Consider the following 69,694-nt stretch of genomic DNA (forward strand, 5'->3'; position numbering starts at 1 on the left):
GGCTCAATAGCAACATAAAAACGGATAATACAAGAACACATGGGCATGATCAATAACGGTCAAGTTTCGTACTCCTGAGCTAGTATAAGTGGCATGCTACGGTGTATGCTTGTGCGAGTATACTACTACAATCCAAGTCAACAAGTAATATGAAAGATATCGAGTAGCTCATCGAAGCAACAAAACAAGTCACGCAGGGTGTATGACATACACAAGGAAAATCACACCATCACACGAAAATCACAAACACAATGTCCCCAAGTCATCACATATCACCCCTGACATTGCCACCATAATCTCTCTGATAGCCACCCGTATCACTCCATATAATAGCCACCCTTATCGCTCCACCCATACAATAACACAATAGCCACACGTATTATTCTATATATTCAACAACAGTGAGATGCCACCCTTATGTCCCGCATAAGATCAACAGTGAAATGCCACCCTTATACTCCGCATAACAGCAACCAAACTACACAATAATTCACATGTGCTATCATCACAACAACACAACATATCAACTAGTATCACAAGTGCCCATAGGCGACAACCTTTCCAAAGATCCAACGATATCAATATTTCCATAACAAATAGCCCACGGCTCAACACAACGTATATAGAATCTCAATAACAACAAAATGAACGGAAAAGTGACTCGACAAGGAACAACACCCTCTTTAAACAAAACTTCAATTAAAATAGATTAATGATTTTTGATAACCTCAATTCCAATTAATTGTTTAAGGATAAACTCAGTAGTGAAATTATTTCTATGAAATGACAAACATCGGATTCTAGTGTATGAATAGGCTAACAATGAAAGAGATGGCACGAACTAGTACTACGTCTAAATGCATGCGAATAACTCGGCAACAAAAGGATATCATATAACAACAATTTAAATTAAGAGTAACTGCACAATAAAAGAAATCACATAATGATAAAAGTGATAATAACTTCAAATAAAGCATATAAGAACAAACTCGAGAAGTAAGGAATGTGACATATAACAACAACTTCAAATAAAGCATGTGATAGTAGACATGATGAATAAAAGATATAACATGTGCTAATAATTCCAAATAAGTACATGAGAGAATCCTAAGAGTCTAAACCGGTCAATTTTCCAAATATAAGCCCGAGTTCACACTCGTCCCCTTGCGTACACGACTTTCACATAACACAATTAGCACAAACGAGTCAAATCCTAAGGGGTAGTTCCCCCACCTAAAGTTAGGAAAGATACTTACCTCAAAAGCTCTCAATCAATAATCTAAAATAGCTTTTCCTATACAATCACCTCCGCTCGTCTCAAATCTAACCAATATCGACTTAATAACATCAAATAATGCAAGAGGTATCAATTCCAATAAATAAAGCAATGATCTTTACACAATTTCTCAAAAGTCAACAAAAGCAGCCTCGGGTCCGAGGGTAGATTTCGACTAGCCATAACCCCACGAGTCCATATATGTATTTTGTTTCAAAATCCGAGTCCAATTCGACTCTCAAATCCCAAATTTTCATTATTCAAAACATAGACAAAGTTTCTCGAAATTCCCCTTTGATTCTCATAATTTTGATGTTAAATCTCATTTATAATCATGTAAAATAGTTGGAAATTGATCAAAATCACTTACCCAATGATTGTAGATGAAAATCCACCCTCCAAATCGCCTCCTACCGAGTCTAGGGTTCAAAATATGAAAGAATGAGATAAAATTCCGAAATTTCAAACTCTTAACCCAGCTGCAGATGTCGCATTTGCGACCAAAAGTTTGCAATTGCGGACTTAGTAATTGCGACCACATGTTTGCAATTGTGACCAAAAGTTCGCAATTGCAGACTTTGCAATTGCAACAAAAAGTTCGCAATTGCGAAGTACCGGCACAGCAATCCGAAACTTCACCGAAATGATCCGAAACCACCCCGAAATTCATTTGGAACCTCTCGGATACAAAAAATATTTGAATTTCAATCATAAAACACGCTAGAGACCTGATCGCACACTCAAAACACTGAAGAGAGGTCGTCTTGACCTGATATTGACCATGGTCAAACTCCAAATTTCTTAACTTAACTAGTCTCTCAACCAATGATCCAAAATAAACCCAAGCCCCTCGGGACACCGTTAAATCATACCAACAAGTCCCAAAACATAACACGAACCTACTCAAGGCGTCAAATCCCAAAACATAACATTAAAACCACGAATCACACCTTAATTTAAACTTAATGAACTATGAATTTTAAACTTCTACAACTCGCGCCGAATAATATGAAATCAACCTGAAATAACGTCAAATTTTGCATGCAAGTCCCAAATGACACAACGGAGCTATTCCAACTCGCAGAATTGCAATCCAAACCCGATATCAATAAAGTCAACTCCCGGTCAAACCTCTCAACCTTTCAAACCTTCAACTTTTCAACTTTTGCCAAAATATATCAAATTAACCTATGGACCTCCAAATCCAAATCTAGAGTCATCTATACAAAATTACCATACAAAGCTATCATAAATCATCAAAAATAACATTCCGTAGTCATCTACATAAAAGTCAAACTCCGGTCAACTCTTACCGCTTTAACTTCTAAAACAAGAATCATCTTTCCAAATCAATCCTGAATCATCCGAAAACCGAACCCGGCCACACACGCAAGTCATAATACATAATACGAAGCTGCTCGAGACCTTAAGCCACCGAACGGGATGCAAATCCTCAAAATGATTGATCGGGTCGTTACATGCTCCCCCTCTTAAATAAACGTTTGTCCTCGAACGTGCCAAGAATCATTCCGAAGTCATCAAATCACTGAATGTACTCACCATACATACGCTCGCGGGTGATCCCATGTCATCGCAATCCACATAAGCCCGATAATAGTATCTCAACTGAAAATTAATCCTTCCACCCACACTGATAAACCTTAGAGCAAATTTTTCACCATCCGATCATTTCCCAAGGACCCGATTCACTCATCAACACACACGGTATCAGCCCCCTCCAGCTGTAACAACTCATGCCTACACCCACAAAGTACAACTATACGACGTAACACATCACACACATGCCCATAACAATAACTCTCGCCACCACAATTGCCCATAATCAAATCCAGCACTGGCAATTAACCTCATGTTAGCTAGAACCCTATTCCAAACCTTCACAACATTGACAACGATACCAGAAACGTGAAGATCCCATGACCATTCACTCAAATCAACGAGTCACATCTAACGCCACCTGGCCACACACCTCGCAAGCTAAAACCCAATAAGCACAACGCAAATATGACCAAATATGCAAAGAGAATCACATGAGAGAATTATCAAACAAGCCCGACAGACACAACTCCCTATCAGTACCATACTACGAATCAATTCCACAAGGGAGAATCAAAACATATGAACTAATCACGAGGATCTCATCCTAATACAACTCCATCGCGGCACGCAGCACAGTTCAACCATATAAAACTGCATGAAAATGCGAGGATCCTATCCTCAGCACTGAATCATAAGTAGAATACATATCATACAAACCGAAACCTTCCAAAAATTCAATTTTGCGTAACAAAATCACAACACATAATGAACCCCTCGCACCGATAGAGCATCTAATCACAAATCGTAACCAAACCATCCAAAAATCACATCAAAACCTACCGTAATGAGTAACAGAAAGTCACTTCTAGTCCGATAGCTCTCAATAGTGAACAAAACCAAACGATATACACGGGCTACCATTATAGAATCTCCCAATAGTAGTAAACACATAAGTAGAGTACAAAATTACGAAACTCACCCATATGTGAAGCAAGATAAGAGGACTCACCCCGATAAGCAGAACCAAATCAAAATAAGAATGATGTTCCTCTATAACAATCAAAACCATACCTGTAACGACTCCATCTAGTGCAGCGGCCTCAGCACAACCATAGAAAGCATATCAATGGGTCTGGCCTCCCCCTCTAAGGTACCCTCTACCCGCCTGTCCTCCACCCCTAACTGGTTGTGCAGGTGGAGTAGCAACTGGAATGGAGCCCGTAGCCTGAGTGCTCTGATGAAATCTGCACCCTCCTTAGTCTGGGACAATCTCTTATGATGAGCCTAATATCACCACACTCATAACAACCCCTCTGCGGGCGTGGCTGCTCGTATTGAGTCTATGTCGGATAACTGAAATAATCATTGTATGAAACCCATGTTGGTGGTGCACTAAAAGATGACTGCCTCACATGAGTACACTGACTAACTGGAGCACCACGAGTAGTTTGAAGTACGGGCTGGACTGGCCGACTGCCTAAACCTCTGTCACGATGGGTCATAGCTGAAGAATAAAATCTATTGAACCCTACAGAACCTTGAGACCTCTTGGTCTCCTTATCCTCCATCTCCTCACCCTGAATACGCTCTAACATCCTAAAAATCTCCACCACCTGCTGAAATAGAGTATCAGTCTGCAACTCTGAGCCATGCAGAATCTAAGATCATAACTAAGCCCATTAATGAATCTGCAGACTTGCTCTCTGACTGTAGGAACCAAGGTAGGTGCATGATGGGATAACTCACTGAACCTGATGGCATACTCTAACACTATCATGGTGCCCTGAGGCAGCTACTCAAACTCTATAAGCCATGTATGTCGGAGGGTCTGGGGAACAAACTCCCTCAAAAACATCTTTGAAAACTGAGCCCAAGTGGGTAGTGCTATATTGACTGGTCTACCCTCTTCATAAACCTTCCACCACTAATACGCTGCTCCTGACAGTTGAAATGTAGTAAAAGCAACTCTGCTCACCTCTACAATACCCATGGTGTGGACAATGCGGTGACACTTCTCTAGAAATCCATGTGCATCCTCGGCAGTTGTGCCACTAAAAGTAGGTAGACTATACCTTTTGAACCTCTCAAGCCTCTTCTTTTCCTCCTTTGATTCCCCTGGCATAACCTCAGGCTGAACCGGAATAACATGTTGTACCGACATCACACCTGGAACCTGACCAATGTGAGCCTGCTGCTCTGGAGTACAGGCGGTGGGCGTCTGAGGTCTTCCCCCAATATTCGAAGTAGTTGGTGCAACGGAGATCAATCCCGCCTGAGCCAATATACCAAACATGCTCAAGAACTGAGGTAAAGTCTCTTGAAGTCCAGGGGTAACAATATGCGCCTCCGATGCCTGTCCCCCAATCGGAGCTACTGGCGGCTCCTCAACTGCTACTATGGCAGGTGCTCTAGCTCTGGCACATTCCCCTTCTCGGCCTCTACTTCGGCCCCGACCTCTCGCGGTTCTAGCAGGGGGTGTGAGTGTCTGCTCAGTTGATTCGGTAGTACGTGTCCTCACCATCTGTGAGATAATAGAGATATAAAGTTTCAAACTTCGAAATCAACAAATTTGCACGACAGTAATAAAAGAAGTGGAATTTTTCTAATAGTTCTGTAACCTCTCGAAGATAAGTATAGACGTTTCCATACCTATCCACAAGACTCTACTAAACTTGTGTGTGACTCGTAGAACCTATGAACCTAGAGCTATGATACCAACTTATCACCACCCCCAACCTTCCTCCGTAGGATGTCGTGATGGCATCTAGTCTCTAAGACTAGGTAGGCCGATTACTATAACAATTATATCAATTATTAACAATGCTAATTTGAAATGGAGTTTAATATGAATACCGAAACAAGAGTGAAATGAGCCTACATGGCAATAATCATAACAACCTCCCAAGACTCGTAATACAGAGTCACGAACTCTAGTTAAGTACATGGAAAGATCTCAAAGATCAAAATACAATATTGTTCAAGTGACAATCTGACAGTACAATATAAGGAAAGGACTCCAAGGGACTGCAATGACCAAGCAGGTCTACCTTGAATCCTTGCAATCAACAAGCTAACTCTGCCTGAGTCCGATATCTCCAATACCTGACTCTGCACAAAAATGTGCAGAAGTGTAGTATGAGTACACCACGGTCGGTACCCAGTAAGTATCAAGACTAACCTCGATGGAGTAGAGACGAGGTATAAGTTAAGACACTCACTAGACAAAATAACTTGTGCAGTATAGAAGTATAAAGCTAATAATGGAAAGTAGGAATAAGTAAATGGCAACAAGAATCAATGTGTGATATAAATAGTAAGGCAATAGGAATACCATGAAAATACTGTTGAAATCAAATAAGGAACACAATGACAACCAATAAATCAATCTGTTCTAACACAAGGTTCACAACGAAATCACTCTGTAATACTTCATCTCTTAGTCACAAGTCACGGGTCTCAACCCACCATCATATACTTATAGCACCTCGTGACCACATCTCGAATCACAATCGCATGGACAACTCACGTGCCAATATCTCAATCTGCTCGGCATGATCATAGGCTCACATTCACAATCCGCCTGGCATGGTCACAGGCTCACAATCCGCCCGGCGTGATCACAGGATCACAATCATAATCCGCCAGGCATGGTCACGGGATCATAATCCCAATCCGTCCATCATGGTCACAGTCTCACAATCACAATCTACCCGACATGGTCACAGGCTCAATAGCAACATGAAAACGGATAATACAAGAACACATGGGCATGATCAATAACGATCAAGTTCCGTACTCCTGAGCTAGTATAAGTGGCATGCGACGGTGTATGCTTGTGCGAGTGTACTACTGTAGCACAAGTCAACAAGTAATATTAAAGACATCGAGTAGCTCATCGAAGAAAAAAACAAGTCATACAAGGTGTATGACACACACAAGGAAAATCACACCATCACAAGAAAATCACTAACACAATATCCCCAAGCCATCACATATCACCCCTAACATTGCCACCCTTATCTCTCTGATAGCCACCTGTATCACTCCGCCCTAACATTATCATTAGCCATCCTTATCTCTCTGATAGCCACCCGTATCACTCTGTATATTATCCACCCTTATCGCTCAACCCGGACACTAACACAATAGCCACCCATATCACTCCTTGCATTCAACAACAGTGAGATGCCACCCTTATGCCCCGCATCACAACAATGGTGAAATGCCACCCTTATACTCCGCATAACAACAACCAAACCACACAATAATTCACATGTGCTATCATCACAACAACACAACATATGAACTAGTATCACAAGTGCCCATAGGCTACAAACTTTCTAAAGATCCAATGATATCAATATTTTCCCAACAAATAGCCCACGACTCAACACAACATATATAGAATCTCAGTAATAACAAAATGAATGGAAAAGTGACTCGACAAGGAACAACACCCCTTTTAAACACAACATCAACTAAAATATATTAATGATTTCTGATAACCTCAATTCCAATTAATTGTTTAAGGATAAACTCAATAGTGAAAGTATTTCTATGAAATGACAAACTTCGGATTCTAGTTTATTGACAAGCACAAAACACACACTTAAATTCTGCTCGCTAATCAAATATAGTATAGTATAATATCATATCCACAAGGATTTGATTTAAATAGTATTCTCGTAGTTTCTAGCTTGGTTGCTATCCAAGATGATCAACAGTTGAGATTTATAAGATGTCTAACTAAAATTAACTAAGAATCTAAAGCTATTGACTAATGACAATTGAAACAAGTAATAAACAAAGAAGGTTATCAATGAGAGAAGATAGGGTTTTGATAGGATAGGTGCAAGATAATTGTTCCGGATCTAACTCTAAATAATTCACTTCTAATGTTCAAATGAGTCTCTCGAATTCACCAGATTATTAGTTCAAACATTCAGCAAAAACTTCTCTATCGATTAAGTCTCAACCTCGCAAGATGAACCAATTTAAGCTATGTGAAGGTATGCAAGATTTCGTAGTGGATTGGTCTTTAGGAGAACCTCTCTCGATTATCCTCCTAACTAGGTTTAATTAATGATTTAACTAGCCTCTTTTGATTACTAAGAAGAATTAATGAACTCAACCAACAATATAATGCAAAGATATCACAAGTTATGCCTCTCTCGATTACATGAACTAGTGAATATAGACGCAATAATTAATTCATCCAAAAATGATTCAATACATAAAACTAGAGTTATAATTCACAAACAATCATCAATACACCAAATCCATCAAACCCTAAATGGAGATATACAGTAATTCATCACAAATAAAATCAAAGTATAGGAAAACATAAATTCAATCCAAACTCGGGTCTTGAGTGAGGAAGGAATGATGAAATCCTTGTGCTTTTGCTCTTCCAACTCTTCTTTTGCCTCCTTCGGTCCAAAGTATGTCAAAAAAAAGGTCCAGAAAATAACGTTTTTTCATGTATTTATACCAAGTAGGGTCGGGCCTAGACGAAACCACCTTCTCCTAGCCGAAATAGGCATTGGCTCTGTAAAAATTACACAGGCATGCCGCATGGGTTGATGCGCCATGCGGGGCATTAGTGGGGATTTCCTGAGAGCTCAACAATCAACATGCAATAGGAATTTGGGCAGCCACGGCACACCCCGCGCCGCGGTTGTGAAGTTTTCTCAGATTACTGCTCAAACTTCGATTTTTGATGTCCAGATTTGGTCCTCGGCCCCCGAACACGATCCTGACTTAATCCCTTAGACTTTTACTCGGACATCAAATCTCCAAATAGTTCGAATTAGCTCCACAACATCTACATAGCTCGGAATCACTCTTACAAGGCATAAAACACACAATAAGTGCAAAACACTACCAATTATAGCTCAAGCACAAATAAAGTGCAGTGGATTAGAGTGCAATAAATGACCAAAATACGAGATTATAGCCTACCATCAACACTCTACATTTAAACCATTGCTCGTTCTCGAGAAATCAAACTACACTTCATATCAACATGCCCGTTTTCAACAACTCTAATAACTCATCATACGAAGAATATTTAAAACAGATTAAGCACAATACTGTAACATCCTTGCCTCAAGATTTGACTCCCAAGAACCATGCATTTTTTCACACCCCGCTAACTTACTCTAACACAGAGGTTAACGACATTATCTTTTCTTCATGAATCAAGTGCCCTCACAAAGCAATAGAGAGTAGTTCCACACACAATAAAATTTAAAACAATCAGGAACTCAAGATAGAAAGAATTCACTCACTCTCAGAAACAACATTCATGTGCCACCAAAGACGTACAATAGGCTTGCCCGTAGTGTACTACTCTACTAATTGAGCTCATTCAGTCAAGGATAAAGTAGGAGTTTAATCGGTTGTAATGTAGGCTGCAAGATAGGCAGGATACATATGGATTTAAGAGTGACTACACCTCCCGAAGCACTATAATACATACAATTAACCATTCAAAACCTAACACTTATGTCAAACCACAACTCCACCTTCATATCTATATACATTAGCTCCCTACTTCTTTAAGCACAAATACATCACGTTACCACTATCAAGGAAAACAAATTTCACAATGATACACTTATTTTTTTTATTTTTTTTTTCAATTCAAGTGGCTCTTAATTTTTCAAAAACATTCCACCTTTCTCCTTATTTCAATAGTTCCACTCAAAAGCCAAACCAACCACCCCACACTTCAACTTTTACAAAGTTCATAACAAATTCAAGTGCTCACGAGAGGTAAAAGATTCAAATAGATGGTCAATTCAATAATTGGGTATGGCTTGCAATGTGGTTGCCAAAGAAATAGGATTACTGGCTCAGCGGGGTTAACTAGGATATATAAAAATTAGGTGGGAAAAAGCATATAATTGGCTCAACAAATATACGCCTATATCACTTACAAGACTGAATAAAATTACTATTTCACTTTGCAAACACACGGGGCAAGTTCTAGATATCAAATGCATTGCACAAAATAATACAAAACCTCTCACACACATGGCACATAACTCACTCAGGATCGAACTATCACGGTATGATAAAGTCAAGAGATATTGCTTTCAATTCGAATCATAGCACAAGATTTCTTACTCCTAACAAAAATAAAAACTACTATTAACTACACCCGGTTCAAATAAAACCCTTGGAAAAGAATCGCGATACAAAGAAAAACCAAGGGGGAATTATTACACTACCTACAAACGAAAATATTTTTGTCTTTTTCTTTCGACCTTAATCCCTCAAGAAACTTGTCGATGATATCCATCGTCGGGAAAATAAAAAAAATAAATTTTTTATGATTTTTTTTCAAAACATTTTTCTATCTCTACTAAATACAACTAACAAAAAGAAAACTACTATACATACATACAAATATCCCCCACCCTACACTTTAAGTTGTGGCATGTCCCCATGACACACAATTAAAAAGCATAAGGTAAAGAAAACTTTTCTGAATATCTAGTCGAGGTCTGAGTCGAAGTCGGGCTCCATGCCTCGCGCCCGAGCGAATGCACACATTCATGCAAACAGCTTTTTCTCAGCCTTTTGGGGGTATGCCCCACACTTTTCTTTCTCACTCACCGCAGCCTTATCTTTCGGCCCATGTACTCTCCACTCAACACTTGCAGCTGGTTTGTGTTTTTGCACCCCCTTTTCTACATCCATTTTGAAAGTCACAGTCTCCCCACCCATTCTAAGCATGAGTTTTCTCAGTGTATATCCAATATAGCTCTATCCGTCGCTAAGAATGGTCTTCCTATGATGAAGGGTCCTCCTTGTTTTCCTCCATATTCACTACTATAAAATCCATAGGAAATACGAACTTATCCACCTGAACTAACACACCTTCTACTATCCCATCGGGTATTGTAGTGGTTTGGTCTGCCATATGCAAAGATATGGGTGCAGACCTTATCTCTCTAATCTCCTTCTCCAGTTTCCTATAAATAGACATAGGCATTAAATTAATTGAGGCACCAGAATCACATAATGATTTATCAAAATTAATAGTTCCAATAAAGCAAGGTATAGTAAAACTCTCTAGATCTCCACACTTTTGTGGGAGCTTATTTTGCAATATCGCGCTGCAATGCTCTGTGAGCTTGATCACTGAGGTCTTTTCTATCTTCCTCTTCTTTGTAAGGATCTCCTTCAAGAATTTGGCATAAGCAGACATTTGTGCGAGAACTTATGTGAACGGTAAGTTCACATGAACCTATTTTAGCACATCCAGAAATCTTCCAAAATGCTTGTCCAACTTTTCTCTATATAACCTTTGTGGGAAAGGTAAAGCATGCATATACTCGCTCTCATCATGTTCCTCCCTTCTCGAAATTTCTCCCTTCTTCTTTTTCTCATTTTTCATTGGTCCTTTCTTCTTCTTCTTGCCCACCTATCAAGGTTACATCATTCATTGTTTCTTTGGAATTTCTCTCAGTATCAGCAGGGAGAGTTCCTGGAATCCTCTTAGACAATAGAGTGGCTAGCTGCCCAACCTGTCTTTCTAGGTTTCAAAAACCAGTGCCTAGTTCTTTGATATTTGCTCCATGTTCCCGTATAGCCGCGCTATGAGTTTCAAGCCTCTCACAAGTTTTCAGAATGAAGGCCTTTATGAGATCTTCTATGCCAGACTGAATGGGATGTTGAGGCTGAAATTGCTGCCTCTGCTAATTTTGGAATGCTGGAGCTCCTTGTCCATAGGGTCTAGAGTTATTTTGTTGCCATGCATTAGCGGTACCTCCCCCTCCCCCCCCCCCCGATAGGTGAACTCTATAAAAAATCAGGGTGTCTCTAACCCAATGCATTAAAATTGTAATTTTCCACAGCATTCACGTCCTCAGTTGAGGCTTCACACTCATGAGTAGGGTGTGCTCTTCCACATATATCACAAGTTGCGTGAGGCTCATTTTGTATCAAGGCTAAGATCAGCATTGTTATTTCTTTAGCCATAGCATCAAGATGTACCTGCACAAATGTATTTGCATCAACTTGGTGAACACCAGTTGATCTTCTTCTATCAGCACTCTTAGAGGGCCACTGATTTGCATCTTCAGACAACTCATCAAGAATTGTAACTATCTTCTCTGGAGTGTTCTTCATCAACGGGCCTCCAGTTACATTGCTCAATGTTCGACGCGAGGCCAGTGTCAATGCATCCCAAAAGACCTAGAGTTGCATCCAGAGTTCAAATCCACTATGTTGACACTTTCGAACAATCTCCTTAAACCTCTCCCATGTTTCAAAAACAATTTCAGTATCTTTCTGGCAAAATTTATGGATTTTTCTTCTAAACTTGCCCGTCTTAGTTGAGGAGAAATATTTATCAAGAAATTTTCTGGTCATCTCATCCCATATTCTAATCGATCCTGTGGGTAAGCTTCGAAACCACTGCTTTGCATCATCTTTGAGTGTGAAGGGAAATGCCCTTAAATATACTGCATCTTGTGACACACCATTATATTGAAAGGTGTTCATAATCTCCTCGAAATCCATTAGATATGTATTTGGATCTTCGTTCATCTTCCCTCTAAAGACAAAGCAATTCTGAAGGGTTTGAAGCAACCCTTGCTTTAATTCAAAATTATTAGCTGCAATTAGAGGTGGTCTAAAACTTGATAACCCTTGATTGTAGATTGGTCTAGTTTAGTTGCCCAGTGATCTCCCAAGCATGGGAGCTATATTTTCGAACTGGTCTGCAACCAAGGGTTAATTTTGAGCAATTCTCCGATCCCTTTCTTCTTCATAGATAATTTGTGCATATCTAATAGTTGTTTCCTCAGCAACTCGTGCAGCTTTTTCTCGTTGTTGGGCTATCTCTCTTGCAGCCAAATCCACATTATCATCACTATTTCCAGCCATAAGTTCTTTGGTTAAGGATTATCCAACCTTTCCTAATGTCTCGGTGAGATTTCTTTCATTCCTTGGCTGTCGCAGTTATTTTTCTATCTCGGGCTTATATGGTAGCACTTCTTTCACAGAAGCTCGAGTCATGCACCAATCTAAACATGTAACATGCGCACAGTCAACAATACCAAATGTAAAGAAAGAACAAATAAATAAAATAAAAATTCCTGAATTAGCACTACAAAGTATTTCAAACACTATTGATTGTCAATCCCCGGCAATGGCGCCAAAATTTGACGAGCACAAAATATACACTTAAATTCTGCTCGCTAATCAAATATAGTATATTATAATATTGTATCCACATAGATTAGATTTAAATAGTATTCTCATAGTTTCTAGCTTGGTTGCTATTCAAGATGATCAACGGTTGAGATTTATAAGATGTCTAGCTAAAATTAACTAAGAATCAAAAGCTATTGACTAATGATAATCGAAATAAGGAATAAACAAAGAAGGCTATCAATAAGAGAAGATAGGGTTTTGATAGGATAGGTGTAAGATAATTGTCCTGGATCTAACTCTAGATAATTCACTTCTAATGTTGAAGTGAGTCTCTTGAATTCACCCAATTATTAGTTCAAACGTTCAACAGAAACTCATCTCTCGATTAAGTCTCAACCTCGCAAGATGAACCAATTTAAGCTATGTGAAGGTATGCAAGATTTTGTAGTGGATTGGTCTTTAGGAGAACATCTCTTGATTATCCTCCTAACTAGGTTTAATCAATAATTCAACTAGCCTCTTTCGGTTACTAAGAAGAATTTATAAACTCAACCAATAATATAATGCAAAGATATCACAAGTTATGCCTCTCTCGATTATATGAACTAGTGAACAGAGATGCAATAATTAATTCATACAAAATCGATTCAATGCATAAAACTAGAGTTATAATCCACAAACAATCATCAATACACCAAATCCATCAAACCCTAAATGGAACTACTCAATAGAAATGGAGTAATTCATCACAAATAAAATTAAAGTAGAAAAACATAAATTCAATCCAAACTCGAGTCTTGAGTGAGGAAGGAATGATGAAATCCTTGTGCTTTTGCTCTTCCAACACCTCTTTAGCCTCCTTAGGTCCAAAGTATGTCAAAACAAAGTCCAGAAAATAATATTTTTCCATGTATTTATACCAAGTAGGGTCGGGTCTAGATGAAACCACTTCTCATAACCGAAATAGGATATTGGCTCTGTAAAAATTACACATGTGCGTCGCATGGGGCGACGCGCCATGCGGGGCATTAGTGAGGATTTCCAGAGAGCTCAACAATCGACAGACAGCAGGAATTTGGGCGGTCCTGGCTTACCACGCGCCGCAGTTGTGAAGTTTTCTCATAGTACGGTTCAAACTTCGATTGTTGATGTCCAAATTTGGTTCTCGACCCCCGAACACGATCCCGGCTTAATCTCTTAGACTTTTACTCACACTTCAAAGCTCCAAATAGCTCGGATTAGTTCCACAACATCCACATAGCCCGGAATCACTCCTACAAGGCATAAAATACACAATAAGTGCAAAACACTACCAATTAAAGCTCAAACACAAATAAAGTGCAGTGGATTAGAGTGCAATAAGCGACTAACATATGAGATTATAACCTACCATCATGTATGAATAGGCTAGCAATGAATTAGATGGCACGAACTAGTACTACGTCAAAATGCATGCAAATAACCCGGCAACAAAAGGATATCGTGTAACAAAGATTTAAACTAAGAGTAACTCCACAATAAAAGAAATCACATAATGATAAAAGTGGTAATAACTTCAAATAAAGCATATAAGAGCAAACTCGACAAGTAAGTAATGCGACATTTAACAACTTCAAATAAAGCATGTGATAGTAGACATGACGAATAAAAGCTATAACATGTTCTAACAATTCCAAATAAGTATATGAGAGAAGCCTAAGAGTCCAAACCAGTCAATTTTCCATATATAAGCCCGAGTACGTACTTGTCACCTCGCATACACAGCTTTCACATAACACAATTAGCACAAACGACTCAAATTCTAAGGGGTAGTTCCTCCACCCAAAGTTAGGCAAGATACTTACCTCAAAAGCCTTCAATCAATACTATAAAATAGCTTTTCCTTTACAACTTACCTCCGCTCGGCTCAAATCTAACCAAAATCGACTTAATAACATCAAATAATGCAAGAAATATCAATTCCAATAAATAAAGCAATAATCTTTACACAATTTCTCAAAAATCAACAAAAGTCAACTCCAAGCTCGCCCGGTTAAAATCCGGATCCAAGGCTAGATTCTGACTACCCATAACCCACGAGTCCATATATCTATTGTGTTTCAAAATTCAAGTCCAATTCGACTCTCAAATCCCAAATTTTTATTTTTCTAAACATAGACAAAGTTTCTCAAAATTCTCCTTTGATTCTCATAATTTTGATGTTAAATCTCATTTATAATCATGTAAAATAGTTGAAAATTGATCAAAATCACTTACACAATGATTGTAGATGAAATTTCCCCCTCCAAATCGCCTCCTACCGTATCTAGGGATCAAAATATGAAAGAATGAGCTAAAATCCCGGAATTCCAACTCTTAACCCAACCGCAGATGTTCGCATTTGCGACCAAAAGTTCGCAATTGCAGACTTAGCAATTGCAACCACATGTTCGCAATTGCAGACTTCGCAATTGCACCAAAAAGTTCACAATTGCGAAGTGCCAGCACCCGCAATCCCAAACTTCACTGAAATGATCTGAAACCACCCCGAAACTCATCCGGAACCTCCCGAACACAAATCATATATGAATTTCAATCATAAAACACGCTACAGATCTGCTCGCGCACTCAAAATACTGAAAAGATGTCGTAATTGTTAGTATAAAACTTGATGAGGCAAACACTGAAAAGATGTCGTACTGATCATATGGAATGGAGAGGCAATATGAGAGGGATGATCAAGACTCCGTGAACTTTAAATTTGAAGACTCTATCAAAATGGTTCAAGAGTACTATATGAACAGTAAAGTTGAAGACTCGTTCGAAAAGATTGAAGACTTAATATATAAGCTTGAGATTCTTGCTGAAAATTTGAAATAGTGTTTGAGGCTCACAAAGTTTTCAATGTTCTGCCGGTTCCTTCGTTGCCATTTGTTTCATTCAATGTTTAGTGAGAGTTGATAATAATCACATCCCAAATCCCAAAATGACATTATGTTAATGTTAAATATAAAATAAAATGAAGAAAATGTGAAGAGATAGTAAAGGATAATATGATCAATTTCATTGTTAATTAATGTTAAAAGGTGAATTTCTGAAAACAACCAAAAAAATCACTTATTTTGAATCGGAGGAGTAATTATTTACTAAAAACGCAAATTTTTATGATCCCTAAATGCTTGGAAGAGTGCAAATAATTGCACAGAAAACCAAAGTGTGAGGATAGTATTTATTAGCGTACAATTTATTTTTTTTTGGTTTTTCACCCGATATCCGATATCCACATTGGGGCCCGACTAAATTCGGATTCGCGAACAAAGGACTCCATACCCAGGGACTCGAACCCGAGACCTCTGATTAAGGATGAAGGAGTACGTACCACTCCACCACAACCCTGGTTGGTTACTCAAATTTATATGATGTGAGGAAATTGATTGTGACATTTTTCTCAAAAACTAAACCAGAGTCACTCATTCCTCAGCCAAAAACAACATCAACAACATGAAAAGCCTAGAATATGTAGAAAAAATCATACTATCAATTTTAGGAATCTTTTTGTGTCTGTTGCTTGCATTCCATGTTAGTACATTTAGATACATGTATTAGTCTCACTCACCGAAACCAGGGAAACAAGATAGAATAGTAACTAGAAATAGGAAGTGATAAGAAAGTATGAGAATGATATTATAGTATTTTTGCCTTGAATAATTCAAAATATCGGTTTAATTGTAAAATAAGAAAACACTAATTATTATGATTAATTTGTCAAATTTAACGAGGACAGCATTTGTTCCAAAATAACTTTCACTCGACAACTGGAAAAAATAAGTTAATAAATTACTTTATGATGAAATCACAATAATATACTTATTATTTTTGTATCAGCAAAGTTGATGTTTACATGTAAATTCACAAGATATTAGCGCAAAGCTAAGTTAGTGTTGACTCGTGAGCTGGATGACCCAAATCAACATGTCAACCTAATTATACGGAACATATCACTTACACTTATCCCAGAATCGATATTATGAGGCAGAGATACATCGAACTAAAGGGCGCCTCTGCAATCTGATAATGTTTTGTTATATATATATCAGTGGTAATGTTTGTTTTAGAAAAATTGCATATATACTTAAACTGGCATTGCTTAAAAATATCAATTTGGTACAAAAATTAAAACTGATTCAAGCCTAAATACAACTCAAATCCAGACCTAAATACAAGTCGAATGTAACAAAAAAACTAATTCCTTTTGATCAATATCTTGCGCGCTCTAAGTTTTTTTTAGGAACCCCAGGAAAACCCGCAACTGCTACAGTCTCTGTCCTTCGGGTGAGCACTCTGGCGCACTGGGTAAACCCCCCACTGTGTAATAGACTGCAAACCACACAAAGGATGTAAACCATACTAGACAGGCCCTGTGCGACATGCTCAAACCCAAAAAACATTGAGGGATGATCGAAACCCCGTCGCCCGTGTGGACAACATCCCTCCAAACCAACTGGGCCGTCCCTTCGGGACTGTGCGCTCTAAGTTACTAATGAATATGATATTTTAGGTGCTTGCGATAGAACGAATGCAATTGTTTCGTTTCCATATTTAAAACTTAATCATGTATTCGTTATTTGCTAGGCTAATACCCAACATTCAACATGCATGGCTATTCGTGCCATTGTTTCACAAGAATAATACAAAATTCAACCTTGACACATGTCATGGCCCCTAGGCTATTTGCGTCAAGTTTGCGTTTGAAATCAGTCTCAAACTGGCCCAATAAGTATTGTGCTTATGTACTGTCACGACCCAAAACTCACTATAGGCCGTGATGGCGTCCAAGATCGTCGTTAGGCAAACCAACAGTGAACTATCATATTAATTGTTCATTTTATTACTTTCGAAATCATAAATTTTATTAAGTAAGAAAATTTACGCCCTTAAAATTACGGGTACATACATAATTAGTATTGCATAAAAATAAAAGATGATAATAATATGCGAATCTGTAAGCATCAACTATAATATCCCCAAAACTCGGTGCCATAAGTGCATGGGCAATTACTAAGGAGTACAATAATAATACAATATCTGTCTGGAATGTGAATAAGACATGACAAAATAAATAGTACGACAGAGACTTTGTGGGCTGTGATACATAGCCTGGAATGCAGCTCACCATAAAGTCTCCTCAGCAGTTGCGCCTATGCACCCAGATGACCATCAAATTAACCTATCGGATCCTGCACATTTAGTGCAGAAGTGCAACATGAATACGTAAATCAACGCGTACCCAGTAAGTATCTAGCCTAACCCTGGAGAAATAGTGACGACGATTCGACATCGACACTTACTAGAGGTCCAATAAAGCAATATGATAAATCGTAAGCAGATATGAAGCACCACATAATAATGGAATAAAACTGTAACCAACATATTCTTTCAAAATTCTTTTAACGATATAAACTTCTGAATCTCGTATCCTCTCTCAACAGCTCGGAAAAAATCAAGTGCCAATATTAAAGGAATGAGGAATACCATATAAAATGTCAGGCATCAATGGAAGTATAATCTCGTGAATATTCGGACTGCTAGCGATATAACGCACGATTATGCTGATGTCGTACGGCCTTATCCCGAATAATGTGTACACTGTCGAGGGTCGAGCGTCACAAACCATAGATGCATCAATTATACTGCCGAGACGTTCGGCCCGCTCCACAAGAAAGGAAAAAAATTATCGAATTACGAGACACGTGCTTAAAATACAGTACATGAGCACAAAGTGAATATAACCTTTACCGTTTCTCAAGAAACTTGCCCCATATATACATATTTCAAAATCAATTTCAATTATAAAATTCAATTAATTAAGCCAGCATAATGAGTTCAAATAATTCAAATATTACATGATAAAGTCCTAAGTCTACCTGGACATAAACATGATTTAGCTACGTACCGACTCTCGTCACCTCGTGCGTATGTAGCACCCACAACTAGTAGCACATAAAAATTATATTACCTACTGGTAGTTTCCGCCTCACAAGGTTAGAAAGGATTACCTCGCTCTGAAGTTCCATACCAGCTCCAATGCCTCTCCAACTCTTCAATTAAAAGCCAAACGATCCGAAACTAGTCAAACAATGTGCAAATCAATCAAAATATACTCCAATGCGTACGATTTAAAAATTTATAATAATTCTCAACTGTGCTCGAAAAGTCAACAAAGTCAACCCTCGGGACCACGTACTCGGATTCCGAAAATTTTTGAAGATAATCATTACCCATTACACCACGAACTCAAATATATGATTTATTCCTAATTCCCTGTCCAATTTCGTGGTAAAACTCGAAAAATACCAAATTCTAGGTTTTCTTCAAAATCTCATAATTTTTACCAATTTCCATATTCCAGTCCATGTATAATTCATGTATTTAACTCACAATGAGAAGAAATCACTTACCTCCTGGTTGATGATGAAAATGGTGATCCAAAATCGCTCCCAAGGTCGGCTCCCATGAAGAAATGGAGTGAAAATGAGCCAAACCCTCATTTTTAAAATGACACTGCCCGGCACTTCCTTCTTCGCGGACGCGGCAAGGCCCTCGCGTTCGCGAAGAAATACCAGCCTCTGCTCCACAGCTCCTCTACGCGAACGCGAGACAGGGCCCGCGAATGCAAAGCTTTACCAGCTTGCCCTTCACGAACGCGGCTGCCTAATCGCGAATGCGAAGGCAAAATTCCACGGCCAGGCCAAACTCTCTTACGCGAACTCGACATGCCTATCGCAAACACGGAGTAACACTGCCCAACACATCGCGACGCATAGAACAAAATGGCCCAGACCCAAATTCCTTTTTTGCGAACGCGTGAGACTGAAATGAGTTAAGTGAAAGGTCTCTAGCCAATGAGGTGTTTATTCTACTAGTAGTTCAAGGGTTATGATGAATTCTTATATTCTCGCGTAGCGGCATGATAGGTGCAATGAGTGGCATGGGAATTGGAAGTTGAGTATCAAGGTTGCGGCTCGGTGTTGATAAGAATGTTATGAGCTCGGATGGGCAGGAAAGAATTCATATGTTTAGAGTAAGCTAACATTATCTTAGTGTCACTTGAGAATGGTGTTGTGTGGAAGAGGCATTGCGTATTGATTTGCGGATTCGTGATTTTCTTTACATAATTAGCATGGTCGATGTCCATTAATGTTCAGATTTTACTACCTGGTGCGGAAGGTTGTGGGAGTATATACCATGGGAAATTGTATAAGTGTGACATGTTAGTCACTTGATTGTTAAGGATTGAAACCAAGTATAGAGATTCTGGTACTATCGCTAATGTGAGAGTTTATGCCTGAAAAGTGCTTTATTCCTTTGGTTATGGACTGTGGGAGTTTGTTCCGGATTGGACGGCTGCTCGTGTGTGTCATGAATAGGGCCATTGTGGATCCTTAAAAGGTTGTTGGCCCAGTATGGTATGATCAGAATCTGCTTGAGGTCCGTTGGTGGGTCTAATGTGAATGTGTGCTCTACATCAGGTCGGATATGTTCATTTGGCATAGAATTTCTTACGGAGAAGTCTTCGGGCGTTGGATGTTATTCCCGTCGTCAGCTATTCCATGTAATACTCTATTGTGCCAGGTGGGTTGTGAGGCGACTTGATTATTCGCACATGTGTTGTGATCCCGTGCAGCTTGTGGTGTTATATGAGCAAGATGGCTCTCAAGATGCAGGTATTTATTGCACCTTAGTCGTGCTTGGGTTTTTGTAGCATATAGCACTATTCGTCTCCCCATGGTTGTATTATGCACTTGGCGTGCCTGTGGTCGATATTCGGGCATTTCGTAAGTATAAGCATTTTGGCTTGATGGGTGTTTTCTTATTGATTGATGTGTGGATCGAGTGGCACGCCACCACGACTATATTGTTTGGATCGGGTGTCACGCCGCCACGGGTATGTTGTGTGGATTGGGTTGCGTGACACAATGATGTCATGTTTGGATCGGGTTGCATGCCGCAAAAATGTCATATTTGGATCGGGTTGCACGCCGCAACAGTGAGATGTTAAGTACGGTTCCTTATACTTATTTTCTGTACCTTGTTTCCCATCTATGAGATAGAGCCATAACATCAGTTTGGCCGTTTTATTCATCACGCGGGCTGGATGGTTCTTTGCCAGAGTTCATTCTTCCCTATGGGTCACATTCGAGTTATAACTAGTTGGCACTTTGATGGCGCTATATGAGATTTTAGAAGGTTTTTGAGGTGGCTTATTGCCCGAGCAGCTTGTACTGGGTGAGACGAGGTTATTGGATCTGAGATCAGTGCGATCAGATTTATGTAGGGTATATTAGAGAGAAAATATCATTATTCAGTTCAGAATGCGGTAATGGCTCTTGTCAGGTGAAAGGACTCCATGATTTATTAATTTGGTTAGGTGGTTATGAGTTTCTACACGTCTTTTTCGTCGTGGCAGTATTGCGAGAGTTGGAACATGGATTATATGTGTTATGAGGTGTATTGCGGGCATCAGATTCGTGAAATTGCAGCTATTGCGGTTGGAGGATGTTATCATAGGCAAAAGACTTATGTGGTGCATGGTGTGATTTTAGCATAGGTGCATGATCATGTTTTGGTACAGTGTATGGTGAATGGTACGGTGTTCGTATGTTAGAATCAGCTTTTGTAGAAGAATTTCGGATGTTGAAATTTGGTTCTAACGCTTGTTAGCTAAGGTTATAGGGAGGATCTTTTGTCTGGCTCGAGCTAATGTGCTCACATGGATTGTGGTGGCACGTGTCACGATCCAAAATCCCCTATAGGTCGTGATGGCGTGTAACATCGCCGTCAGGCAACCCAACGGTGAATTTTTAACTTAATTACTCATTTTAATATTTTTGAAATTATAAATCCCATTAAATAAATAAAATAAAAAATTCGGTACCCGGTCAAACCCGTGATCCTCTTTACCAATTTCTATATAAGGTATAAATAACAAGATAGAGTGATAATAATTACGTGACTACAATAATGAACATCCACTAGGAACCCCAAAAACCCGGTGTCACAAGTGCATGAGTATCTACTAAGAAATATAATAAAATACAATATCTGTCTGGAATACAAATTAGACACGAGAATGTAAGTAACTATGATGGAGACTTTGTATGATGCGGATCGTAACATGGAATGCAGCTCACCATAAAGTCCCCTCAATAGCCGTACCTTTGCGCCCAAAAGACCCCAAGAAATATATATACCTACACAATAAGTGCAGCAAGTGTAGCATGAGTACGTAAATCAATGTGTACCCAGTAAGCATCTAGCCTAACCCCGGAGAAGTAATGACGAGGGGTCGACATCGACACTTACTAATGGTCCAATAAATCAAATTCAGTAGAAAGTAAACAAATAGGAGGCATGGTAGTATAAAAAAATATATGTACGTGGTACAATCCTCCTCTGAACAGTAAACTCAAGCTCTCAATTATCAGTTACCTCCTCAACCGAAGTATATATGAAATGGACCTCACCAGATAGGTTGTCATAACTCAAATTAGGAAAAACACACGGATACGCTGGTTTCTTGTCAAATATTACATACGACGCTGCCGAGGCGAACAACCCGATCCCATAAGAGTGTTTATAGAAATGCCGAGGCGAACGACCCTATCCCATAATAATGTGTACACTGCCGAGGGTCGAACGACATGAATCATAAATGCATCTATTATACTGCCGAGGCGAACGGCCCGCTCCTATAAGAGTATGGTACATAATCCTGCCGAGGCAAACGGCCCGTTCCCATTAGAGGAAGAAGCTTTAACGGGTTCTTGATGTCACTCATGAATATACATGTGAGTTATGGAATTTAAGGAAAACTTTGCAATGAATACGCATAACACGAGAGAAATTCGTAAGGGAAGGACAAATTATTCCGCGGATTATCAAGTAGCTCGTCACATCTCTACAATAATGAGTCTATCACCCTATGCAAGTCTAGTCTCAAGTCGTAACGCGAAATAAAGGAATTAGGCGAGCAAGGATAACTCAAATAGTATAATTATAGCATGTTGTGAACCTAAGTCTACTCGGAGATAATCAGGAATTCTAGTATACGCATGGACACCTGCCACCTCATACATGCATAGCTCCCACAACATGTAGCACATAAGAATATAACACCTACGGGGTAAATTCCCCTTCGCAGGGTTAGATAGGAGACTTAACTCGCTCCGAAGTTCCATGACCGACTCCAACGGCTCTCTAACACCTCAAACCAAATGCCTATCGATCCGAACTAGTCAAACAATCATGAAAACCAATAAAAATATACTCCAACATCATAATTAATTAATTTATAATAATTTTCAACTCCGATTGAAAAGTCAATAAAGTCAACCCTTAGGCCCACGTGCCCGAATTCCGAAAATTTTTGAACATAAACTTTACCTATAATATTACGAACTTAAATACATATTTTATTCCTAACTTCACTTCCAAAATCGTGGTCAAAATACGAAATACCAATTTTTAGGTTTTCTCTTAAAATTCCCAAATTTCCATAACTTTTCATGTTAAAATTCTATATGTGTTCATGAAATATAATCAAAAGTTGTTTAGAAACACTTACCCCCAAGAGATGGATGAAATAACTCTCCAAAATCGCTCCAAGAGAGAAAGATGAGATGAAATGAGCAAATCCCATTTTTGCTAACTTATATTCTGCCCAAGCCTCTCTTCTACGCGATCGCGGAGGCCAAACAAACCTTGCCCAGAAATTCCCTTATGCGAACGCGATAAAGCTTTCGTGATCGCGAAGCTTAACCAGACAAGCCTATGCGAACGAGTGTCAAACAACACGAACGTGAAGGCAAAAATTCCCAGCCTCAGAAAATACCCTACGCGATCGCGTAACACAACTCCCCCAAATAGGCCTGCCTCCTCAAATCTCTGCATTCGCGACTCGTCTCACGCGAACATGAAGAAACACCTGCTCCAGCTACGCGATCTCTTTTCGTCTTATGCGATTCGTTGAACAAAACCTCCACTGGTCTAGCTAACCCTTCGCGGTCGTATCTTACTTCCGCGATCGCGATTCATATCAATCACACCAGAAACTAGCAGTAGCAAAACAAGGAGAATGAATTGGAAACCATCCGAAAACTCATCGGAGTCCCCCTAGGACCCCGTCCGACCACACCAACAAGTCCCAATATCTTACCCAAACTTATCCAAAGGCTCGAAATACCACAAATAATATCAAAATCATGAATCGACGATCAAAATCCTTCTTTCAACTTTCAAACTTCCAAACTTCGACGGACGCGTCTGAATCATATCAAAACATTCTGCAATGACGCCAAACTTTGTGTACAAGTCATAAATCACGATACGAACCTATTCCAAGGCTTGAAATCCCAAACGGACATCGATAACACCAAAGTCCACTTCAAACCAAACATAAGAAATTCTTAAACTTTCAAAATGCCAACGTTTTATAATAAGTGTTGATATGCTTCCGAACCACCCGATACTCAACCCGAACATACGCCCAAGTCCGAAATTATCATACGAACCTATTGGAATCTTCAAATACCGATTCCGAGGTCGTTTACTCAAAAGTCAAACCTTAGTTATCTCTTCTAACTTAAAGCTTCCGAATTGAGGATTTTCCATCCGAAACAATTTTGAACTTCCCGAAATTCAATTCCGACTATACGCACAAGTTATGATACATGAAGTGAATCTACTCAAGGCCTCAAACCTCTGAATGATGTGCTAGAGCTTAAAATGACCGGTCGGGTATATTACAGTACAGGTAGGTGCACGAGGTGTTGAACGGTGATTTTGGATAACTCCGGAACGGTTCTTGGTACGTTCGATGACGAACGTATGTTTAAGTAGGGGAGAATGTAACGACTCGAAAGGTTGTTTTGAGCTCTAGCATGTCGTTCGGCAGTTTGAGGTCATGAGTAGCATCACTTCATATTTTATAACTTGTACGTGTGGTCGGAATTGAGTTTCGGTAAGTTCAGAGTAGACTGAGATGGAAAACTCTCATTTCGGAAGCTTAAAGTTGGAAGAGTCGACTAAGGTTTGACTTTTGAGTAAACGACCTCAGAATCCAGACGTAGGCATATGTTCGGGTTGAGTTTCGGACCGCTTGGGAGCATTTCAGCGCTTGTTGTGGAAAGTTGACATTTGAAGGTTTTAGAATTTTATAAGTTTGGTTTGAAGTGGATTATGATGTTATCGATGTCCATTTAGGGTTCCAATCTTGGAATAGGTTCGTATCGTGATTTGTGACTTGCACGTAAAGTTTGGCATCATTCCGGAATGTTTAAGTATAATTCAGACGCGTTCGACAAAGTTTAAAAGTTAGAAAGTTTAAATAAGGGTTTCGATCGTATATTCATAGTTTTGATGTTGTTTGATATGATTTGAGGCCTTAAGCAACTTTGTGTCATATTTTGGGACTTGTTGGTATGATTGGACGGGGTCCCGGGAGCCTCGGGTGTGTTTCGGGGTGGCTTCAGACCAAATTTGGCTGAGTTGCTGTTGCTGGTTTGCTGGTGCTGGAGAACCATTCCAAAATACAACTGAATTCCCACGACCACATAAAATACAAACCTCAAGTTGTGGTCTAAATCGCCATAAATCTTTCGGGATCCATTTACACAACAAGGCCATAGGAAATCAAATACCTCTCAAATTAAGCATATTATGGTAGTTGTCAAGCCCGTACGTACGACCACAAACCACATGTACAACTTAACACGCCGAAGGAACTGATCATTGCCACAATCATGTTGATTCAAACCATTACTGACCGACCCTACGTTTTCCAATTTACTCTTGACTTGCCTTAGAAATAATAATAGCTCCATTCAAAATATAACGAAACCCAACAACACTCATCCTGAGTGAAACAATTTATGAGAACACATCGTCTCAATACCCATGAACCATCTCATACCCTCCTTATGCGCACAATAGCATCTCCAACTGATACCCCTGTACTGAAAGATCTTCTACGAATCCGAAGTTGTTTTCTTCTATCTCTCTAACATCGCACTAACAAACCTGATGTCATTTATAGAAATACTCTACACTCTACTGCAAGACTAATTCCTTAGCCACATGACGACCCTGAAAATCCTTAGGCGCCACACTTTAATTCTTGAACCTACTAGAACCATTGTTGAGAGTCACCCACTCTGACCTAGTCCTGAATATAATCCAACTCCAACGCTCTGTTAGCTCATGAACACTCCCAAAGAAGCAACCGGATGAATATTTTTCCTTGTACATCACATCCACAAGAAGGATAAACTCTGAGTCTTCCCATAACCTGCACATAAATCGATAAGGCGAAATATATCAGACATTCATCAAGTTCTTTGCTCGAGTTACCCATGTTGTTCCCTTTTGTTAGTCATAAATAATCCACCAATAAACCGATAACCAGAAACCGCACAAGCAGACAACCATGCAATTCAGTTGTAGATGGTGGATTCCCCCACTTAGCTTTAAGCTACAATCACATAAATGTAAAACCCACAATGATTCCTCTTTCTCAATTACCGTGATCTCGCACCCGTAACCCGCCAAATTCCTCGTCATCACTTGTTAAACTTTTCATGAACATTCCGTATTGTCAGTCATAATTGCTCATTCGACCTCCTGCTGGGTAGTAAGTAGAACTCTTCGTCGAAACTTCATCAAAATTGCGCAACCGCTAACCTGCTCACAGGAGATAGCCTACTTGTAGAATTCCATACTGACATCTTCCAACGACGTTGCCCTGGGTACAACTACCACGAACTCAAAAAATCCTCCTGAGCCCATGCTCGCCCGCCAGATATAAGAGTCAGTTCATCCCCCATTAGCATCAAATGAAAGTCCAACCATACGTTCCGAACTCGAAGTCATGTTGCATAAGAAAATGATAATCAAGCCAAGCCACTGCCTATGAGTCGCCGGCTCATTCTTCAACAGGCACGCGGTTAGAGCCTAAGCTACTGATGCTTTCGGCTACTAGACTTTTGCCATCTAGGTTGCAGCATTCAGGCTGCTTCGCGGTATTATCCAGTTAGTTACTTTTTTTATTACAAATAAAAATACAATTCTCCCCTCAAATACGAATACTAGATTGGAGTTTTACAAAGCCCCTTATCGGATTTGAACCGATGACCCGATACTTGACATGTACCCCCTCTTCCAGGTCCATCACAAGGAAAACGAAAACCAAGATTTGCTTTATCCAGTATCAAACGGGAACTGCGAGCAAATAGAACACCTTTCAAGAGTAACTTCACCGAAATCAGAATAGTTCCTATACTAGTACATTAGTATGAAATCGAATCGCCTTGAAATATTTCTTATTTCTTATCGATTCCTCACCTCCCGCTTTGTTAGGTATACTACGAAGAATGACATGGATCGGACCCCTCTTCCTTTCAAGAAAACTCCTCTCTGTCATATTCAATCTTCCTCAGTACAGTAGCCACTGTCCAAATGAAATTTATAGACTTAGTCACCGTCCACCATGATTTCCCAAATCATTCTAAACTTTCCTCAAGGCATGAGGCTATCCTACCACAGAATTCATACGCTACACTGCCACTCCCACTTCAGTTAAACTATCTCCTTTAAGCAAGTGCTCGACCTCTATTTTTCATATTTGACCTGCTAGAAATTCAACCACCATGAGACACCTCCCACCATGTCCTTCCTTCTCCTTTGCTGCCAAGATACTGCCTCAAATCATAATCCATATTTGTAGCACCCGAACGGGTAATCTGCCACCAACTCTGAGACATCATAAAGATCATCTCCCCCAAGCCATCAACATTAGGAGCGGCAATTAGACTCTGAAGCCAACATACACTGACATCTCTGACAATCGCTTCTCAGGACCAAATAATTCTCTTTTCGAGTCATTCATTGCCGTGACACACAAATAAGCACCCTACCATTTACACCAACACTGTGTGATAACCACTTATGAACATCATAATACACTGTATGTAGCAGCGAAATAGCAAGAAACACTAACATTGCTCTGAAATGACAGAACATCCCTTCATGAGGCGATGACAATAGCCCAATCAAATACGCATGGAGAAACATCTTGCACCACATCTGCAGTACCATTACAACTCCTCGATGCCCAATTGATTACCAGCGCTCCACGTCGCATAAGATTGAGTAGGATGGAAATGAAGGCATAAGCTTCAATGGAATCAAATCACACGACGAGGAATCAATAAGAGAAGTGCTCCTAAATGCTCTGTAGCCTCTCGAAGATAAGTAAAGACGTCTCCATACCGATCCATAAGACTCTACTAGACTTGCTCATGACTCGTGAGACCCAAATGAACCTAGAGCTCTGATACCAAGATGTCACGACTCAAAACACACTATAGTCCGTGATGGCGCCCAACGTCGCCGTTAGGCAAGCCAACAGTGAACTATCATGTTAATTGTTCATTTTATTACTTTCGAAATTATAAATTTTATTAAGTAAGGAAATTTATGCCCTTAAAATCACGGGTACATACATAATTAGTATTGCACAAAAATAAAAGGTGATAATAATATGCGAATCCATAAGCATCAACTAGAATATCCCCAAAACCCGGTACCACAAGTGCATGAGTATTTACTAAGGAGTACAATAATAATACAACATTTGTCTGTTATGTAAATAAGAGAGGACAAAGTAAATAGTATGACGGAGACTCTATGGGCTGCGATACGTAGCCTGAAATGTAGCTCACCATAAAGTCTCCTCAACAGCTGCGCCTACGCGCCCAGATGACCATCAAACGAACATGTCAGATCCTGCACATGTAGTGCAGAAGTGCAACATGAGTATGTAAATCAACGTGTACTCAGTAAGTATCTAGCCTAACCCCGGAGAAGTAGTGACGAGGGGTCGATATCGACACTTACTACAGGTCCAATAAAGCAATATGATAAATCGTAAGCAAATATGAAGCACCACATAATAATGGGATAAAACGGTAACCAACATATTTTTTCAAAATTCTTTTAACTATATAAACTTCTCAATCTCGTATCCTATCTCAACAGCTCAGAAAATATCAAGTGCCAATATCAAAAGAATGAGGAATACTATATAAAATGTCAGGCATCAGTGGAAGTATTATCTCATGAATATTCGGATTGCTAGCGATATAATGCACGATTATTCCGAGGTAGTACGGCCCGATCCCGAATAATATGGACACTATCAAAGTTGAGCAGCATGAACCATAGATGCATCTATTATACTGCTGAGGCGTTCGGCCCGCTCCACAAGAAAGGAAAGAAATTATCAAATTACGAGACACGTGCTTACAATACAGTACATGACCACAAAATGAATATAACCTTTACAGTTTCTCAAGTAACTTGCCAACAACTCAAGGTGATAAAGCTCGGCCATATATATATATATTTATATTTCTAAATTAATTTCAATTATAAAATTCAATTAATTAAGCCAGCATAATGAGTTCAAATAATTCAAATATTACATGATAAAGTCCTAAGTCTACCCGGACACAAACATGCTTTAGCTACGTACGGACTCTCATCACCTCGTGCGTACGTAGCACCCACAACTAGTAGCACATAACAATTACATCACCTAGGGGTAGTTTCCCCCCTCACAAGGTTAGACAGGAGACTTACCTCGCTCCGAAATTTTATACCGGCTCCAATGCCTCTTCAACTCTTCAATTCAAAGTGAAACGATTCGAAACTAGTCAAACAATGTGCAAATCAATCAAAATATACTTCAATGCGTACAATTTAACAATTTATAATAATTCTCAACTCTACTCAAAAAGTCAACAAAGTCAACCCTCGGGCCCACGTGCCTGAATTCTAAAAATTCTTGAAGATAATCACTACCCATAACACCACGAACTCAAATATACAATTTATTCCTAATTCCCTGTCCAATTTCGTGGTAAAACTCCAAAAATACCAAATTCTAGGTTTTCTTCAAAATCTCACAATTTCCACCAATTTCCATGTTCCAATCCATGTATAATTCGTGTATTTAACTCGCAATGAAAAAAATCTCACTTACCTCTTGGTTGATGATGAAAATGGTGCTCCAAAATCGCTCCCAAGGTAGGCTCCCATAAAGAAATAGAGTGAAAATAGCCAAACCCCTGTTTTTAAAATGACACTGCCCAGCACGTTTTTCTTCGTGGACGCTGCAAGGCCCTCGCGTTCGCGAAGCAATACCAGCCTCCGCTCCCCAGCTCCTCTACATGAATGCGAGACAGGCAAAATGTGAAAATTATCGGATTTAACTATATAGATTCCTATCATACATTAATTGAGTTGTCTTATCATGTCATATTCGTTATCATTAGTCTATTTTCAGATATTCTATTTGACTTACCTTTTTCTTGTTAATTGCCCTACCTGTTTAGTTGAAGTTCTTGTTTCGTTTATTCCGTCTTCATTATTTGACTGTTGAACTCTTTACTTGAAGTTGTCATGCTTGGAATATCTTGTTGTTGAAGAGGACATTGAATTATAAAGGATGTGATTCCCATTGAGGCAAAGTGTTAAATTATGAATTACTATCATGTTGAGTTATTTACTTACAGTTGTTTTGTTGAGACTTTGTGTACATTGTGGTTGAGCCGTGGGCTCCTTATTGTGAAAATACTGTTATTGTTAATTTCTTTGGCAAGTTATGATATTGGTCACTTGATGTGCGAACTGTGATATATTGTAATATTGATATGCATGTGGTGGTATAAGATTTTGGGGTTGAAACGCATGCGGTGAGATAAGGTGGGCTTGATTCGTGTGGCTAGTAGGGGAACTACTAGAAGTCATGCGGTGTGATAAGGTGGGCTAAAACGCGAGATGCTATTTCGAAAAAATGATTTTTAAAACTAAATGTGAAGGCTCCCGTGGTGATATAAGGAAAGATTGTTAATTGATTTATGATTTGAGACTACGAGGCGGTAGCTCGGTAGTGACTCATATTGATACTTTCTATTTCTTCACTTGTGTTTTGGTTGTTCTGCTTCGTGTCATAACATCCTTGTTTTCTTCCATGATTTATATTTGCTTTTATTTTGTGTAGCTAAATTATGGAATATTCCTTACTTGTTTCATTTCTGTTGTCATTATTATTATATTGTTGAATCTTTCGTCATGTTTCTTATTATTTTCAGTAGGGCCTGGACCAGACCTCGTCACTACTCTACCGATATTAGGCTTGACACTTACTGGGTACCGCAGTGGTGTACTCATGATACGCTTATGCACATCTTTTTGTGTGGATCCAGGTACTTCCTACCAGACCAGGCATCAGTGAGCTAAGTCCGTACGCAGAGACTTCAAGGTATATCTGCCGGCATCTGCAGGCCTCAGAGTCTCCCCTCTACCTAGATTATTTTATTTCCTTATCATTTATTAGACTCTAATATATAGAGATGACCAGTATTTTTTCAATAAAGAGCTTGTAACTTGTATTTCGCTGGGGTTTGGGCAATTATGTATAAATCAGTTGTTGCATTTTAAGGTTTTAATTGTTATTTCAGTTATATTCCACATGTTGATAGGCTTACCAAGTCTTAGAAACTAGGTATGGTCACGACATCCTACGGAGGGAATTTGGGGTCGTGGCAAGTTAGTATCAGAGCTCTAGATTCATAGGTATTATGAGTCACAAGCAGATTTAGTAGAGTCTCATGGATCGGTATGGAGATGTATGTACCTATCTTCGGGAGGCTATGGAACTATTAGGAAAGATTCACTTCTTGATTTACTTATCGTGCGAATTTATTGACTTTGAAATTCTGAATCTTTGTCTTTCTATTCTCTCAAGATGGTGAGGACACGCACAACTGGATCTGATGATCAGACACTTGCACCCCCTGCTAGAGCTTGTGCAGCCAGAGCACCTACACGAGCTGCTACAGAGGAGCCACCAGTAGCTCTTGTTGGAGAGCAGGCACCTGAGACGCATGTTACTACCCATACACTTCAGGAGACTCTCGCCTAGTTTTTGAGCATGTTTTGCACTCTAGCTTAGGCGGGGTTAATTCCACTTATTCCTTCCATATCTCAGGCCGGGGGTGGAACACATACTCCTGTCACCCGTACCGCAGAGCAGCAGGATCAAGTTGACTAGGTCCCAGAGGTCATACCAGTGCAGCCGGTTGTCCTAGGTCAACCCGAGGTTAGGGCAGCAGCTTCTGAGGGGGAGCAGCTCAGGCTCGAGAGGTACAAGAAGTACCACCCTCCTACTTTCAGCGGTTTGGCATAAGAGGATGCCTAAGGTTTTCTTGTGGAGTGCCACCATATCCTCCATACTATGGGTATTGTAGAGTCTAGTGGAGTTGTTTTCACTATGTTCCAGCTTAAGGGAGCGACTTATCAGTGGTGGCGAGTGTATGAGTTGGGTAGTCCGACCGAGGCAGCTTTGCTCACTTGGGCTCAGTTCTCAGATATGTTATTGATGTAGTTTTTTACCTAGAGTCTCAGGGATGCATGGCGCACAGAGTTTGAGAAGTTGCGCTAGGGTTCTATGATCGTATCGGAGTATGCGGTCCGATTTAGTGATTTGTCCAAGCATACACCAACTTTGGTTGCTACTTTCAGAGAGCGGGTTCGTCGATTTATCGAGAGGCTCAACCCTGGTATCAGATTTAGCATGGCCCGAGAGTTAGAGATGGACATCCCATATCAAAAGGTAGTGGAGATCGCTAAGAAATTGGAGGGTGTGTGGGCCTATGAAATAGAGGAGAGGGAGGCCAAGAGGCCTCGAGACTCTGACATATATAGTAATGCTCGTTCCCTAGTTACCGCTTGTCATGGTAGGGGCTATGTGATCCGTCCTATTCATTCAGCACTTCCAGCTTCCAGCAGTATTCCCGCGACTCCCAGGCCTCAGGTTCCCCATTATGCACCGCTATTGTCTAGTGTACCTCTTACACGGGGTGCTTTTAGTGGTCAGTCTAGCCGATCAGGCCCGAGCCAGTCCCAGCATTCACGTCCTATGAGAGCTTATTTTGAGTGTAGTGAGACTCGGCATATGGTGAGGGGTTGCCCTAGACTCAGGAGGGGTGCACCTCCACAGATTACTCAGGCCCCACGTATCCAACAGGGTCCTCAGGTTTTTCAGGCCATGGTTATCGCACCAGTTGCCACTCCTCCTACACAGCCAGCTAGAGGTGGAGGTCGGGCAGGTAGAGGTCATCCTAGAGTAAGAGGCCATGACAGATATCATGCTCTTCCTGATAGGATGGAGGCAGTTTCCTCCGACTCAGTTATCACAGGTATTATCCCGGTTTGTCATAGAGATGCATCAGTCTTATTTGATCCATATTCCACTTATTCCTATGTATCATCTTATTTTTCTCCATATGTGGGTATATCCCTTGCTTCTTTGAGTTCTCTTGTCTATGTGTCTACACTTGTGGGATATTCCATTGTTGTTGACCGTGTATATTATTCGTGTTTAGTTGTTCTTGGTGGTTTTGAGACCAGAGTCAATTTATTGTTGCTCACTATGGTAGATTTTGATATTATTTTGGGTATGGACTGGTTGTCGCCCTATCATTCTATCTTTGACAGTCACACCAAGACGGTGACGTTGGCTATGTCAGGTTTGCCGCAGTTGGAGTGGAGAGGTACTCTAGATTACGTTCCTAGTAAGGTTATCTCATTTCTAAAGGCTCAATGAATGGTTGAGAAGTGGTGCAATGCTTATCTAGCCTTCGTGAGAGATATCAGTGTTGTTACTCCTACCGTTGAGTCAGTTCCGGCAGTGAGGGATTTTCCAAACGTATTTTTGGTGGATCTTCCGACATGTCGCCCGACAGAGATATCGATTTTGGCATTGATTTGTTACCGGGCACTCAGCCTATTTCTATTCCACCATATCGTATGGACCCAACAGAGTTAAAGGAGTTAAAGGAGCAGTTGTAAGAGTTGCTCGATAAGGGTTTCATTGGGTCTAGTGTATCTCATTGGGGTGCTCCAGTCTTGTTTGTAAAGAAGAAGGATGGTTTTATGCGCATGTGTATTGATTATCGAAATTTGAACAAGGTTACAATAAATAACATATATCCATTGACATGCATTGATGACCTATTTGATCAGTTAGAGGGTGCTAGAGTGTTCTCGAAGATTAATTTGCGGTCTGGTTATCATCAGCTGAAAATTTGGCAGCCGGATATTCCGAAGACTGCCTTCAGGACTTGGTATGGTCATTACGAGTTCCTTGTGATGTCATTTGGGCAGACCAACGCCCCAGCAGCATTCATGCACTTGATGAACAGCGTATTCCAAACCCTATCTTGACTCATTCGTCATTGTGTTTATTGACGACATCTTGGTGTACTCCCGGAGTCGGAAGGATCATGAGCAGCACTTGAGGACCGTACTTCAGACCTTGAGAGAAAAGAAGTTATATGCAAAATTTTCAAAATTTGAATTCTGGCTTGATTCAGTGGGATTTTTGGGTCATGTGGTCTCGAGTGAGGGGATCCAGGTACATCCGAAGAAAATTAAGGCAGTGCAGATTTGGCCCAGACCGTCTTCAGCTACTGAGATTTGGAGTTTTCTTAGTTTGGGAAGGTATTACCGTCGATTCGTAGAGGATTTCTTATCTATTGTTGCACCTATGACCAGATTGACCCAGAAGGGTACTCCGTTCAAGTGGACTGAGGAGTGTGAGGAGAGATTTCAAAAGCTCAAGACAACTTTGACTACATCCCTAGTGTTGGTATTGCCTACAGGTTCGGGGTCTAATACTGTGTATTATGATGCATCGCGTATTGGTCTCGGTGCGGTGTTGATGCAAGATGGTAGGGTAATTGCCTATGTGTTTATACAGTTAAAGGTACATGAGAAAACTTATCCTGTCCACGACCTTAAGTTAGCAGCTATTGTTCATGCTTTGATGATTTGGCAGCACTATTTGTACGGTGTCCATTGTGAGGTTTATACCGACCATCAGAGTCTACAATATCTGTTCAAGAAGAAAGATCTCAATCTACGGCAGCGGTGGTGGTTAGAGTTACTTTAGTGCTATGATATTACTATTCTATATCATTCCGGAAAGGCCAATGTGGTGGCCGATGCCTTGAGTCGAAAGGCGGAAAGTTTGGGCAGTTTAGCATATCTACCAGTAGCAGCGAAGCCATTAACATTGGAGGTTTAGGCCTTAGCCAACCAGTTTGTTAGATTGGATGTCTCGGAGCCCAGTCGAGTTCTTGCATGTATGGTTTTTCGGTATTCTCTATATGATTGTATCAGAGAGCGTCAGCATGACGACCCCCACCTGCCTGTCCTTAAGGACACGGTTCAGAACGGCGATGCCAAGGAGGTCACCATTGGGGATGACAGTGTGTTATGGATGCAAGGAATGCTATGTGTGCCCAATGTAGAAGGTTTGCGTGAGTGGATTCTCCAGGAGGCTCACAGTTCGCGATACTCCATTCATCCGGGTACCGCCAAGATGTATCAGAATTTGAGGCAGCACTATTGGTAGAGGAGAATGAAGAAGGACATTGTGGAATATGTAGCTCGGTGCCTAAATTGTCAGCAAGTGAAGTATAAGCATCAATGGCCAGGTGGATTGCTTCAGTGGCTAGAGATTCTAGAGTGGAAGTGGGAGCGGGTTACTATGGATTTTGTTGTTGGTCTCCCACGGACTTAGAGTAAATTCGATGCAGTATGGGTGATTGTGGATAGGTTGACCAAGTCGGCTCATTTCATTCCTGTGATAACTACTTATACTTAAAAGCAGCTAGCTCGAGTCTATATCCGCGAGATTGTCAGACTTTATGGCATGCCGGTATCCATCATCTCTCACCGGGGTACGAAGTTTACATCGCGGTTCTGGAGGGCCGTACAACATGAGTTAGGTACACTAGTTGAGCTGAGTATAACATTTCATTCTCAGACGGATAGACAGTCCGAGCGCACTATTTAGATATTGGAGGATATGCTATGTGCATGTGTGATGGAGTTTGAGGCTTCTTGGGATCAATTCTTGTCGCTTGCGGAATTTTCCTACAACAACAACTACCCGTCAAGCATTTAGATGGCTCTATATGAGTCTTTGTATGAGAGGTAGTGTCGGTCTCTAGTAGGTTGGTTTGAGCTGGGTGAGGCTAGGCTATTGGGTACAGACTTGGTTTAGGATGCTTTGGAAAAGGTTAAATTAATTCAGGATCAACTTCGTACAGCCCAATCTAGACAGAAGAGTTATACGGATCGGAAGGTTCGCGACGTTGCTTTCATGGTTGGGGAGCGGGTCTTGCTCCAGATTTCGCCCATGAAGGATGTTATGAGGTTCGGAAAGAAGAAAAAGTTGAGCCCTGGGTATATTAGACCTTTTGAGATAATCGAGAGGATTGGTGAGGTGGCCTACAAGCTTGTATTGCCACCTAGTCTAGCTGCATTTCATCCAGTATTCCATGTTTCTATGCTCCGAAAATATCACGGTGATCCGTCTCATGAGTTGGATTTTAGCTCAATTCAAATGGACAAGGATTTATCTTATGTTGAGGAGCCGTTGGCTATTTTGGACAGGCGGGTTCGAAAGTTGAGGTCGTAGAACATTGCTTCAGTGAAGGTCCAGTGAAGGGGTAAATCAGTCGAGGAGACTTAGGAGACCTAGCATGATATGCGTAGCCGTTATCCTCATCTTTTCACCACTTCAGGTATATTTCTATACTCGTTCGAGGATGAACGTTTGTTTTAAGAGGTGGAGAATGTAACGACTCGGCCGGACTTTTTGAGTATTTTAGCCCCGATCCCCTATTTATTACCTCCTTTGTGTTATATTGTAGTTACTAGACTTGTCGGGGTTTGGTTTTGGTTTCGGAGTAAAATGGGACACATAGTCCCTAAGTTGAAGGTTTAAATTGTGAGAGTTGACTGTAGTTTGACTTTTGTGTAGATGAACCCGGAATGGAGTTTTGATGATTCCAATAGCTCCATGGGGTGATTTTAGACTTAGGAGCATGACCAGATGTTGATTTGGAGGTCTGTATGTCATTTCGACGCGAATTGGCAAAAATTAGAAAATGGAAGGTTTGGAAGTTTGACCGAAAGTTGACTTTATTGATATCGGGGTTGGAATCCGAGTTCAGAAGTTAGAATAGGTCCGTCATGTCATTTATGACGTGTAAAATTTTTGAAGTTAACTGGAATCGTTGTGGTATGAATCGGAATTAGTTTTGAAATTCGAAAGTTCATAAGTTCATTAGGCTGGAATCGATGTGCGATTCATAGTTCTAGTGTTGTTTGATGTGATTTGATGCTTTGAGCTTGTTGGTATATTTGGTTGAGGTCCCGGGGGCCTCGGGCATATTTCGAGTGAGTTTTGAACAAGTTTGGGCATTTTGGCACTTTGATGATGCTCTGAAGCAGTTAAAGTGCGAAGGTCATATTTTTGGAGTGCTGAGGCAAAGCCCATGTGCAGCCGCAAACTCCCAGAATGAGGAGGCAGTGGAAAATGTGCGGACCGCAATGGAAAATGTGTGGACCGCAGTGGAAAAAGCGCGGACCGCAGAGGGGGGGAAATTTGCAGGTTGATGGTCTAACTTCGGAAGCTTATATCATTTAATCTATAGGGAATTTGGAGATGATCCAAAAAGGAAAGTTGTAGCTCTTTGAATCTAGTTTCTATAAAGTTAAACCATTTATCATTTGGTGTACCGAATGTTATGGTCAATTTACGGAAGCCTGATAGTGCAGTTGCTACTGAAGTGCGGCTGCACTTTTGGATCGCCGCCACGGAACTTGGAAGTGCGGACCACACAAAAAATGTGCGGTCACAACTTTGGGAGATCATATATGGTACCATATAAACAAGGGTTTCATCTCATTTTTCATTTTTGGACCTAGAGAGCTCGATTTGTGGCAATTTTTCGAGAGTTTTTCAAAGAAATCGTTGGGGTAAGTGTTTCCAACTCGGTTTTGACTATATATCATGAATCTATTGTTATTTCCATCATTTAATTAGTGAGTTGAGTTGGAAATTTGGGGGGAAATTGTGAAAACTTCTTAGGCTAAATTTTGGGGTTTTGAAAGGCGGTTTGAGGTCGAATTTGAGTAATTCTTGTATGGTTGGACTCGTTATCAAATGGTTGTCTAGATTTCGTATCTTTTGTGAATTTCAAGACGTGGGCTCCGTATTGACTTTCTGAGTTGACTTTTTATTTCCTTGCAAATATTGTAAATTTTATCGTTCGAATTAGTTTTCTATGTTTATATTTATAGTATAAAATTATTTTGGCTAGATTCGAACCATTCAAAGTTGTATAATCGAGGAAAAGGTGTATTAGTGGATTGAGTTAGCGCGATTTGAGGTAAGTGACTTGTCGAACCTTGTGTAGGGGAAATTTTCCTTAGGATTGATATTGTTGTGATAATTATGATGTGTAAAAGCCGTGCACACAAGGTGACGAGGGTGTACACGGGCTAAATGTGAAAATTATCGGATTTAACTATATAGATTCCTATCATACATTAATTGAGTTGTATTATCATGTCATATTCGTTATCATTATTCTATTTTCACAAATTCTATTTGCCTTACCATTTTCTTGCTAATTGCTCTACCTGTTTAGTTGAAGTTCTTGTTTCCTTTATTCTGTATTCATTATTTGACTGATGAACTCTTTACTTGAAGCTGTCATTCTTGGAATATCTTGTTGATGAAGATGTCATTGAATTATAAAGGTCGTGATTCCCATTGAGATAAAGTGTTAAATTGTGAAATACTATCCTGTTGAGTTATTTACTTCCGGTTATTTTGTTGAGACTTTGTGTACATTGTGGTTGAGCCGTGGGCTCCTTATTGTGAAAATATTATTATTGTTGATTTCTTTGGCAAGTTATGATATTTTGCACTTGAGGTGCGAACTGTGATACATTGTGACATTGATATACATGCGGTGGTATAAGGTTTTGGGGTTAAAATGCATGCGGTGAGATAAGGTGGACTTCATACGCGTGGCTAGTAGGGAAACTACTAGAAGTCATGTGGTGTGATAAGGTGGGCTAAAACGCGGGATGCTATTCGGAAAAATAATTTTTAAAACTAAATGTGAAGGCTCTCGCGGTGATATAAGAAAAGATTGTGAATTGATTTATGATTTGAGACTATGAGGCGGTACCTCGATAGTGACTCGTGTTGATACCTCGGTAGTGACTCATGTTGATACTTTCTATTTCTTCACTTGTGTTTTGGTTGTTTTGCTCCTTGTCATGACATCCTTGTTTTTATTCGTGATGTACATCAACTCGGAATGACATCAAATTTTACATGCAAGTTTCAAATGACACAACGGAGCTATACCAACTCGCGGAATAGAAATCCAAACTCGATATAAAGTCAACTCCCGGTCAAACCTCTCAACCTTCCAAACCTCCAAGTTCCCAATTTTTGCCAAAATGCATCAAATCAATATACGGACCTCCAAATCCAAATTTGGACGCACGCCTAAGTCAAATATCACTATACTAAGCTATTGGAATCATCAAACTACCATTTCGGAGTCGTCTACACAAAAGTCTAACTTCGATTAACTCTTACCGCTTAAGCTTCTAAAACAAGAATCATCCTTCTAAACCAATCCTGAAACATCCAAGAACCAAACTCGACCACACATGCACGCCATAATACACAATACAGAGCTATTCGAGACCTTAATCCACCGAACGAGACGCAAATTTTCAAAACGACCGACCGGGATGTTACAAAAAAGGAAGATAATATTTCATTCACTAAATACTCAAAACAAACTACTCAAAAATATTTTCAAGCTAATCATGGCATATCCAGAACCGATAAATCATCTTCGTCAAGCATATTTGAATCCTCTTGTGAAACAAAGATATCTTAGCATCTTCATTTCCATCTAAAATCTTTAATTATATGCAATGTTAGTTAGTTAAATATTAACTAAAATTTGAAGAATAGAAAATATATAAATTCACGTAAAAATGTTACCGGTTTGGACTACGCTTCTTGTTATTTTTATTTTTTATATTTATAATTAAATACGTTTGTTAAGCCCGCAGGCTGGCCCAATCTAACCTCAACCAAGCCTCATAGTCCACGGGCTTATTTGGACCGGCCTTAAAAATCTCATTTAAATGGGCTCCAAAAAACTTGATTCAACCCTATTAAGGGATTTTTTTCTTTCCTATACAATATTTGAAACTTATTTATCAAAATTGTTCAAGTTTTGTATATTACCCGCCCTAAAAATTTATATACAGTCCATTATTAGTGCCTTAAATTGAGGGATTCAGTTACACCTTTTTCCTTTTTTCTCTCATCTTTCCTAACCTCTAACCAACCAGTGATACTGTAACTTTGGTAGTACTAATTTCCATACCAAAATTCAGCCAAATTGCTCCAATCAAACCCCTCATTCTGATATCTAAACAACAATTAATCTAAATACCCAATAGAAAAAATATATTCCCAGCTACCTGATGCACATATTTCCAAATATTGAACAATGAAGTGCTGACCCTCAACATAGTAGAAAACCAAGAAGTCGCCCAGATTCAGACCATGTTCAGAAGAAAATTTAGGCCATCCTTGCCGGATAGCAAGTGAACCTTTATGGTTACATATTGTTACTGATCGAGCAAACATGGGGGAAAGTACTGAAAAGAATTTGCAAAAGTTAAAACTAAGAAATAACACAAATCGACACATAACTCAAATGGTAGGATAAAGAAACAGGTTTATGACCATATCCTTAGAAGTCTTTTGAGTACATATGATACATTTGTGTAACGACCCGGGCGGTCGTTTTGAGAATTTAAATCTCGTCCGGCGGCATAAGGCCCTGAGCAGCTTTGTATTATGTGCCTTTACTTGTGTGCATGGTTGAATTCAATTATCGGGTGATTCGAAGTGATTTGGGACACTTAGTCCCTAAATGAGAGCTTAAGTCTTAGAATTTGGATCGTAGTCGGAATTGTATGAAGACGGATCCGGAATGGAATTCTGTCGACTCTGTTAGCTCCGTTGAGTGATTTTGAGCTTAGGAGCGCGTCCGGAATATATTTTGGAGGTATGTAATAGATTTAGGCTTTAATTGGCGAAAGTTAGATTTTTGGCGATTTCGGCCGATAGTGGAAATTTTGATATCGAGCTCGGAATGGATTTCCGAAAGTGGTTATAGGTTCGTAGTATCATTTGTGACCTGTGTGCAAAATTTGAGATCATTCGGGCGTGGTTTGATAGGTTTCGGCATCGTTGTAGGAATTTGAAGTTTCAAGTTCTTTAAGTTTGAATTGGAAGGTGATTCGTGATTTTAGCGTTAGTTGATATGATTTGAGGGCTCGACTAAGTTCGTATGGTGTTTTAGGATTGGTTGGTATGTTTGGTTGAGGTCCCGTAGGGGCTCGGGTGAGTTTCGAGTACTTAACGGATCAAAAGTTAGATTTGTGTTGCTGCTGAAGTCTTCAGGCATCTGTTATTTTCGCACCTGCGGTTGAGAGACCGCAGGTGCGTGATCGCACGTGCGGAGAGGCAAGCGCAGAAGTGGATCTGGGATGTGTGGTCAGGGGTCGCAGGTGCGAAGGGAAATGCCGCATCTGCAATGCTCGCAGATGCGCTAAAGGACACGCAAGCGCGGAGGAGATCGCAAAAGCGGACAATAGTCCGCAGGCGCGCACTCGCAGGTGCGGCCCTTTTTCTGTAGAAGCAGACCCAGCCCTCTTAAGTCGTTTCCGCACCTGCGAAGGAAATTTCGCAGGTGCGGCGTCGCAGGTGCGACCCAAGGTCCGCAAATGTGGAATAACTAGGCAGAAAAGGGGCAGATTCAAGGGTTTGAAGTTCACTTCACAAATTTGATTGAGAGCTCGGTAGAAGGCGGAATTTGGAGAGATTTTCGGAGAAAGTTTTTGGGTAATGATTCTTAACTCCCTTATGGTTATATTCCACTAATCTATGCTCGAATTCATCGTTTAAATTCGGATTTGGGGTGAAAAATTGTGAAAGTTCTTAGGCCGAAGTTTGGGGTTTTGATCGAGATTTTGGTGTCGGATTTTAGTAAATTTGATATGGTTAGACTCGTGAGTGAATGAGCTTTCGTATTTTATGACTTTAACCCGGTTTCGAGAAGTGTGCCCCACGGACGATTTTGAGTTAATTTCAGAATTTTCGTTAAAATGTTGATTTCGTTAATTAGATGAGTCTATTATTGTTGTAATTATGATATGTAATTGATTTTGGCTAGATTTGGGCCATTCAGAGCCGGATATTCGTGGAAAGGGCATTCTTATGGATTGATTGAGCTTGACTCGAGGTAAGTATTTTTCCTAACCTTGTGTGGGGGAACTACCCCTTAGGATTTGAGTCATCTATGTTGATTGTAGTCTGTGTACGCGAGGTGACGAGTGCGTGCTCGGATTTATTTGTGGAAAGTTGGCCTTTTAGGATTCTTATGTCCTTATATTCACTGTGTATGATGTTGTTTTTGATACGTTTGAATTCCTATTTGCTAGTTTCACCTCTACATGCTTTGATTAGAGATAATTGCTTTAGGATTCACTCTTACTGTCTATTTGACCCTTATTCGACTTAACCAAAGATTTTACCTCTTCTATCGTCGTGCTATATTTTTCATAACTGCTTATCTTTAATTGAAATCATTATTTTCTCATCCTATAATTGTTTAGTCTTAATTGGAGTTATGATTATCTTCCGCTGCTTATCCTTACTTGAATTGTTGAATATTCCTCGTAATTGCTCAACCTCAAAAGAAGTTTAGATAACCTATATCTTAGTTGACTTGCCATTATTTGAAACTATTTGACTCGTGTTGGCTTCTTATTGTTGACTTGAATACTGTGGAATCATTGCTACATTTTTATTTTGTTTTCCCTTGTTAAGCTGTTCTCCTTGTGCCTAGCATTATTTACCGTGGTTATTCCTTATGAATGAGCTCTACCATTCTTGTGATTTAAATTCTTGAGTTGATTTGCTCGTCGTACTTTGCATTTCTGTCATTGTTGCTTCTGTACTCGTTGTGGTGATGTACGAGGTTTCTATCGTGTTATAGTTGTTATCTCTGTTGTTTGGGCTGCATATTTAAATTGGGACTACAGACGTATTCCGGGAGATTCTCCAGCACTGCATATTTATTTTGGGACTACGGACGTATTTCGGGAGATCCTCCAGCACTGCATATTTAAATTGGGACTACGGACGTATTCCGGGAGATCCCCTTGTCTTGCATATTTACTTTGGGACTACGGACGTATTCCAGGAGATCTCCCAGTACTGTATATTTACTTTGGGACTACAGACATATTCAGGGAGATCCCGTAGCACTGCATATTTATTTTGAGACTACGGATGTATTTCGGGAGATCCCTCCCCCCTCCGTACTGCATAATTAATTCGGGACTATGGGACGGTATCCCGGTAGATTTCCCTTGTGGTTATATCTGTGTTCGGAGCTGCTAATCTTCCATGCTTAGGTGTCACAGGGTGACTTATACTCGAAGGATATTACTTGAAAAATTTATATTTAAAAAATATTTATCTCGAAGGAACTATGTTTGAAGATATTTATTTGAAAGGGGTATACTTGAAAGTATTTATCTTGAAAGAACTATGTTTGAAGGCTAATTATTTGAAAAGTTTATATTAGAAAGGTTTTATCTTGAAAGAACTATGTTTGAAAGATATTTATTTGAAGGAAGTATATTTCAAAAATAATTTCTTATTGGAAAAGATTATATTCTAAAGACCTCAATTTAAAAACTTACGGGTGAAAGTTTACACTTGAAGGATTTGACTAATTTATTGGGGTTGTTGGCTGAGACCTGATGTGAAAACTATTGTAGCTGCTGAGTTACTACTTGCCTTTACTGTATTATGATTTTTTTTGAATTTGGGTTGTGTTTTCGTTCATTCTTCTGTGTCTTATTCTGGTGTTCCGCTGTTACTTCCTGTTTTTTTCCTTCCTTATTGCAGTTGCTATATCGTTATCCATATCACGGGGTCCTTAGATAGATGTCATGTTCTGTCATCCTTATACTTATGCTTGTTCAGTTTATTAGACTAGTGAATGTCTTGACTAATTCTCGTCACTACTTCACCGGGGTTAGTCTTGATACTTACTGAGCACCGCTGTGGTGTGCTCATGCTACTCTTCTGCATAATTTTTATTTTTGTGCAGACCCAGGTATTTGTTCGTTAGCTAGCTGTGTGGACTGTCGCTGCGGAGACTTAAGGTAAACCTGTCGCTGCGTTCGCAGGTTTCGGAGTCACCTTCAAGTTTTTGTTTTGCATTGTTTATTCTTATTTCTGAACAGTTGTATTTAAAAATTTTCTTGCAAACACTCTGTAGAGCTTATGACTTGTACTACCGGTTTGGGAATTATAAGAGATTTCTATTTATTTTGTTAGATGTTAATTAAAAAATATTGTTTCAATTAATGTTAGGCTTATCTAGTCCCTAAGACTAGGTGCCATCACGATACCAAACAGAGAAAAAAATTGGGTCGTGACAATTTGCTTATTGTAATCAGAGAGAATAGCTTAGTTGTATTTCTATTCATGAATACAAAAGATTTATAGCCAAGGCATCTTTATGATACATCTACAACAAATACTATAAACTAAAAACAAATTTCATACAAGTAATTATATATTATATAAATTATTTACAACTTATCTACTACTTTCATACATCATTCTTACCCAGGTAAATACAACTACAACATCATATAACTTAAATACAATTTTCATACAAATTTTATACAATATGTCTTTTGTTTGTATTTTGTATATGATTTGTGTATATTTTGTAAGTGGTGTGTTCTTCTTCCTCTCTGAAATTCCAATCAAAACTTACTCTCTTAAAACAATCTTGATACATATCAACAACTTGATACAACTAGTTTTCAACTTTCATACAACATTCAAATAAAAAAATATATAATTACAATAGAATACAACTTTAATATAATTTTGTAAGTATATTATATGTCATGTGTTCTTCTTCTTCTTCGAGTTTCAATCTGAAATTCAGCAAAAATCAAGTCTAATATTTACCAAACACCCTCAAAATTGAGATATAAAATAAATTCCTATTCAATTCCTAATATAAAGGGATACTCATTAATACTAATTGTATATAATTGGTATTGTATATGCTCACATAATTAAGTTAAAACTTGATTAAGGAGAGTAATAAAGTTTTATATATAGTATAGGAAGTAAAAATTCCCCTATTAAATTAGGGGCTGGATTGGATCGACCCAATGAACTAAGCCCATATTGACGGCTTTAGCCACATTTTCATTCAGAGGAGAAGAAAAAGCAGAAGAAAGAAAGAAGAGAAGGCCACCGATAAAAAAAAAGGGAAGAAGATCCACGTTTACAAATGTTAGGGCTCAATAGGTGTAAATAGCACGGGCTAGCCAGTTTTCGGCCTGATAATTGAAAAATAGCTAGTGTTTGCAAAGTCATTGAAATATAATCACTATTTTGCTGCAACACGGAAAGTTCCAGCATAATATACGAGAAATTGGTGCACATGTGTATGAACTTACAACATATTATGCTGGAACTCCAACACGCGGAAAGTTCCAGCATAATATACTGGAGATTGGAGCACCTGTGTATGAACTTCCAGCATATTATGCTGGACCGATATATTATACTGGAACTCCAGTATATTATGCTGGAATATTTTTCGGATTTTGAACAGTATTTTCGTTCAGATTTATCTTTACATGTTCCAGCATAATATGTTATAAGTTAATACACATGTGCACCAATCTCCAGTATATTATGCTGGAATATTTTATGAATTTTGAACAGTATTTTCGTTTAGATTTATTTTTACATAAAAATTAGCTAAATTTCGATTAGTTGTAAAATTGTGACTATTTTTTCACTATTTTTAAATTCCATCCCAACTATTGTGGGGGCCGGCCTAGAGTACAATGTAATCGAGACGGGCCTGCCGGCCAAGCGGAGAATTTCAACTTTGCTGCCTAACCAGTTTGGAAGTGTATATGTTTCTCATATATTTTGTCCTTCTTGATCATCATTTCTAAAAGTCCCAGAAACTATTTTGACCATTGACGATGGTGAGTACTCACCTCGTACTGCCACTAATTATGTTGGCCAAAACAATTGAATCGGTGTTTAGTGGTAATCCTTACTTATTTGTTTAATTAATGGATACTCCACTTATTTGTTTGATGAATTCTCAGGCAGAGAGTGGTAGTAGTGGAGAGGAGTCAAAGAAGCTGCAGCTCTACTCATATTGGCGGAGCTCATGTGCATTTCGTGTCCGCATAGCTCTCAATTTGAAAGGTTTGATTATCTTCTCTTTGATTTCTTTGTCTATCATAAAAAAATAAGGAGTACTCTGTATTAATCCATTTTGTGTTTTTCCTTGTTAGGAGTGGAATATGAGTACAAAGCTGTTAACTTGCTCAAAGGAGAACAAACCAATTCTGGTTAGTCTATCCTTTGTTTTTTTGGGTGTTTAAGTTTATCGAATAATTAAAAGATTGCTTCTTTAGGAAGTTACAAGGAGCTGATGGTGATAAATAATTAAGAGTGAACAGTGTTCTTTTGCTTAACTTCCCACTTCAGGTGCCGTTAAGCCTGGCGCAGGGAACTTGAAAGTTGCTAACACTTTCGCTTTAGTTAAAAGAGCCTTCCCTGATAGGTTTATAGTTGTTAAGTTTATTGGGCAGTAAAGAGTGTGGTATTTGCAGTTAGAATGTTACATGGAGCTGCTTATTGTCATTAATTAGGATTAAAGATGAGAAATTGGGTTTGGGGGTGTTAAACAAATCATTGTAGGATTCTTTTGAACTTTTTTTTGGCCTTTGTAATGTGTGGAATAGAATACTTGAAGCTGAATCCCCTTGGATATGTGCCGACGTTGGTGGATGGAGATGCAGTAATTGCTGACTCTTTTGCTATCATAATGGTATGTTTATCTTGTGCTCTGCCATTAGAGTGTGTAATTTTTTATCATTACTACGATGGTGGTGATGGGAAGATTTCTTGGGCAGTATCTGGAAGAGAAGTATCCTCAGCGAGCATTGTTGCCTCAGGATCTTCAGAGAAGAGCAATCAACTATCAGGTATAAAGGAGAAGTGGATGATGGTATTTTTGGGCCATCAAGAGCTAAACTTCTTTACTATGAAAAAAGGAACTAAAGTTTTTTAGTAACGTGCACTTTATCAATAAAATCTTACCTTTATAAAAAAAAGTTTTTTATCGCGTGCTCAAGTTATCCCCAAGAGAGCTAGTTTTAAGTATCTCGGGTCTATTATCCAAGGTAACGGGGAGATTGACGAAAATATCGCACACCACGTCGGAGCGGGATGGATGAAATGGAGGCTCGCTTCCGGTGTTTTATGTGATAAGAATGTGCCGCCAAGACTTAAGGGTAAGTTTTATAGAGTGGTGGTTCGACCGACTATGCTATATGGGGCTGAGTATTGGCCAGTCAAGAACTAAGAATGTGCCGCCAAGACTTAAAGGGTAAGTTTTATAGAGTGGTGGTTCGACCGACTATGCTGTATGGGGCTGAGTATTGGCCAGTCAAGAACTACCACGTGCAGAAGATGAAAGTAGCATAGATGAGGATGTTGAGTTGGATGTGTGAGTACACCAGGAGAGATAAGATTAAGAATGAAGCTATCCGGGACAAAGTGGGAGTAGCCTCCGTGGAGGACAAGATGCGGGAGCCGAGGCTGAGATGGTTCGGACATGTTAAGAGGAGAAATATTGATACTCCTATTAGGAGGTGTGAGAGGTTGGCCATGGCGAGTTTGAGTAGAGGTCAAGGTAGGCCTAAGGCATAAGAAATACTGGGGAGAGGTGATTAGACAGGACATGACGCTGCTTCAGCTCAATCAGGACATGACCCTTGATAGGAGGGTGTGGAGGTCGGGGATTAGGGTAGAAGGTTAGCGGGTAGTTTCTTAGTTGCTCACCGATAGTCTTAGTAGCACGCATGTCCTTTCATATTCTTAGATTTTTATTGCGTTATGTGGTTTTGTTCGCCTAAGGTATTGTATTCCATGTTGCTATTATTTGGTACTACTTATCCTTTATCTCCCTCTTTTTCTTCTCTCTTCCTTTCTTGCTTTTCTTCTTCTTCTTCTTCTTCTTCTTCTTCTTCTTCTCACCCTTTCCGAGCTGAGGATCTATTAGAAATAACCTCTCTACCTGCATTAGATAGGGGTAAGGTCTGCGTACAGACTATCCTCCCCAGACCCCACTTGTTGGGAACATACCGGTTTTTTTTTTTTTTTTTTTGTTGTTGTTGTTGTTGTTAGTCGCGTGCTATGGCATCTGATTATTTAATATCATTGGAGGTATGTAGCTTAAGCTGATGGACCGAAATACTGAATTTTTGTGATGCAGTGGAATGGAAATGACTTGGTCATCAACTGGAAGCCCTGCTGAAACACTTCCCTCCATATTGGAAATGAGCCCATTGTTTTTAAACCCAATGTTGCTTATATGAATATAAAAGGAACTTAAGATACCTTGATCGATACTTATTTTAAAAAAAAAACGATCATAGCATGTCATTGAAATCTACTTGCTCTCAATCTATTTCTTTTTTGAGGAATTCTAAGAACCGTGTGCATCTTAAGTATTATCTTCCAATGACTTAGATATAGTTGCTGCTTGTTGGGTATATGTTTAGTATTTGATTGTTTTGAGAACTTAGATGTGCCTTGAGTAACTAAAATTACATAGCTTCTTCTTCTCAAATGTCTGTAACCTTAATATTTTGGTAATTCCAAGTCTATCTATTGTTGAGTCCACGAACAAAGTAGGATATTCACTTAGGCAGGTGAAAATACCATGTAGCTAGTGAAAACTTTGGGACTTTGCTATTGCCTATCTCAGAGTATGGGCCTTATTTGCTACCACTTTCACTACTGCACTGCTACCTCACATGAAATAAGCTGCGGGAAAGTTGTATATTAATTGTTCTGAATTCCGATAGCTCTTTCTCGACCTTTATCCCTGGTCTCTAAGTTTTCTCTTTGCCTCTTTTTTCTTTCTGAAGTATTCTTTTGCTCAAATTCTTGGAATTGATTTAGCAAATCAGTTCCATGAGGAGAACCAACAAACTAATTGACTGAATGCAAGTTATTCAGCTTGCAAACACATCCTGAGTTTAAAAACCATAGCTAGGATTGGCCTCTGGAAAATATATCAGGTACTCCTACCATCTTAAGGCTCTCTTGATCATGGTGGATGGTTAGGACTAATGGGTGATTTCCATAGAAGTTAGTCTTGCATATAATTTTCTTGGAGTACAAGAGTGACTAAAGAAAGAAGGAAGCTTATGTGATACGGGTTATCTGAGATCTCAGTCATGAGTATTAGTGTTAATTAGCATTTTCATGACGTTGAAGGGTGGAGATCTTGCATTTATCTGGTACTACCTTGTATCTTGACCATCTATTTGTATTTAAAATGTTCTAACAGCTATATTTTGAGAAGAGAGGTTGCTCAAGTGGAAAGCACCCTCAATCTCCAAGCTTTGTTGAGGGCTCGAGTCACCAATTGAGCAAAGTGGGGAAGGGCCTCCCTTGACTCCTTGAAAAGGGGGTTTTTGGAGGGTAGATGTAGGTTTACCACCCCCCCCCCCAAAAACCCCCCCGGAAAAAAAGAAAGAAATAAAAAGAGCGCACATTTCTTATAGTCAGCCTTAGCAGGTGAAACTAGAATTAAGTATTATATTTGGAAGCATATAAAGTAAGGTAATAATGTTACCTTGGGGGTTAAAAATATTTAAGGTTGAAATAAAACACAGTGGAGGTAAAAATGTTTTTTTTTTGCCTTTTAGTTGGTGTCCTCAATGTAATGACTATCGACCGTCATGTCAAAGAAGTATCTTGTCTTATATAATTTTGCTATAGATATAGAAACCAACGGCAAATTGGACATTTATTGTAAATTTTGTTTTCTTATGTTTAGAATTGTTACTTTCTTCTTCCATGTTTTCCGTTTCTGCAGGCTGCAAACATTGTTGCAGCAAACATTCAGCCTCTACAGAATCTTGCTGTACTTGTGAGTTTAAGTGATCATTCTGTTCGCTGGTCATATGAGGTCATTTCATATGTTTACAAATTCATATGATTTACTTTCTTTTTTTTTATGGCCTTTCCATTTGCAGAAGTACATCCAGGAAAAAGTTGGCCCAAATGAGGCAACCCCTTGGGTTCAAAATCATATACGAAAAGGATTTGAAGGTAATATTGTGCTTAATGCCTTTGTGACATAATATGAATCAATTGTAACTTAATTTCTGTCCCATAGTTTTTGTTTATGATAAGTATTTTTGTCCCATAATTTGAATCTGAATTCACAATATCTCATAGGACTAGATTCGGATACCATCTCTGCCTGCCTCTCCTTGCAGAAATTGAATGACATACCATTTCCTTTTTACCTGATATTTTTGGGTGTAGATACAAGATTAAAAGGGAGGACACCAGAAATTCTTTGAAAATTAGATATTGAGATGACCTACGGTCATGTAAATTGGAGTTCTTCCCCTTATCAAAAAAATTGGGAGTTCTTGCTTAAAATATAGAAGGATATGGTTTTGTTAGAACAAGGATTTATCTCAGTTGGTCTAGAAGTTTTCTTAACAGAGATTTGCTTTTGCAGCACTTGAAAAGCTACTTAAAGATTATGCTGGAAAGTATGCGACAGGAGATGAAGTTTACATGGTTTGTTTCTTTCCATTCCATATGTTGCTGCTTGCATATACACAAACAGCACTATGTCTTGATATTTGCAACTCACTGTGGCACTTCTAAGTCTTTTACCCCATAGGTCTCATATGTTTTCTTAGTTTGGTCAAAGAAGGTAAAGAGAAAGTACGCCAGAAGTATACATCCACAACACAAGTGTATTGATGAAATAGTGGTGACTTGTAAAATAGCAAAGCGCGAATTAGTTCACTCATATTACCTCTTAACGGACTGAAAAGATGGGACACTTTTATGCCATATAGTATCCAATTCAGATGCTTAACTTGTTTTGCAACTTGCAGGCCGACTTGTTTCTGGCACCTCAGATCCATGCAGCAATCAAGCGCTTTGAAGTTGACATGGTAGTGCCTTTATAGACATCCCATAGAATTTTATATGGTGTCGTGTGCAATTCTCAGATAATTAGCACCTCATCTCGTGAATTGTTTGTTAGTGGCATACATAATGAGCACCTAAAAAAGGAGTTTTGTCTTTCTAGAGATAGTGTTGCAAAACTAGCTTTCTTGATCAGATGAAAGGGTACTCATTTGCTGCTTTTTATTTGTCATGGTAGCCTTAATTAATTGTTCCCTGTTAGTTTACCTTACTGTGAATTAGTGTCTTGCCATTTCCATTATTTTCTAACTTTTATTCTAGTCTGTTCCTTCTTTTAGTCGATCCGCAGTTCCGCACTTCCAAGAAATAATTTTTCTCTCAAAAAAGCTAAATGGTATATTCATTTCAGTATTTCACTTGATTTACCTTAGTCGTTGGTGGAACTTTCATTGTTCTTAGGTGATCTTATACGTATGCATCTCTTCTCTTTAACGAATGTTCTCTTCCTAAAAGTTGTCAATGCAATGTGTAGAATCAATTCCCCACTCTGTTGAGGGTATTTGAGGCTTACCAAGAGCTGCCTGCTTTCCAGGATGCTATGCCAGAAAAGCAGCCTGATGCCACTGCCTGAGGCAAGAATCTCAGGTTGTTAATTACTTTGGAGTTAAAGAATACTTACTTTGTTCATTTATTTTTTTGCCTTAAATGGTCATACTTGTGCACTCAATATGGTTAGTATTTTAATGAGCAGGCTATCCATCTCCTTGAAAGTTCCCTTCTCAAACCGTTGACATACCTGCTGGACTTGCATTTCGGAGAATTGTTAGCTTTTTCTATTTCTAAAGGCATTATGACAAGGATGAGGATGGCGCCTGGTTCTTTCAGGCTAGATAAGAAAACTGGCGTGTTAATCCTTGCATGCTTGGCACCTGTGCTTCTAGTAATTTTTCCTTTTCTTCTGTAAACTGCTTTACTATCAATAAAAGTATGTATAGCTGTGTAAGAGAATACTGAAGTTAAGACAGTGAAATGGTATTGTACCTATGTTAAGAAGCCTAGGATGAACATTCATCCATCTATGTTGTGATTTGTGAGTTGTGAGTTATGAGTTGTGACCTACAATAAAGTTGCCTGCATGTTGAAAAGAGGACGTGTCTTTGCTTTTTTGTTTGGTTGAACAGAGTATTTATCAGGTCTGACTTCTGAATTAGACCTCAACATTTCGTTCTAAAGAAGGGAAAGGAAATTACATGAACAAAATGAAGAAGCAAAATTCACCATTAATCGCTTCAACGTTTTCCTTCGAAAGAAGGGAAAGGAAATTACATGAACAAATAAAAAGCAAATTCAGCATTAATCATGCGCACTCTAAATTAGGACTCAACATTTCCTTATAACCTACTCGCCAAGCTTTTCTGCCGGGGTTATCTTCAACTTCTTGCATTTGCCACTTCTTTTCGGTCTCATATTCGCGGCTGTAATAAGTTTATAGTCAGAGTGAGGCATCTCACTGACCTTACCAAACCATTCCTCATAAAAATGCCATACCTCTGACCTACTCAGGAGAATAACCAATAGCAAAACTTCAGACTTCAGCAAGCTCACAAAAATTAATAACTTGGAAACAGGAAAAAGGGTGCGGCAGCCTACCAATATGCCAAGAACTGAAACGGTGCATACTTTGCATAAATGTTTTCAACATCCTTTTGAACTTTCTGAATACTAGAGGTTCTTGCATGAACCTGGAATTTTCAAAACAGCAAAGCTGACTTAGATGCCTAATAATAAATTGATCCATGAGCATTTCATCATATGAACCGTTGTATATTGGCACATGCAATAGACCTGCCAAGGCAAATTTGTCGAGATAAATTACCTGTTTTAGATGCCTAATTGTTTCTGAATCAGTAGGAATAACATGGTAATAACCCAAGCACATCAGTACATTAGCACAAGTAAAAGGGCCAAATCCATCTAATTCTCTCAGCTGCTCAGCCATTTTATCATAGTTTGACAAGCTTGGGTTGCTATAAGCTTCTTCAAGTTCTTTCAGCTGAATCCTGCCTTCAACTATGCCCTTAGCAAGCTTTATAATGCGCCCAGCTCTATACCCAAGACCACAACGCTTTGCTAGAAAACTCTCATCAAGGCCTGCCAATTCTTTCGGGCTAGGGAAATTCCTAATCTGATTAAAAGAGCTCAGCTCTCTATCTTCTGAAGGATCAGGATTGAATGGTGCACTTATACTAACTTCACAAACTTCAGTTGTAGCCTGAAAAGAATCAGTTATTTCGAGAACATCTTTACCATCTGAAAATGCAGGTTTCACACTTACATCCGCTTTCCCTTCATCCACGATTTCTTCGACTTCTGTAAGCCTCTCCAATAAATTTCTGCAACATCCATAAACTCCAGCTCTTTTCCTTGATTCTTTTCCTGCTGGTGTTTTTGGACTGAAATGCTCAGATTCGGCAGTGACACCCTTCAATTGATTCAGATTATCAGCAGCAGAAAGCGACACAGCTGATGATGGACAGTTTAGCTCCAATTGAAGCTCACATAATGCTTCAGCCATGCTCAATGTCCTTGACCACCTACCCAGGGGTAGCAAATACAAAATGTAACTGAGATAATCGGCAAAGGCTACAGATTTATGAATATTTATTTTCGTTTATCCAGACTTCAATTTCACTTCTCATTACAGGTAGCAAGCAACTTCATTTACAAAATAGACATATTTATTAGCTTACTAACTTTATAATTGGCTTTGCTTCAATACAGGAAATGAGATCAGAAACACCTAACAAAAGTTTTGTTGCCCTTATTACCAATCAGTGCTATTAAATAGAGTTAACTACATCTGATAGTGTAATAATTTTTTACAGCTCAGTGCATTCAACGCTATTCAGAGAGCTTATGTATACTACACAGTCTCTATTCAGTGAGCTTATATATACTACACAGTGTGATGACTCGCCATGTCATCATGCCACATAAGTGCCATTTGGCATATATTAATGCCATGTGAAAGCTTACATAGGAGGAATGCTTGCATTTGTGAGAAGTTTCTAGAGAAGTATGGACATTTCTTTTGGAAGATCCTAGATGTTTATGGATTTGCTAGGAAAGTCCTTGGAATCTTCTAGGCTTGTAGAGAATTCTAGAGAAAGCCCTTATCTTGTAAATATTAAGGACTTGTGTAACAATTAATATTTGCACACTAGCCCCTAGGAGACTAGTATATAAAGGAGGCCATTCATTTGTAATTCATCAAGAAAACAATTCAAGTTCTCTCTAATATAAAGCTTCCATTAACAATTCTCTTGTGTTCTTTCTACCATTCTCTTAGCGATCTTGAGTGTAGTAAGGCTAACTTGGCATAACAAGAACGTGAGCAAATTGTCAAGTGCCGCACGTGTACTTAGTTAATTACTAAGGACGTGACAACGTGGTATCAGAGCAAAGGTTGCGACTAAGGGAATGGCGAACGACGGAGAAATTAACGCTGCCAACACTCAAGCCAACGTCATCCAGGATGCTGCTGGCAAGAGCGGCCGTAACAAAAAGAGAAATGCCACCAACAAGGGCCAGGAGGTGCCACCTGAGGTTGCGTCAAACGAAGGGCTTACATCCCAAGAACCATCTGCCACTGAGGCGAGCGAGGATGAAGTGGAGGTCCTGCCTGAGGACGTCTCGCTCGGTAAAGAGTGGGTGATGAAGATGAACGCGGGGATGGACGCCGTGGAGATCTTTGGCCAACGCTTGGGGAAGGTGGAAGGCACCCTTAGTGTTCTTGAGGGGCACACTCTTGAAGAGATTGAGAGCATCCGAAATGACTTGGAGGGACGTACACAGACCGAGATGGAACTAAGGCAAACTATCACTGCCTTAGAGTGCAGACTCATGGAGGCTTTGAGTACTATCGATGCTATGAAGGCAAAGATAGAGTCACTCGAGGAGCATGTTAGTGCTGGCGTGACCGAGGCAGCTAGCAATGTTGTGGTGACGAGGGAGGCCAAGATCGAGGCTCCCAAACCCCCGGTGTTCAAAGGTGTTCGTGATGCGCAAGAAGTGGAAAACTTCCTTTGGCACTTGGAGAACTACTTCAAGCACGGCAAAGTGAAGGACGACGAGGCCATGATCAACATTGCGGTGTTGTACCTCTCAGAGACTGCCATGCTATGGTGGAGAAGGAAGATGGCCGACATGGATAAAGGTATATGTACTATTAGCACGTGGGATCAGTTCAAAGCCGAGTTCAAGCGACAGTTCTTTCCAAACAATGTCTTGTACGAGGCAAGGCGCAAACTTAGGGAGTTGAAGCAAACAGGGAGCATACGTGTCTATGTCAAGGAATTCACTACCCTTATGCTTCAAATCCCCAACCTGACCAATGATGACTTGTTGTTCCACTTCATGGACGGGTTGCAAAATTGGGCTAAACAGGAGTTACAACGCCGGCAAGTCGCAAATATAGACCAAGCCATAGTGGAGGCCGAATCATTGATGGATTTCAGGCATGACAAACACGACAAAGGGAAAGTCAAAGAATCAAAGTTTAACAATGTCAAAGGTGGGGGAGACCGTGGCAAAGGCAAGGAGATACAACAACAATACTATAAGACTCAAGATTCCAAAAAGCTGAGTGGCCATCAGGGGTACGCCGAGAAGAAAGCGCAGGCCGAGAAGAAGGGATGTTACATATGAGGAGGGCCTCACAGCTTCAGGAATTGTCCCGACCTAAAGAGCCTTAGCGCCATGGTCCGTGAACGGAAGGAGCAGCCGCAAGGAGAGAGTTCGGGAACCGCACAGTTAGGTATGATCGGATTATGCGATGCTGTCACAAAGTAATCTATCCAACCTACCGAGAATGGAAACCAGTACGTGGATCTCACCATCAACAACAAGCCTGCTCGTGCAATGGTGGATACTGGAGCAACTCATAATTTCGTGACTGAGGCTGCCGCAAAAAGACTAGAATTGAAGCTTGCTCCAACCAACTCCCGCGTCAAGACCGTGAATGCCGAGGTACAAAATGCTCGTGGGGTAGCTAATGGAGTTGGTGTCAAATTGGGAACTTGGAAAGGTATGACAAACTTTACCGTAACCGCTATGGATATCTTTGACATCATATTGGGACAAGAGTTCTTTAGACATTGTCATACTTTGATCGATCCCTACCTCCAACATCTCTTGGTTATGGAGCGAGAAGGAGCTTGCATGGTACCTACAGTGTCTATGCCACACGGACAGAGCCAAGCACAACTCTCAGCTATGCAGGTTATAAAGGGGATCAAGAAGGGGGAGCCGACGTTCGTGGCAACCATCGCAAGTCTGGAGGAAGACAAGAGTTTTCAAGAGACACTACCACCTTGCATAGAGAAGTTGCTTGAGGAAAACAAAGATGTCATGCCCGAGGAGTTGCCTAAACACTTGCCGCCTAGGCGAGAGGTGGATCACAAGATTGAGTTGGAGCCAGGGGCTAAGCCACCCGCATTTGCCCCATATCGTATGGCACCGCCCGAGCTAGAGGAGCTTAGAAAACAATTGAAAGAGTTGCTAGATGCTGGTCACATTCGCCCATCAAAGGCACCTTTCGGCGCACCAGTATTGTTCCAGAAGAAGAAGGATGGATCACTACGCTTGTGCATAGACTACCGAGCACTTAATAAGGTCACGGTGAAGAATAAGTACCCAATCCCGCTCATTGCTGACTTATTCGATAGACTTGGGCAAGCCAAGTATTTTACCAAGGTGGATCTTCGCAAGGGCTACTACCAGGTTCGCATTGCAGAGGGGGATGAGCCAAAGACAACATGTGTGACGAGATATGGAGCCTTTGAGTTGTTGGTGATGCCTTTCGGCTTAACCAATGCACCTGCCACATTTTGCACCCTTATGAATAAGATTTTCCATCCCTACCTTGATCAGTTCGTGGTAGTCTACCTAGACGACATAGTCATCTACAACAACACCTTGGAAGAGCACATGAAGCACTTAAGTAAGGTTTTCCAAGTCTTGCGGGAGAACGGGCTATACATCAAGAGGGAGAAATGCGAGTTTGCACAATCAAAGGTGCACTTCTTAGGCCATGTTATTAGCAATGGCGAGCTACGCATGGACGAGGCTAAGGTACGTGCTATCCAGGAGTGGGAGGCACCTATAAAGGTAACTGAGTTGAGATCCTTCCTTGGCCTTGTTAACTACTATCGTCGGTTCATCTGTGGCTACTCAGCAAAGGCCGCACCATTGACTGAGTTGCTAAAGAAGAACAAGCCATGGGTTTGGACGGAGCATTGTCAAAGGGCGTTTGAAGACCTCAAGGCAGCTGTAACAGAGGAGCCAGTCTTGGCATTACCTGACTTTGCCAAGACATTTGAGGTGCATACAGATGCCTCAGATTTTGCCATTGGGGGTGTCTTGATGCAGGATAAGCATCCCATAGCATTTGAGAGTCGCAAGTTAAATGAGACGGAGCGGCGTTACACAGTGCAAGAGAATGAGATGACTGCTATTGTGCATTGCCTTCGTACATGGCGACATTATTTGCTTGGGTCGAGGTTCGTGGTCAAGACCGGCAATGTAGCTACTAGCTACTTTCAGACGCAGAAGAAGCTCACCCCAAAACAGGCTCGGTGGCAGGATTTCTTGGCCGAATTTGATTATGTACTAGAGTATAAGCCGGGCAAAGGTAACGTTGTAGCCGATGCCTTGAGCCGGAAAGCCGAGCTTGCTGCAATCACTTCAACAAGATGGGACATTCGTGAGGCTATAAAAGAAGGCATGCAACACGATCCAGCAGCCAAACAACTTATCGAGTTAGCTAACCAGGGCAATACGAGACATTTTTGGGTCGAAGACGGCCTACTACTTACCACAGGTCGGCGGGTCTACGTGCCTAAGTTTGGAGACATTAGACGGCGTATTATAAGGGAGAGTCATGACACAATGTGGGCTGGTCATCCAGGCCAACGTCGCACTACGGCCTTGGTTGAGTCAGTCTACTATTGGCCATGTATGCGAGATGACATAGAATGTTATGTGCAGACTTGTCTTGTCTGTCAACAGGACAAGGTTGAGCAACAAAAACCCGGAGGACTTTTGGAGCCACTACCAGTTGCAGAGCGTCCATGGGAGAGCGTAACTATGGACTTTATCACTTGCCTACCGAAGTCTGACGGTTATGGTACTATTATGGTGGTCGTGGATAGATTTTTCAAATATGCCACCTTCATGCCCGCCACACCAGGTTGCACCGCCAAAGAAGCCGCCAAGCTATTCTTTAAGAATGTGGTGAAGTATTGGGGCTTACCAAGGCATATTATCAGTGATCGAGACCCCCGTTTTACTGGGAACTTTTGGAGAGAATTATTCGATATACTTGGCACGGAACTGCACTTTTCCACTAGTTTCCACCCACAGACAGATGGACAAACGGAACGGGTCAATGCCTTACTAGAATGCTACTTGAGGCATTATGTAAGCGCGCATCAGAAAGATTGGTCAAGGCTCCTAGACATCGCCCAATTCTCTTATAACTTGCAGCGGAGTGAGTCCACGGGACGGACACCATTTGAGCTAGCCACAGGCCAACAGCCACAAACTCCACATTCATTACCAGCCGCGTTCGAGGGAAAGAGTTTGGGGGCTTATCATATGGCTAAAGGATGGGAGGAGCAGCTTGACACTGCTAAGTCTTACTTGGATAAGGCAGCTAAGAAGATGAAGAAGTTTGCAGATCGTAAGCGGCGTCCCACAGACTATAGAGTTGGGGACATGGTCATGGTGAAGTTTAATCCAAGACAGTTTAAGGCACTACGAGGCATGCATCAGAATCTGATTCGCAAGTATGAGGGGCCATTTAAGATAGTCGCCAAGGTAGGCAAGATCTCATACAAGCTTGACATGCCATCATATCTTAAGATCTACCCTCTCTTCCATGCCAGCATGTTTAAGCCCTATCATGAAGACAATGATGATCCAAGTAGGGGCCAATCAAGTCGAGCGCCTATTACTATCACCGCCTCGCACGACCGGGAGATTGAGGCTATTATTGATTACCAGGCCAGGCGAAAACAAGGGCAAAAAGCCACCGCAATGTTCCTCGTCCATTGGAAGGGGCAATCACCGGAAGAGGCCACATGGGAACGTTATGAAGATTTATGGCAATTCAAAGATAAGATCCGAGAGTTTATGCAGCAACATTGCGCCGCGGTCGTCGCAACATTAGGTGGGGGAGAGTGTGATGACTCGCCATGTCATCATGCCACATAAGTGCCATTTGGCATATATTAATGCCATGTGGAAGCTTACATAGGAGGAATGCTTGCATTTGTGAGAAGATTCTAGAGAAGTATGGACATTTCTTTTGGAAGATCCTAGATGTTTATGGATTTGCTAGGAAAGTCCTTGGAATCTTCTAGGCTTGTAGAGAATTCTAGAGAAAGCCCTTATCTTGTAAATATTAAGGACTTGTGTAACAATTAATATTTGCACACTAGCCCCTAGGAGACTAGTATATAAAGGAGGCCATTCATTTGTAATTCATCAAGAAAATAATTCAAGTTCTCTCTAATATAAAGCTTCCATTAACAATTCTCTTGTGTTCTTTCTACCATTCTCTTAGCGATCTTGAGTGTAGTAAGGCTAACTTGGCATAACAAGAACGTGAGCAAATTGTCAAGTGCCGCACGTGTACTTAGTTAATTACTAAGGACGTGACAACGTGGTATCAGAGCAAAGGTTGCGACTAAGGGCAGAGCAGGATACACTTCACCATGTCCTCAAACAATGTCGGCGATCTAAACACTCTCCCAAATCCCCTCTCCTTTGCTTCTTCACAAATCTCCTGAAACTTTCTCACTCTTTCATTTTCCTCCACTGATAGTCTCAGCATTCGCCTTACTTGACCCTAATATAAACAGTAAAAGTAAACCCCAAGCAATAAACCAAACTATACAAGGAAATGCAAAACGTACAAATTTTAGAAATACATAAGGAACAAAGAGTACCAGCAGAGAGCGTTGGTGTAAAGGAGAAAGAGAATCGGTGCCGAAAACACGAAGATGGAGAGAATGAGGAGAATCGGAAGGTTGAGATATTCGGACGAGATGAGATTTTTCGTGATCATCGTCGTTAATGTTTTCGGAGAGGCGCAATGGACGTTCTAGGGTTTTGGAGAGAGAGTCCCAATGGTTTGGGGCCATCATGAATAGGCCGTGACTACATACTGCTTTTTCCAAATCGCATGTAGCGCCGTCGCCGAGTGGTAGCTCCACCACCACGCTGTGGCGGCGATCGATCTCTTGCCGGTACTGCATTTTACTGGTGAGAGCCGTTGGAATGAGAGAGGAGGAAGAGGAAGAAATGACATAAATCGATCTATGTCATAAAGTTCACGCATTATAAATCTTACAAAATTAGACTAAGTTTTTCTTTTTTCTTCTCCCCTCTTCTTTGGCCAACCCTTTGTTCAATACCAACATATTATTATATCACATAACCTAATACATAAATTCTTACAATAATAGTAATGTAGAGTTTAATATCACATATTAGACGTGCTTTAAATAAAGTGATTTATATATTACAAAAATCATATATCGTATGAGTTATGCATATATTAATAATATTACAGATATTTATGTTGCACCCAAAGATATTACTATTATATAAGTAAAATTCTATATTGAAATTATTTTAGACCAAACCAAACAATCCTAGGTCTATTAGATCACCCCCTAAGTTGTAAGTATGACTATGAAAGACATATGTTTTGCTTATTAACTTGGTGTAAATATTGGGTGTGAGTAATTTTTATACACCAACATAATATATACACGAAAGGGGTTTTAAACTCTTAATATACATAACAACAATAACAAAACCAGTGTAATCCTATAAGTAAGGCCTGTGAAGAGTAGTGTGTACGAAGACCTTACCTTTATCTTTAAGATGACAGAAAAATTATTTCCAGAAGATAAATTATAGTTAATCCATACACTCTTATCACTAAATTATAGTTGATTCATACATATTCTCATTTTAATCTATAATTTTACTACAATAAATTAGTATAATTTCGTGATAAATATTGAATACATGTAAGTTTTTAACGTGAGTTAGGCCACATAGTCCAAGTCATACATGACCCTAGCAAATTATTAATTTTACGACCTACTATAAAGTTGAACAAGTCACCCCTTTAAGGCACTGCCATTCGGAATTTTATCTAACCTTAAACCTTCGGGTTGGAGATTATGTAATCTGTATATAAGAACGTCAACGGAGAAGCGTCCATATTTTTGCAATGGCAAAGTTGACAAATATAATTTTCTTTAATTTCACAAATCTGATGAAATAACTTCTGACTTCTTCGAATGTTCAACCTTTGCCTTGGTGCCAATTCTTGTTCTGCTTCTACTTCTTGTTGTTCTTCTTTCTTCCTGGGTACCCCACTTGCGACATTATTTTAAGGCCTCAGGCGGTCACTTTAGATATTTGATTATTCAACTATTCTCATCTTATCTACCAAAAGTTTCAATCCTAGAAAAAGAATATGTCCTCTTTTTCACTTGTCAGCAGATGAACCATCTTCTTTCCCATACGTTGTATAGCAAAAATAAAGAAAAGATTTGTTTTCTTGGTTACATTAAACAACAATATTTCTTACTTGCACTCTTTAAATTCTTCCCCTTTATGATTAGTTTTTAAGGATGATGAAATCATCAAAAGACAAGGGGCTCGGATACTTGGTCAAAGTTCTTGATTCTTACCAAGAAACCTTCTTCTTGTTGGCCTGTTCTTATTGTTGGCTTGAGGAATCATTGTAATATACTGCAAACTCATTATTATATTTGTCCTGACTTAGTTTTCAACATATTTTCTTGGACTCATTCTTTTGTCCATGCAGCGGGAAGGTCAATGATAACTTGCTGGATATTAGGACGGCGTTGTTTACAAGGCTTGCATTGAGGTATAGGACTTTCCAACAAAAGCATTGGGATTTTGGATGTTCAAGCAAGGGGTTTTGCTATGATGGAAATGGGTTCAAGAAGCCAGGTCTTTCTCCTGATATTTGCATCTCAAATTCTGGCTATACTGGGACAAACAAACAGCAACGATGGTAAGGCTTTTATTGATTTTATCAGACTACTTGATATGTACTTTCTTCTTTTTCATGGTTATTATCTACATCATTGCAAACTGGTGAACTGTTTCAGGTTTGGTAGTTATTGAGTCTACAACCCGGAACTTAATAGCTATAGTTGAGTATATTCCAAGTTCCTAAAGAAAACCTATTGTTTTGCTTTCTTCAATGGTCGGGGCTGAATTTTGATTTGACTACTACCGGGATCTCTTTCTGCCTTTACCGCCAATTTAAAACATAGGAATAAAAGAATTGAAATATGCTCTTGGGGTACTTGTAAAATTATTTTGCTTAAAAGGTTTTGTGCTTTTCTTAGCTTGAGTTTTAAGAGTACATATGCAGTATGTGAAATATCTACCTTTTTAATAGTACAGCAGTAGAAGCCATTTATAATTCCTTTGATTGTGCAGTCACTGCACTATTTGCTATCAAATCTAGCTGGAATAACTTGCCACCAAATTGGGAGGGGTCAGATCCTTGCGGTAGCAGCTGGGAAGGAATTGTTTGTAAAGATTCGCGCATAACCTCAATGTATATCCTTGATATTTAAAATTTCTGACTGTTCTGTAGTTCGTTCTACCTTCCATTCCTCATTGTTTTCTTTAATTTTCCATCCACAGAAAGTTATCAGGCATGGGCTTGGAAGGCAATCAGTTTGGAGATCTTTCATCGTTAACTGCATTGCAAATTTTGTACGTTTTTATATCTGTTTTTTCTATCTTGACTCTTCAATTATTGATGATAAGATTCTGAAATCATCTTTAGTTTACCTATAATTCTTTCTCCAACCCTCATCTGAAGCACCACTGTAGTTTCAAGTAAAAATCATTTAGAGTTCCGCAGATAGTGCTAAAAAATAAACAAGTGCAATATTCGTGTCTTTCTTTTTGCTGCTATATAATTCTGGCCTCATCCGTTCCTCATCCCAAACTGATTTTTGTAAGTATTTTTAAGGAGTATACACATCATATGAAAGATAAATCCTTTTTCTCAACTAAAAGGAATAAGTTCTGCCATTTGGATTAGAGGATATCCACTGCTTGAACATACTCCTTAATTAGTTTCTAACCCTCATCTTACCGCAAATTAACCTATTCAAAAGGTTCATCACTTTGCTTTATTCTTATTGTAACGAATTTGGTGTAGGGACCTCTCGAATAATGTTGGACTGAAAGGAACTCTTCCATCATCAATTGGAAATTTGAAGAATTTGACAACCTTGTAAGAGAATTTAAATGGCGACTCAAATATATCCTACACAATTTGTAGTGTCAATCCTGACTTCATAGGCTGGTCATTTTATGCAGAATCTTAGTTGGTTGCAGCTTCTTTGGTCCAATTCCAGAATCAATTGGTTCTCTGCAGCAGCTGGTCTTTATGTAAGGATTTACATTTCCACTTTATCCTTTTATTCACCTGAAGTATATCATTAATTGCTTCCTTTTTATTTACCTGAATTTCAATTGTGCATTTCTTCGAAGTCAGACTTTGGCAACTGAGTTATTATTCATGTAGTTAAGAACAACTTTGGTTAACAAACCTTTTTTTGCTTTTCCTATTAATGTTGGTATGGTTCTGCACCAATCAAATTAGGTTCAGTTCATGGGAAAGGTGAATTGGACCTTATTGATATTGGCTTTGCTTCAAAAATAAAAGTTTGCCTATTAATGGTGGGCTATGGAGCAGATATTAGAACAAATACTGTACTGCAATATTCCACATTGTAAGACGCTCTGCCTAGATAATAGATGAATTTGTCGGAGTGGGATTCAGTAAATTCAAATTGACTTATTTGAACTTAATGGTCCATATTAGAGTAAATCCATCCCTAGTATGTGAAGTGTTCTATATATTAATTTTGTAGTTTCTTAATGAAAAAGCTCAAGCATCTTTATTTTTTCATTCGGAATCATCTGATGGTGGTCTACTTGGAAGCATATTACAAAGGGGAGTCTTCTATTTCTTATTAACTTATGATTCACGTACATTCTTCATCTTTGTTAAGGGTCTATGGTATATCTTCCTTTTAGCAGTCAGTTTCTTGTGGACTTAATTTCTTGTCTTAACTTTTCCGCAGATCTCTAACTTCTAATAGCTTCACTGGGCCAATTCCACCATCAATTGGCAATTTATCTAAGTTGTCATGGCTTGATCTTAGTGACAATAAACTTAGTGGTACCATCCCAGTCTCAAAGGGCTCAACACCTGGTTTGGATTGGCTAGTTAATACCAGACACCTGTATGTAGCCTCTCTACAAGATTTAACTTTTTTGTCTGTATTTTTCTCTTCCTTAATAGTTGTGTAAAGTTTTATTTGTTGTCTGCAGTCACTTGTCAAAAAATCAGCTCTCTGGCCCTATTCAATCTCAACTCTTCAGTCCAAACATGAAGTTGATACATGTGTGAGTATGTAGGCAGGTTAAGTGTATGTTTCATTTTAGCAAACTCATATATCTAGTTAACTTGATTTATTTAAGTTCGTTAAATCATTTGAGTAAATGATACATAAACCTTTATCACTTCCAAGCTGATCAGAAAGTTGTAAGAATGTATATTTTTGCTTCTTTCGTTGTGTGCTTTGGCCACAGGGAGCAATGCATAAGAAACTGCCAGGACACAAGTGATTTTTCTCTAGATCACTGATAATATTGGTTTTTCTATTGATTAGGATTTTAGATCACAACCAACTGATAGGGGAAATTCCAGAGAGTCTGGGAAGTCTGCAGAACTTAGAAATTTTGTGAGTTCCTTGTGCTGCCAGTGATATTTGCTTGTGTACTTTCTGCCCTGAAGTTTGAGTTTATTTTCATCATATTTCTTGTCATGGCTACAGGCGGCTGGACTGGAACTCCCTCAGTGGATCTGTCCCTTCCAACCTCACCAACATTACAAGTCTCAATGAGCTGTATGCACTCAACAGAGGAGACACCTAATCTATTTCTGCTTATCCCTTGATGTTGATTTAGCATGTTATTAGTATTTTATTTCGAAAATGACTCTTTTTCTTTTTTTTTGTTTCAGGTACTTATCCAGTAACAATCTCAATGGATCAATTCCTGACCTTACAGGGATGAACTTGCTAACCTATGTGTAAGTTGATGTTTAGGTTCTATAACTGTGAAATATGTACCAATTCTTGTCGAAAGTTGGTAAACTTCTGTTGTGACAGATTCTAAATTTCTCATCAAAGAAATGCTTTATGCTATTTATGAGTGACTCCTTTTGGCAAGGATGTGATATCCTATGATGGTCCATTTACTTTTTTTTTTTATTCCTATGGTCTGCAGGGGCATGAGCAATAATAGTTTCAATGCATCAGGCGTCCCACAATGGTTAACAAGCCTCTCACTATTGAAAACAATGTATTTTTCTCTCACCTCTCTCCCATGTGCACACACACAAACTTAGTTGAATCAAGTAGTACCTTGAGATTGGATAACATACAAACTTTCCTTCTCTAATGTGCCTACCAAAGAACCTAGTCCTGTTTTGGACTAGCACAGGCATGCTTAACTGCAATTGACTGGCATAGAGCCCTTAGGAAACTGGTTGGAAAATTGTATTCTGGTCTTACTTTGCTTTACTTGCATACATTTGACTTGGTGCTCTCTTGTTGGAAGATTTGCCCACTCTAAAGTCAAGTCTTATGGAATGGCCTGTATAGAGGCTAGACGCAGCTAGCCTATTAGTAGTCACCCTAACAAAATCCTCACAACAACGTATAATTTCTTATGAGTTGATTCTTAAGTAGGGAACTTAGCCCGCCCACCTACCCCAAAAAAAAAAAAACACACACTAGCCAGAGAGGTTGACAGTAAGTGTAAGCTCATCCAGAAGCTCGAAGAGCTCCCTTCATTTTGCTTCATGGGAGCCGCACAGCACATAGCTGGAAATCAGAGGGCCATTTAACCCTTCCCTTTGCTGGTGCAAAGAAGCAACAATAGGTTCCGGGATATGCTATTCCCAAATACAACTTTTTCTCTACAAGCCATTTATTAGTATTGGAGAAACAAAAGCATATCGAGAAAATGGACTTTTTCTTACATTATCTTCATGTATTTTATGGCTAAACTGACTCACCTTTGGTATTCAAATCTCAAGTATTTTTGCTACTGGCTGTTAAGCTGCATATATCCAAATCTATAGATAGTTCAAACAAGATAACTACTTTCTGTGCTTCCTCATTTGAGTAACTTAATTTTGATCTCTGGGGTTATTTGCTGCTAATCTTTGATGGACATTGTAACAGATATATGGAGGACACAACACTGCAAGAACAAATCCCCGTTGACTTATTTAACCTTCCTAACTTGGAGACTATGTAAGTTTGAACTTGTTCTTTAATAACGCCAGATTTAGTCAGGGGAAGTTAACTCATTAAAATCAGTGTGACATATATTTTTCTTACAACTCGGCCTTCAGATCTACAATACTCTTAAAGCACATTTGATTATTTGATGACCATTTGCTTTCACATTTGCAGAGGATTCGCCAACAACAATCTCAGTGGAACATTGGACATTGGGACCAGATATGGGAACAATTTAACACTTGATTTACGAAATAATTCTATCAAAGACTTCACTCAGAAAACAGGATACAATATGAATATATCGTGAGCAAATTACTTCTCTTTTATTAACCCTTTTATTAGAGCACATTCTTCTGTTTGGGGAATAATGTTCTATTATATTTTGCAGGCTTTCTGGCAACCCTATTTGTGATGGAACAGGGGCAACAGCCAAATACTGTACAGTTCAGATTTCCAATGATTCCTTCTCATCATCTCTGAGTTGTCCAGCAATGTCTTGCAGTTCAGACAAAACACTAAGTCCTACATGCAAATGTTCATATCCATTTTCTGGGACACTGCATTTCTTTTCCTTGTCCTTCTCAAATTTAGAGAACTCGAGCTACTTTACCAACCCTTGCTGGCTCTATGATGTCTGCCTTTTTGTCCAATGGGCTTCCTGTGGATTCAGTTTCTCTAAGTGATCCAACGGTTGATGTTTATTCATATCTTCAAATTGAAGCACAAATCTTTCCTTCAACGCAGAACAGTTTCAATCGAACATCAATTTCTTCCATTGGTTTCCTGCTTAACCGGAATCCTTTCCAACTCCAATATTTTGGACCCTTCTTCTTTACTTCTGAAAGCTATTGTTGCTTTGCAGGTAACTGAACATGGTTTAAAATTTTTTATCTTTTGGCTCTTCTTTTTCTCAAATTCTTTCCAGGACAGATTTGCAATTTTTATCTAGCTTACCAGTTTGTACATTTTCTAATTTAGACAAAATGAAGAAGTCATCACATACTGGCATCATTGTTGGAGCATCGGTTGGTGGTGCAGTGCTTGTTCTTTTAACGCTTTGTGCTGGTCTTTATGCTTTTCACCAGAGAAAGATAGCAAAAAGAGCTGGTCATAGCAGTAATCCTTTTGGTAGTTCTTAGATCTGGGCACTTCTGTTACATTGTTGTTTTAACTTTTAAGTGGTTTTTTTAATCTCCCAATGGTGTCTTCATGTGAATACAGAAACTTGGGACCGTGATAAGAGTGGTGCTGTGCCACAACTTAAAGGAGCGAGATGGTTCTCATTTGAAGAGATCAGGAAGTGCACAAACAATTTTTCGGAATCTAACTGCATTGGAACTGGGGGCTATGGGAAGGTTTACAATTTCTCCATTTTTTTCCTGCTTTAAAGTTCAGCACATATTTAGTGTATAATAGTGCCATAAATTCACTTTGACTACCATTTTAAAATGCAAAGTGGTCAGACTCTTGACCTGTTTGATCTTTGCTCCAACTTTCAACTAAACATGTAGATTGTTTAGACACTAAATTAGGATAATTAGACGTAGAAAACATCTGCTACTCAGCAAGGAGCAGGTGATGAGGACAATTTCTTGGATGCAACAGTTATATGTCAATATGGCATTAACATCTTGCATGTGGGATTGCAGACTTCTACAGATTCCGCATATTTCAAAGAAAAGTACGGCTTGCCTATATGGAGAAATAGGTGGTGGCTTAAAGTGATTGAAGTGATCTCAACAACTAACTACTTATATCTTTTCCAATTTAAAAGTATTTCCTCATTTTTCCACCTCTAGCCACGATTATGAACTGAACTAGTCTAAGATTCATTACACAGTTTTTCATCATCAAAAAGATTTATTCAGCCGTGAGGATGTTGCAAACTCAAAATTAATATTTCTTGGTGTATGAAAAGCCAAAGGCAATAAGGATATTAGTCTCTTGGTTCATTGGTTTATTCTGTGGTTGGTTTCAGCTGCTGAAATAGTTATTTTCTAGACCTAAATAATTAGCCTAAGTATGTTGCTGTTAGCACCAGTGTTTTAAAAGGCGTTTTCGGGGCGAGCCCCAGGGTGAGGCGCACCAAAAATGCCCCGAGGCGATGGTGTGGGGTGAAAGTTTCAAGAGGCGTATGCCCAGCAATTCGGGGTGTATTCCCGGGCGTTGAAGCGCATTTTTGTAGTGAGGCGTAAGCCCCAGAGACTTTTTCAAATTAAAACAAAATCTACTCATTAAGTCCTTCATATAATACCCAAATTCTCAAAAGTCAGCTTGTAATTATTCAAAAGTTTTAAAAAGGAACCGAAACATTAAATTTAAAAGTTAGGACGTTTTTTTTATTGATAGAAGCCCTAATTTATGGTTTTTCCCAATTCTTTATCTTGTCCGCTAGTCTGCTGCTATCTCCCAAAAGCAACGAATAGTCAATTTTTCTTTTTGCAAATACAAAGAGAACTCCATTCTCCTTCATAGCAGCAAGTTCAAAGCTCAAATTGCAGGTTAGTCATCCTTTTTGTTCCTTCATGTAGAAAAGTTTATTCTTTTCAACTCAAGTTACTTGTGCTTGTAAGTAGCGTATATGAATTGTTTTGATTAGTTTTTTGTGGGGATGGAGCACATCTATACATATTTTTCACATACTGATAATTTTCTTCAATTTTTATTCAATTTTACCTATTTATAAATATTTACTATAATTATATTATTTTATGAAATATTAAAAATTAAATACCCATGGGGCTTACGCCTCGCTTAGACATATGTAAAACGCCTCGCCTTATGCCCACGCCTTTTAAAATACTAGTTAGCACCCACCTATATGATTTACCCCTGCGTTGTTTATGTTATTCAGCAGCAATTTAGGAGCTACAAGGCATTTCCAAAATATTGAAATTCACTAATTGCTGACGTTCAGTCATCTAGGATTATATCTTGATCTTTCTTCATGACTGACATATGCATTTCATGGTACAACACTGCATCTTTCACCCCCATTTTGCTATTTTCTCGTAGCATGTCAAATTTGTCCAGATTGATACATGTAACATCAACAGGTCTACAAAGGAACTCTTACTGCTGGGGAGGTAGTTGCAATTAAAAGAGCACAACATG

The 69,694-nt window shown here is 39.5% G+C and overlaps 3 protein-coding genes, 1 long non-coding RNA gene and 1 other non-coding gene across 6 annotated transcripts in view; 3 read left to right on the top strand and 2 right to left on the bottom strand.

Moving 5' to 3' along the window:
- The first annotated feature begins 12,065 nt into the window (after positions 1–12,065).
- Positions 12,066–12,172, top strand: LOC142174089 (small nucleolar RNA R71). The gene has a single exon (XR_012703439.1). It is a non-coding gene; the product is annotated as a small nucleolar RNA R71 (small nucleolar RNA).
- Positions 12,173–13,645: 1,473 nt separating this feature from the next.
- LOC142173850 (uncharacterized) lies at positions 13,646–15,930 on the bottom strand. The gene is made up of 2 exons (XR_012703216.1): positions 15,263–15,930; positions 13,646–14,280 (listed from the first exon to the last, which is right to left on the bottom strand). It is a non-coding gene; the product is annotated as an uncharacterized LOC142173850 (long non-coding RNA).
- Positions 15,931–45,962: 30,032 nt separating this feature from the next.
- On the top strand, positions 45,963–52,264 carry LOC107828152 (glutathione S-transferase zeta class). The gene is made up of 11 exons (XM_016655415.2): positions 45,963–46,120; positions 46,247–46,349; positions 46,439–46,495; positions 46,892–46,977; positions 47,063–47,134; positions 50,041–50,094; positions 50,201–50,276; positions 50,698–50,759; positions 51,086–51,145; positions 51,652–51,764; positions 51,871–52,264. Exons 1-10 carry the CDS (start codon positions 46,118–46,120, stop codon positions 51,748–51,750), a joined length of 672 nt encoding a protein of 223 aa, XP_016510901.1. The 5' UTR covers positions 45,963–46,117; the 3' UTR covers positions 51,751–51,764; positions 51,871–52,264.
- A 115-nt stretch (positions 52,265–52,379) lies between these two features.
- On the bottom strand, positions 52,380–60,596 carry LOC107828151 (uncharacterized). 2 transcript variants are annotated; one of them, XM_075238621.1, is made up of 5 exons: positions 60,131–60,596; positions 53,455–53,713; positions 52,996–53,391; positions 52,770–52,861; positions 52,380–52,674 (listed from the first exon to the last, which is right to left on the bottom strand). In XM_075238621.1, exons 1-5 carry the CDS (start codon positions 60,247–60,249, stop codon positions 52,518–52,520), a joined length of 1,023 nt encoding a protein of 340 aa, XP_075094722.1. In that variant the 5' UTR covers positions 60,250–60,596; the 3' UTR covers positions 52,380–52,517. The 2 variants fall into 2 exon arrangements, with proteins under 2 accessions (XP_075094722.1, XP_075094721.1); XM_075238620.1 differs by having other exon boundaries at positions 52,996–53,713; positions 60,131–60,592.
- Positions 60,597–61,323: 727 nt separating this feature from the next.
- The window catches only part of LOC107823474 (leucine-rich repeat receptor protein kinase HPCA1), a 10,708-nt gene continuing 2,337 nt past the window's right edge, over positions 61,324–69,694 (top strand). Inside the window, 19 exon segments of the mRNA XM_016650114.2 lie at positions 61,324–61,947; positions 62,032–62,244; positions 62,679–62,799; positions 62,889–62,960; positions 63,415–63,489; positions 63,576–63,647; positions 64,346–64,507; positions 64,596–64,670; positions 64,937–65,008; positions 65,102–65,173; positions 65,290–65,358; positions 65,556–65,630; positions 66,518–66,589; positions 66,752–66,883; positions 66,969–67,182; positions 67,184–67,442; positions 67,559–67,708; positions 67,802–67,935; positions 69,637–69,694. The exon segment at positions 69,637–69,694 is cut by the window's right edge and continues 162 nt beyond it. Coding sequence (XP_016505600.2) covers positions 62,154–62,244; positions 62,679–62,799; positions 62,889–62,960; positions 63,415–63,489; positions 63,576–63,647; positions 64,346–64,507; positions 64,596–64,670; positions 64,937–65,008; positions 65,102–65,173; positions 65,290–65,358; positions 65,556–65,630; positions 66,518–66,589; positions 66,752–66,883; positions 66,969–67,182; positions 67,184–67,442; positions 67,559–67,708; positions 67,802–67,935; positions 69,637–69,694 — 1,975 coding nt within the window. The 5' untranslated portion in view covers positions 61,324–61,947; positions 62,032–62,153.

Source organism: Nicotiana tabacum, chromosome 19 (genome assembly GCF_000715075.1).
Source record: "Nicotiana tabacum cultivar K326 chromosome 19, ASM71507v2, whole genome shotgun sequence".
NCBI classification, from domain to species: Eukaryota; Viridiplantae; Streptophyta; class Magnoliopsida; order Solanales; family Solanaceae; genus Nicotiana; species Nicotiana tabacum.

Coding starts and splice junctions, on each gene's coding strand:
- LOC107828151 (XM_075238620.1), bottom strand. CDS start 60,249: ATGATCACGAAAAATCTCATCTCGTCCGAATATCTCAACCTTCCGATT. Junction 53,714..60,130: donor TACACCAACGCTCTCTGCTG/GTACTCTTTGTT, acceptor ACCCCTGGGTAG/GTGGTCAAGGACATTGAGCA. Junction 52,862..52,995: donor CAATTAGGCATCTAAAACAG/GTAATTTATCTC, acceptor TGAAAATTCCAG/GTTCATGCAAGAACCTCTAG.
- LOC107828152 (XM_016655415.2), top strand. Junction 46,496..46,891: donor AGGAGAACAAACCAATTCTG/GTTAGTCTATCC, acceptor TGTGTGGAATAG/AATACTTGAAGCTGAATCCC. Junction 46,978..47,062: donor ACTCTTTTGCTATCATAATG/GTATGTTTATCT, acceptor TTTCTTGGGCAG/TATCTGGAAGAGAAGTATCC.